The sequence below is a fragment of the Ambystoma mexicanum genome, chromosome 5q (genome assembly GCF_040938575.1).
Source record: "Ambystoma mexicanum isolate Mex_15411 chromosome 5q, UKY_AmexF1_1, whole genome shotgun sequence".
NCBI classification, from domain to species: domain Eukaryota; kingdom Metazoa; phylum Chordata; class Amphibia; order Caudata; family Ambystomatidae; genus Ambystoma; species Ambystoma mexicanum.
The window spans coordinates 1,388,681,544-1,388,753,632 of NC_090933.1; positions in this window are offsets into that span (position 1 = coordinate 1,388,681,544).

Genomic DNA, 72,089 nt, shown 5'->3' on the forward strand with positions numbered 1-72,089 from the left:
CGCCTTGCAGTGAGCCTTCAGGGAGTCTAGAACGTGGATGCAGTGCATGAGCCTGTGCAGCTGTGCCTTCACCTATGTCTAACATGCGTCCAGATGGAGGAACGAGCCTTCGCCTTGCAGTGAGCCTTCAGGGAGTCTAGAACTTGGATGCAGTGCATGAGCCTGTGCAGCTGTGCCTTCACCTATGTCTAACATGCGTCCAGATGGAGGAACGAGCCTTCGCCTTGCAGTGAGCCTTCAGGGAGTGTAGAGAGTGGATGCAGTGCATGAGCCTGTGCAGCTGTGCCTTCACCTATGTCTAACATGCATCCAGATGGAGGAACGAGCCTTCGCCTTGCAGTGAGCCTTCAGGGAGTCTAGAACGTGGATGCAGTGCATGAGCCTGTGCAGCTGTGCCTTCACCTATGTCTAACATGCATCCAGATGGTGGAACGAGCCTTCACCTTGCAGTGAGCCTTCAGGGAGTCTAGAGAGTGGATGCAGTGCATGAGCCTGTGCAGCTGTGCCTTCACCTATGTCTAACATGCGTCCAGATGGAGGAACGAGCCTTCGCCTTGCAGTGAGCCTTCAGGGAGTCTAGAGAGTGGATGCAGTGCATGAGCCTGTGCAGCTGTGCCTTCACCTATGTCTAACATGCGTCCAGATGGAGGAACGAGCCTTCGCCTTGCAGTGAGCCTTCAGGGAGTCTAGAGAGTGGGTGCAGTGCATGAGCCTGTGCAGCTGTGCCTTCACCTATGTCTAACATGCGTCCAGATGGAGGAACGAGCCTTCGCCTTGCAGTGAACCTTCAGGGAGTCTAGAACGTGGATGCAGTGCATGAGCCTGTGCACCATTACGTGAGGCACGTTTCCAGGTCTGGCGTGCCTGGGATCTTGTGTTTCCATTTCACCATATCTTCATTTCCTGTTTAGACTTGCTGCTGGATATTCCCGGGAAGTGCTGGCAGTGGAGATTGATAAGAGCAGGGGAGATTCTAAGGCAGGTTTGCAGTGACTCTGGGGCAGTGGAGATTGATGTGACATGGGGAAATTCCCAGGCAGTGCTGGCAGTGACTCTGGGGCTGGGGAGATTGATGTGATCGTGAAATTCCTGAGCAGTGCGGGCAGTGACTCTGTGGCTGGGGAGATAATCGAGAGCAGGGGAGAGTCCCAGACAGTGCTGGCCATGACTCTGGGGCAGTGGAGCTAGATGAGAGCAGGGGAGATTCCCAGGCAGGTCTGCCTGTGAGTCTGGGGCAGTGGAGATAGATGAGAGCAGGGGAGATTCCCAGACAGTGCTGGCCATGACTCTGGGGCAGTGGAGATAGATGAGAACAGGGGAGATTCCCAGGCAGTGCTGGTCGTGCCTCTGGGGCAGTGGAGATAGATGAGAGCAGGGGAGATTCCCAGACAGTGCTGGCCATGACTCTGGGGCAGTGGAGATAGATGAGAGCAGGGGAGATTCCCAGGCAATGCTGGGCATGACTCTGGGGCAGTGGAGATAGATGAGAGCAGGGGAGATTCCCAGGCAGGTCTGCCTGTGAGTCTGGGGCAGTAGAGATAGCGGAGAGCAGGGGCGATTCCCGTGCATTGCTGGCCATGACACGGGGCAGAGGAGATAGATGAGAGCAGGGGAGATTCCCAGACAGTGCTGGCCGTGATTCTAGGGGATTGGAGATAGATGAGAGCAGTGGAGATTTCCAGGCAGTGCTGGCTGTGACTCTGGGGCAGTGGAGATAGATGGAAGCTGGGGAGATGGGTGCCAGGAGGAAAACGCAGTGCCCTGAGTGGACTGTTCTTCCTGCAGGAGCAGTGTTCCACTGTACAAGGCACCCCAGGAATCCCAACTTGGATGCCCAAGTTCAGTAACAAGTGTAGGAGCACAACATAACATTACAAGTGTCAAAGCCTCAATATTTTATTTCCGAGAGTCCCTGGACTTACATGACCCATGAGCAGGGGGAACTCGTAGCCATGGCTGGGGAGATGGTGCAGAGACTGCAACCATGTTGGGGGAGGTGAGACAGTGAAAAGTCTGATTGGTTTGCAAGCACATCGATGCCATGCATGGTGTGTGTCTCTACCCTGGGCATAGATACTGCCAGCGATGTGTAAAATGTTGCCAATAAAGGCATGTTTCACCACTTGGGAACCAGAGCAGTAGCCACGTGGGCACTAGTCACTAGATCAGTTATTAATATGTGTAATAAAAAGATCCGCTCATGGCCGTGGTCTGTACCACGTGGGCAATAGTCACTAGATCAGTTATTAATATGTGTAATTACAAGATCCGCTCAAGGCCGTGGTCTGTACCACGTGGGCACTAGTCACTAGATCAGTTATTAATATGTGTAATGAAAATATCCGCTCATGGCCGTGGTCTGTATCACGTGGGCAATAGTCACTAGATCAGTTATTAATATGTGTAATTACAAGATCTGCTCATGGCCGTGGTCTGTACCACTTGGGCACTAATTACTAGAGCAGTTATTAATATGTGCAATTACAAGATCCGCTCAAGGCCGTGGTCTGTACCACGTGGGTACTAGTCACTAGATCAGTAATTAATATGTGTAATGAAAATATCCGCTCATGGCCGTGGTCTGTACCACGTGGGCACTAGTCACTAGATCAGTTATTAATATGTGTAATTACAAGATCTGCTCATGGCCGTGGTCTGTACCACATGGGCACTAGTCACTAGATCAGTTATTAATATGTGTAATGAAAAGATCTGCTCATGGCCGTGGTCTGTACCACGTGGGCACTAGTCACTAGATCAGTAATTAATATGTGTAATGAAAATATCCGTTCAAGGCCGTGGTCTGTACCACGTGGACACTAGTCACTAGAGCAGTTATTAATTTGCATAATGAAAAGATCCGCTCATGGCCGTGGTCTGTACCACGTGGGCACTAGTCACTAGAGCAGTTATTAATATGTGTAATGAAAATATCCGCTCATGGCCGTGGTCTGTACCACGTGGGCACTAGTCACTAGAGCAGTTATTAATATGTGTGATGAAAAGATCCGCTCAAGGCCGTGGTCTGTACCACGTGGGCACTAGTCACTAGAGCAGTTATTAATATGTGTAATTACAAGATCCGCTCAAGGCCGTGGTCTGTACCACGTGGGCACTAGTCACTAGATCAGTTATTAATATGTGTAATTACAAGATCCGCTCAAGGCCGTGGTCTGTACCACGTGGGCACTAGTCACTAGAGCAGTTATTAATATGTGTAATTACAAGATCCGCTCAAGGCCTTGGTCTGTACCACGTGGGCACTAGTCACTAGAGCAGTTATTAATATGTGTAATTACAAGATCCGCTCAAGGCCTTGGTCTGTACCACGTGGGCACTAGTCACTAGAGCAGTTATTAATATGTGTAATGAAAATATCCGCTCACCGCTGTGGTCTGTATCATGTGCGTAGGTTGAGCCAAATTGTAAGCAATCGCGTGGTGCTGTATAACATTGCCCCAATGTCGGAGGGTGTTCCGGAAGATTCATTGTTATGTTAACTGAGTAAATGTATCTGACTGACCTTTCTAGGTAAGGCTCTTCATGTAAAACACTATGAAGAGCCTGACCTCTCTGCACGGGGCCACAGTTGGAATGGGGATACCCTGCCAGTCTCTCTGCTCATTTCTGCACAGCTGTATGGATATAAATCCTGTCTCTAGCTTTGCTGCCTAGAATTGCTTACTGTATGACTTGGTGAATGCTATGATGGTTCCTACACTAGGAGGTGTGTCTCCCAACTCAGATCAACTTGCAAGTCTTCCTAGAGATGGGGGTGGTCCATGTCCAATTGCAGACAAGGAAAGAAGTTATATAGCAGTACAGATTGCAAACGGATTTAGTCTGTGCCCCTGACATGGGATGATAGAGGGTCCCTGCTAGCTTTCTAGTATGTTGCTTTTGTCTGTTGCTGTGATGTTTGCAAATACATGTTTTACAGAGTGAAAACCTCAAGACAAAACCCCAAACCTGTTACCATCTTTAGTCAATAAATATTATGCTACAACCAGATCGGCTATGAAACGGCATACAGTGACCAAGAATCCAATGTTCCAAGAGGGATTTCATATATAGTGGATACAAACACAACTTTGTGTATAACAAGATCCACAGAGAAAAAGTGATATCCCACAACGACCTGATAGAAAGCAAACAGAAAATCCACAATCACTGTGTCCCCTTAATTCTCCCATCCCCAACTGAAACCAGACAGCTACCATCCTCAAAAACATTGTCCCGAAAGACCAAAGACTAACGGCAGACTTCTTGGATATCCCAGTACCAGACTTCAGACAGCAATGAAATGATTGATTGTCAAAGTCAGACTCGCAAACCAAGCAAAAGAACAGGGGACACAACCCTGCAAAAAGAAATCCTGCTCACACGTCCTAGCAACAGAAAAAATCAATGTAACGCAAAGGAAACCAGTGTTCGAAGTACAAGGTTCTTTCGCCGGCACATCTATAAATGTAGTGTATATGCAGGAACTAAATCCTCAACTGTTTTTTTCTACATTCTTGGAACTTGGCAGAAAAACAGACAATAAATGATTATGCATTACCACAGTATAGCCCATAAGAATATGTGGCCTCATTATGAGTATGGCAGTAAGTGGTAAAGTTGGCGGTAACTCTGTAACTCCCAACGTTACCACTACACCTGTCAGGAATATAGTAGGTGCTTGCTGCAGGTGTCACATTAGAGCCATTAGTCTCTGGCATTGGGGCGGGCGGAAGCCGCAAACTCATTACCCAGGTATCTTTGGGGCCACGTGCGCAGACAGACAGCAGCTGCATGCAATCAGGTGGATGCTTTTTTAAGCCATCGCCCGCCCGTGCCAGGTGTGGATTATTGAGGATCTCGGCATAGGCGCGCGCGGCGTGGAAGCAAGGTGGAGGAGCTGGCGATCCACGGTGAATCAGAGGAGGGAGCATCAGGATATGGGCCATGAGGCGGTGACTTCCAGAGGCTCTGGTTCATTCAGCATCAGCTACATTGTCTGGGAAGTCCCTCTGGGCTCCCGGACTTCAGTTAAGTGCTCGCGCCGCATTATTGGTTCCTTGGGCTTGTGTTACTAGGACAGGTACGGCTTTTGCTGCACAGGGTTGAATGGAACATCTGATTGAGCTTATCCCCTTTGTTGAAAACTCTAAGACTGCATGTAGGAACGTGTGAGGGCAAACTCGTTTCCAAAATTAGAATCTGTGGAGTTTAACACGTTCACCAGCTAGTGCGGACAAGCTTGAAAACAGATTTGTTTTTGTTGCAACATGTTATGTGTTCATTTGTCATTTTATGTCATGCTTTGCCTATTAAGCCATGAGTCTTGTGTATCACGTGGGCAGGAGCCCAGCTGTATATCTCATTACGCTTGCCATGTTCATTCAATGTATCTAACCATCTTGTGCTCGTAATGCTTGTGGGTGTAAACCAGTTTTTTTAGGTTATTCATGTTGGGGAGTGAATGAAGGTGACATTCTGGAGAAATGCTAATGTCTACATGTTTGAGTTCATGCCTAGATTTCAGGAGGGTGATTTCAGGATAAGGGTATTAATGTAATTTATGTGTCAGACAAGGAAGGCCGAGGAATTAACAAAGCAGGTTACAAGAATACGTATGGCATGGTATTTCAGGAGCTATCCCCATTGTCCCCCTACCCATCCACTTTGCTACCCTAAACCTCTTACCAGTTACCATAACTCCCCCTTCCTATCCTGTACCTCCAACATCAGGAACCTGTGTCAACCACGGTGGGAGGGTCGATCCCATTCGTCTCCTGTGGTTCGGAAGATGGTGTCCATGCTCTCTCTCCTTTGGTAGTGACATAATAATACACCCCAGGCATACGGAATATATAACACCACCTAAGCCAAATGGATGCGACTACTCCCCCTTTAGCGGAGGTATTGAAGGCCTTAAAAGAGATTCAGATGGAATTGGCACATGCTAGGCAGGAAACTATGGCTTTGAAGGCTCAGGTACATGGATTAGTGGCACAGGGGAGTCCATTGCAGATAACAGGTGCAGACGCTCTGTCAGGAACAACAGGACAATCTTCTACGGTCATAGTGCAACAACCAGGTAATGTCCCGTTAGCCTCTCATGAGAGATTTACAAGGAAACCCCAGAAATATTTGACATTTTTGACACAGGGCCTCATTACGAGTTTACGAGTTTGGAGGTAGCCATGCCCTTAATAAGGCTGCCTCCAAACTCTGGTTCGGGTTCCCTGAATGGGGAAATACCGGGCCATTCCGACCTTGGAGGGCCCAATATTTCCCCATTCAGGGAACCCGGACCATCCCCATTCCCATTGAGCCCCCATAGGGCTCAATGGGAATGGGGAGCATGCTAACAATGGGCCCGTTAATGACGGGCCTGTTGTTAGCATGCTGGGCTGCTTGCGGGACCCGCTAAGGACGCCTGGTAAAACCAGGCGTCCTTAGCGGGTCCCGCAAGCAGACCTCGTAATAGGGCGGTAAGGGGTTAACGGCTCCGGCACCTTTACCAGCACCGTTAACCCCTTACCGCCCACCTCGTAACAAGGCCCACAGTGTCGGTTGCATTTTCTATGTAAACCTGCAGCTTTTGAGAGTACACAGGCTCGGACAGCCTTTGTCATTTCATACTTGACGGGAGACCCCGCAGCCTGGGTCATGCCATTAGTTCAAAAGGATGACCCTCTGTTGTATAATTGGAACTCTTTTTTGGCAGAATTTGGGAGGTTGTTTGACAGGCGGGAAGTATCCCCAACTCAGGATAAGGAATTACTGGCTTTACGTCAAGGGACACGTGACTTTCATGTCCTATGTCACGCAGTTTAATCGATTGGCCAGAAGCCAGATGGTGTTATTCTATCATGGGTTACGGGGAGAATTGAAAGACGCAATAGTAAAGGTGGAACCCCAGCCGACTACATGCACTGCTATGATAGACTTGACTTTGCGATAAGACCTTTATGATATTAAATACAGACTCCTCTTCCACATCCAGACTTGCCATACTAGCTTTAGTTTCGTCTGGTATGGTCACAAGTATGGCATTCCCGGTCTTAATATAACTCTTCTATGTAGGCCAACCATTTGCTTTCTGGGATGAGGGTTTAACTCACTGGGCAATAGTCCCTTCTTCTACTCGTTAAAGTTGGACCAAAATGTATGGCTATCGTATGATTTCAACCCACCAAACAAGAGCAGCCAGTTTGAATGTTTGGTTCAGTACTTATGTTGCTTTCGCCAATTATTGTATTTAGTGGCTCGGTTTTTAATACAGTTCTGCTTTTCACCCCACTTCAATGTTGGATTAGTCTTGATTGCAGCTTTAGCTTTCTGGTAAATTTTCTTTTTATCTTTAAATACCTTAAATATTGCAATTCTGAGTGTTTGCACACAAGTCACTTTTTGTAGAGAATTTGAAATGGTACCTATAGCCTGCTTACCATAGCTGCTACTTTGTATATAAAACAGACTTTCAGGGTAATTCATGGAATAAATGTGTCCCGAAAACGGGGCGCATGCGTGTAAAACGCGACACACGCGTACAAATCGCGTGCAAGCGCCCGTTTTCCTATTCATTGAACACATGGCGCATGGCTTACCCGCGACCTGCGCCGAATCCGCGCAGGTCTCACATGTCATTGCCACATCAGGAACCCTTTGCGCAAGACGCCCAGAGAAGGCGCACACCGTCCAGCGCACAAGGGGCGGAACACGTGGAATGGGGAACAACACGTGAAAATGTGGGCGTTACAGGGGAAGTACCACAGCCAAATCCCTGCAACGCCCACACATGCGCTAACAACACGTATTCATGGAATCGAACAGGGCAAACCGGCACGCGGCAAAAGACACGCAAGCCCAGAAACACGTACGCCACGCGAAAGCTGGCGTAAGTACCCCTGAACAGCATAAAAGTGCTTGCAAAAAACAAACGTGTGTATAGAGCTACGATTAAATGTACCATTCCTCGCAGAAGTGATCGTGGGACACCGCAGAAGGAGGAGAAGGATAGCCAGGCCCTGCATTGTTTTACCCAAGACCAGCCTTTGTGGGATGCCTGATGACCAGGTCTATGGCAGATATAGATTTCCACCTCATATCATCCTAGACCTGGTCACTGAGTGGGAGCATGAACTCCCATCACCCACCCTCCCAAGCACTGAGCCCCTTGGCAAAGGTGCTCAATGTCCTGCATTTTTTGGCCACTGGGTCATTTCAGCGGACAACTGCCATAGTTGGGGGCGTCTCACAGCCCACGCAGTCACGCTGCCTACACCAGGTGGTGGCGATCTTGACTGCACGCCCCTCAGTCCGCAGGCACATATACATGCCCAGAACACCTGCAGAAAGGCAGGCCGCGGTCCAGGACTTTTACGGGGTGGCACACTTCCACAAAGTGCTTGGTGTCATTGATTGCACCCATGTGGCCCTACGTTCACCTAGGGCCACTGAACACATCTATCGCAACCGCAAGCACTGGCATTCCATCAACATGCAGGTTGTATGCGATGCCAAGGGAATCATCACCTCTGTCTATGCAAACTATCCAGTGTTCACCTATGATAGTTTCATATTCAGAATGTCACCCCTAAACCGGGACCTGGAAGCTGGGAGGCATGGCAACACATGGCTCATTGGTGAGTACAAATACCTGTGCACATGCATGCATGTCACACACAGACAAATAGACAAAACCAACTAATGACAACCATTATCACCTCCCCAGGGGACAGTGCCTACCCTCTGAGCACCTTCATGATGACACCAATACAGAACCCCATCACACCACCCCAGGTAAGAGACCACGCAGCCCATATTGCAACTAGGGCCATAGTGGAGTGCACATTCGGAGTGCTGAAGTCACGTTTCCCCTCCCTTGACCGCTCTGGTGGACAGCTACTATATGCACCCCCAGTAGTGTGCAGGATCATTGTGGCAGCATGTGTCCTGCACAATGTTGCCACACGGCATGGCGTACCAGTGGACATGGTGGTGCCCCCACATCCCCAACCACATGCACGCCCACTGCACATGGGAGGGAAAAGGGCACGTGGCGAGGCAGCCCATACCCAGTTTGTGGCTTAACTTTGCACCTAAAGTCCCACCCCTGCACAGTGCACACAGGTCTAGCACATTCCAGGTGACAATTGATGATGAAAAAGGGACCGTCAACTGTCACAACCTTACCCTGGGAATGTGTCCTTGGAAGTGCTACATTGTGTGCATCCCTAGCTACTTGAACAAACAGAATCCCGTGTGACCAAAAGGCACACATTCAAAATGTTTAATCCACTACCCCCATGCAAAACAGCACATCCAAATACTGGTATGTCACCTAAACCCTCCTAAACCCCATGTCACCCGCCCGACACACCATGCATGAACTGTGAAAACTCCAAAATAAATTCACAACACATGACACAACTGTCACAAAGCGCACCGTGACAAATGGAAACAGGCCAGCGACAATTCCCTCTGACACATCAAAATCAAACCGTACATAGGAACATATATTCACCAGCATAACATATCATAAACACAGGATCCAACAGTGACAATGTCAGACAGTGACCAATCACAATAGCACAAGTGTCTCAATATGACAAAGCCACCACATGGTCGACTCCCATCCTGAGTGTGTCGCTGCTAGCTAAATGTGGCAGGGTACCGCATACAGCATGAAGTGCATCAACAATGGAGACATGCAAGGTAATACATGAAGATGTAACATGTAAATATGCACATTTACCAATATCCAAACAAAAATGCATGCCAACCATGCACTGGACAAACAATCATGAATCCCCAATAGGGGTGTATACACAGGTTGGACTTCATACTGGCCACCAAAATGATGAAAGCCCAATGCCTCTGTGTAAGTTACTGTCAGACGCTGCCCTCCTTGCAAGCACATGGAAAGGGGAAGCAGGAGTGGCATATGTGTCTGGACCCCAAGCCTCAAACACAAACACGAGACAAGCCTGTATGGGCCCAGCCGGAACACACAGTGGATGCCTTTGGATGCCACACAATGCAACACAGATGAATGTATAGTAGACAAGAAATAAAAATGGCCATGGTTGACCAGGGGGAGGGAGGGAACACTCAGGAGGGAGGAGGTGCAGGGTGCACCTCGACACCCACATGCGTGGATGTTGAGAATAAAACAAATAAACTCCATGAGCTAACGGCATAGACGGCTAGCCTACAGTGGGAGTACTGTTGTTGCTGTCATCACCCTCTGGTGCAGCATTAGAAGGTGTGCATGGTACTGTAGGCTGACCACGCATAGCCCTGGCATGCTCCTCCATGGGGGGTCCGGAGGTCCCCATGCAGCACCTCACATGTTGCATGGAGTTCCGCCTGCAAGACCTCACGTGTTGCACGGAGTTCCGCCTGCAAGGCCTCAAGTGACACACAGATCTCCTCACATGTTGCACAGAGTTCAGCAGAGATGTTGTGTGTCAGCTACCCCATCTGCTATTCTGCCCGACTACTGCGGCCCATCTCAAATGCAGCCAGAGTAGATCTGAGGGAGGCGTTCTCTTCCCTCAGGGCATCTCCGTGGGCCTCTGCCTCTGCAGCTATGGCTGTGCACAGAGCCCCCAGTTCAGCCTGTCAGTCTCTGTTGGTGGCCAACATGTCCTGCCTGTGTGAGCGGCACGTGGACTGCGATGCCTGCTGCTGGAGCTCAACCTGCCTATCGGGGGAGAATGGAATTGGCCACCCTTTCCATGCCCTGAGCCATCATCTCACATGATGCCCCTTGTTGCTGTGCAATGGCATACTTGGAATTCTCCCACACAGTATTACCCAGTGGCTCATGGTAACCGCGTTGCCGGACACCACACCCGCCGGGCCCAAGGAGACCTGATCCTTGCTGTGCTGGCTCTGCCTGTGGCTGCAGGACTCCATTCCTCCTTTGATCTGCTGCCCCAGGAACAGGAGCAATTAATGTGGAGCATGACCCTGCATCCGTAACCGCCACAGGCGGACATACCAACACTTGAGGGGTCTACCCCTACTGCAGGTGTGTCGGACAGCACTAAAAACACTTTAGGGGAGGTAAGAGGATTATTAGCCCTAATCCTAGCACATCCTCAAAGGTTTTAGGTGAGGCTTTGAACAAAAAACATAACAGGGCTAGGGGGCTTATCTGTTCTCTTTCCAGAATGAGTCGCGATGCCTAGAGCACCAATCAAATTATACAAATCAGGCTCCAAACGGATTTACAAAAAATATGTCATTTATTTAATTTTCATTCAACAATACTAAAAATGTGTTTTCAATGTCAACAAATATTTGATTTTTTTTTTTTTAAGACAACCAAATCTCTGGCGAAAGTGCAAGTGCAAAAAAATATATAGCACCCATCAAGATTTTAAGGTAAACTGGCAGAGTGAACACCAAGAAGTAGATAGTTGTGTGTAAACCAAGAGTAATCCAAATATAGGATTTCTCTAAACCAGTGTTGTACAAATACCACAAAAATGAACTTATTCATACACCACATTCATTCCAATTTCAATTCAAACATACTCATTCTCTCATACATTCCCAACATGTTTCTTTTCTGATTATGTGTGTTAACAGTGTAAACAGAAATTCACCAGGGGTAGTCTGCCGTCTACCGAATCTACTGACACCAAAGATAGCTTCTTATCGAGGTATAATTCCTCTGATGTTATGCACAATTAGCAATATTCAACACGACATTTTGAGGCAAGGCAATGTTCCTATGCATCAATATTTAAAAAGTTCAAGCAAGTGTGGAGTCCAAACTTTAGGGTCCTATAACTGGTCCGTAGTCTGTTTGATGCACCACAGCAAGGAGACTGCGTATCTGGAAAGGGGAACAGATCAGGGTGTAAATAGTGGTTACCCTGATTACTCATTCTATACATGTAGAATTAAAGTACCATTACTCAATTTGTGTCGGACAGAACAGCATCCACTCACCTGTGACAGCATTGATGGATCAATATCTGATTCCGCACCAGAGGCATAGAGATCCTCAGAGGTGTACTCAGAGACACCCCTGGCCAGGATGGTCTGGAGCACCAATGGATGTTCATGGGCTTCCACACCATGTCCTCCACTGGGGCCAGGTTGGGGCTCTGAACACTCCACCCCCTCTGCCATCTCCTCCTCCTCCTCGGCTTCCACCTGCACAAAATGAAACGAAGACATGAGCACACATGTTAACGGCATATACCACACACAATGTTGACAGCCAACACATGAAGCAGCCATGTCACACATGACACAAACTCAGGCATGCACGAAGTGCCAATTAAATGGAAGGTGACCCTGAACGTAGACATGGACGTGTGTCAAATGGCAAGCCAACACATGTACTACATGGTGCATAGCACCCGCATCACACAAACTTGTGACTGGCATAGACCTTACACAAAAATGACAGCTGCCACCACACAGATGGCACGTAGCATAGCCATGGCAGAACTGTCATCCAGCCCCAGATGGAAGTCAAATACTACTGTCCATAATCCATGTAAAAATGCATGTCATCAGACAGCACATGTAAATCACTATGATGAAAAACACATGTGTCACAGGCTGCAACGACGCTAGAGTATTGAAATACAGTGAAGGAAGGCGCATGGACTCATGAATGCAAGGTCATTTCGAGATCACGCAAGTGAATATGCATGTTGAAGGGGAGAAAATGGTTCAGAAGTGTGTGGATGCAGTGCACTACATGTGTCTGGCCTCAACCATTATTGAGAACACAGAGGCCATAATGTAAACGTAGTGGACTGATGGCAGTGCAATGGCAAGTGCAGTCAACCTGTGGAAAGTGTTGGCAGTGGATTGCAGGGATACAGTGAACCCCAACCCCAAGGGCGGGTGATGGCTTGGAGGCAGTGCATGTGTCAAAATGGTTACTCAGAGTACCATGTTGTAGCAGACAGTGTGAGCAGGTGTGAATTGCATTATCACAGTCATCTGGGACAACAGCAGGGGAGAGGAGGACAGAAAGCACAACACATGAGGAAGCATCAGAAGTGCCTGCAGACCCGGAGAAGCTACAACAGCAGTTGCATGGAGGCAGGGAGGCTGTCCCAGAGGGAGGCATCCACTCGACACAGATGAGAACCACAAACTAATTGCCATGTGGTGCAACTCACCCTGAGTGAGCAGGAAAGGGATGATCAAATTCCATGAGAAGAAGGAGGAAATGCCAGAGATGGAGTCGAATGAGTAGCTTGCCCCGGACCCATAGGGGCTTGCTGGGAATGCACATGGTCCATGAATGAACACTCATGACCACTGTGAACCTGTGCCATCAGCACAGTCCGAGTGAGACACCCTGCATCAAGGCCAAAGGATATACCACACAGTCCTGGTCTGGCAGAGTTGCAGAGGGAAGACTGTAAATGCACAGAAATTCGGGAACAGGCCGTTGTAATAGTCTGCCATGGGAATCACCAGTCCCATGGAGACAGTGTGCTGCATTGGGGATAGAGAGGCAAGTAGAAGTCCACTGAGTAGGATCAGCTTGCAGGGTGAGCTCATAGAGACATCAGTCATGTGACCATAGGGGGCAAGTGCTGAGTGGAAGGTCATAACAGGCTATCAGCAAACATGGTTCTGAGGAAGAATATGGACAAGAGAGCCTGGACAGTGATTGACATGGAAGGAGGGTGCAGGTGTGTTGATGAGGGTTGCCTCCATGTGCAGCACATGGTCTGTATGCAGTCTGCATTACAACAAGCACGTATCAGTCAAGCATCGCATGGGTCACACATGGCAGTCATGACCACATAACCGGAACTGGCAGTCAAACTCAACACATCACCCAAGCAAAATACACATGGCCTGGACACACACGCATGAACACTCACCGGACATTGTCTCATAATCAGGCAGGTCTCCCACGCCTTGGATCTGACCCTCTGCAATGAACCCTCCAGCGATCTCCTCATGTTTAGTTAGTTCATTGTCCTCTGGTGGTGACCCACTGCCACTCACCAGAGTAGAGACATATCTTGAAACCAGCTTGTTTTTTGCTCAGCGTCGGAGGTCATTCCAACGCTTCATGCGATCATCTGCTGTGCGCTTCTCTTATCCCAAGGCGCAAATATGGTCCGTGATGCACTGCCAGTGGGCCCTACACTGAGCAGGTGTAGTTTTGCACCCTGCCGTCACCAGCATGTCGCGGCCGTGTACCAGCACGTAGCCCACAAGTGCATCGAGTTCCACATCATTGAAACTCTGCTTTCTTGATGTGCCGGAGGCCTGAGCCGTGTCTGAGGTCCCAGCCTGTTCTGCTGGAGCATGCTTCTTCCACTTGGGAGGTTGTGCGGAACCTGAGTGGCTTCTGCTGCTCCGGTCAGTAGGGGCTGAAGCACAGGTGGACTGGCCAATGGAAGCAGGCAATGGCAAGACGACCAAAGGTCTGACTGCAGGCATTGGCTACTGGGTGCTGTCACCAGGACCCAGCGCCACAACTGCCTCGGTGCCAAGGGCCAGGACCAACACAGTCCTGGCTGGGTGACTCAGAGCCGGGGTGGTGTCAGCTGCAGCTGCCCCTGCAGCTTCAACACCCTGGCTGCTCAGGGCAGCAGATGACACGGCTGCCCCAGATCCATGTGAACTGGTGACAGCAACTTTCACCATACGTGGCTTGGACTTCCTGACACGGAAGTCGGCCTGTGAGTCATCCTGTGCCTGTTCCGTGACCAATCTGGGCCGGGCTAGCTGACCCTGAGGTGGGCTGGTGTCAGCTGCAGCTGCCCATGCAGCTTCCACACCCTGCCTGCTCATGACAGCAGATGGCACTGCTTGTTGGGTCTGACGGGCACTGGGGATGGCAGCAGAAGCGCATAGACAACTCCCCACCAAAACAAGAAGTACGCATTGCCACAGTAGTGAAGAAATTGCGTGTGAACCCACAAAAAGAAGAATCTCACACGTCGGTCCTGACGAAAAGAACGTACAGCGCACTGGTGTCCTACGCAGACCTTTAACCCGTACAGAACATCAACGCCCAACGTCCCGCGTGCGTCACGTAACTTACACGCTAAGGGCCTTTCCTCTGATTCTACGCTAATGCGCTGTTTCGGCACGTGCAGAGTCACTCTGCATCCGGCTGGCCATGCAAAAGACCCACGCTCCTGCCCACAAGGCCATTTACCTGCCTCCAATGCCCTGAGCTGCTTCCTACGAGCCATCTGCTGCTGCCAGCCCACTCTGTGTGCCTGCTGCCTACGTGCCCTGCAAGGTGCCTGCACATCAGCCATTGCCAGAGAGCCTGTTGCTGAGACCACCTCTGCTGACCCAGAAGACTCCTGAATGCCATTCCATCGCTCCACAGCCCAGCCCCAGGAACCAGTCGCCCACCCACACCTGCCTCGGTGGTTGCCATGTCGGACCAAACACCATCTGGGGAAAGTGGCAACCCCCCGGCAGAGAGGCAGAGGGCTGCCAGCTTCACTCCCAACGAAGTTTGCATCCTGGTGGAGCAAGCCCTGGGGCATTATGATGCCCTCTTCACTGGACCATCGCGACTCGACAATGATGGATGGATGGAGTAAGATCTGGGTGGACATGGTGGGTGCCATCAACGCGGAGAGGGTGGCACCCCGCGAATACAAACATGTCTGTAAATTCTGGGAAGACTTCAGGTCCAGGACACTCAACAAGGCCCGACCCCTCGTGAGTTCTGTTGCTGGTGGAGTGGGGTGCTGGGGCCATTGAAATGAGGGTCCTGGAGCACTTCCACACAGCGCTTCACGCCCAGGTCATGAAGTTAGAGCTCAGTCCGGAGTCGAGTGGTAAGTGTCCATGTGTTCTAGTCCAGCGTAGTGCATGTTGAGGTGTGGCTGGAGTGTTCACCCTGGCCTTATATCTGTCATGCCTCATGTACAGATGTGTGTGTGTGCATGTCCATGACAGTGCTGCATGTGAGTCCAATCAAGTGTGTTCCACATTAATGGGGTCTGTGCTGCAATGCGGGATGTGCACAAGCATGTGACGACGCACACATGTTTGCATACCTGTGTCTGGACTTGGCCATGTGAGAGGTGTGAGACATGGATGCTTATGGCACCATCATGGACATGCATGTTGTACATGTGCGTGTGTCTGAGAAGTAAGTGTGTGACTGGCCAACCCCATGGATGCATGACATATGAGCATCTCAATGCGCGATTGACTGATGTGGCCCAGTTTTCCACAAGTGCACTGTAACGAAAGGTCTACATGGCCTGATGCATGACTGTCAGGTGATGTGTGTGTATGTGATGTGCATGTACCATGATGCATGTGAGGTTCAGACCCTCTACTGATGTGCCTGCAGTGCCTTGTACATGGATGTGAATGTTTGTTGCACATGGCATGCATGGTTGTGCATGTGTGTTGCTTGCAGTGACCTGTGTGTTGTGGAGGGTGATGATGGTTGTGATGTTTGACAGTGCCACTCATGTGCATTTGCTTTGTGTCAAGCAGACATTTGTTTGGTACACTGATGCTTGTGTTCAATGTCTCTCTATCCACAGTGGCGATGGAGGAAGAGGGCGGAGACGGCGCTGTGGAGCACCGCGGCGGGGATGCCTCCGTCAAGCAGAGATGCAAGAACCAGTCATCCTCCCAGGTTACAACATCTTCCGCGAGCGAGGAGACTGGTGCTGCGTCTGCAGCAACGCCCGCAGCTGCTGAGGGGAGGCCCAAGAAGTTGAAGTTGGGCTGTTAGGGAGAATTCTCATTTATGGCTAATTTCCCTTAACTAGTGAGTCCCTCAGCGGCTTTGCTGGATTTCTGGGGTTTATTCTTTCCACCTGGTAAGAGTGTGAACCTTTTTCCCACTCTTACATGTGTTTTGCCATGTGTATTTCTACTTTTTGTGTGATCTCGGGCTCTGGAGCCACACCACTCCATGAGCCCAAACTTCTTGTGTGTGTTACACAGCAGCTTCAGTGCAGTAACACAGGGTTGTCTCTAAGACTTCCCACTCACTCCATTTTTCGGGGCCTGACTACTGTCCCCCAGAAACAGGTAAAGTTGCCATTTACTTTATGTAGTCATTTAACCTACAGACCCAGTACACCCCATCTTACATGGAGTATTGGAAAGGGTTAACTCTGTTCCCTTTTTGTCTGTACCTCCTAGAGCCTTGTTTCGCTCCCTTAATGTTAAGACTTGGCTGGTGGCAGTGGTATCTACCCTAACTTTTCTACCACGATTATACTATATAAACGTGGTACTGTTTTAGGTTATTGTATTAGCCTCGAACATAAACCTGCTTGACCAAATACATTTTCTTTTGGCTCCGGTCGGGTTTAATCACCATTACTTTTTGTTGACATCCTTCTTGTGTTTTACTTTTCACGCCAAACCAGGTTTGCCTTCTTTGTTCACCGTGCTTTGGCGGGCTTCTGCGAAGAAGCCCTCCTTTGGAGTCTGGGCGTCTGGGTGTCTAGGTGGGCTGAATGTGAGGGAGGGGTTTAGTAACCGCCTGCACAGGGTCTCCTTGGTGACCCAAGTCGCACTTTGTGTCCATTGGCTGAGGTGGTGGTCTGGGCTGGACAACTCCCCTACTGAGTGATTGACAGCCAGGCTGTGTGAATGGGGGATTTTGGCATAAAAGGAAGGACTCTTGGGCTGGAAGTCAGTCGCCACTGGAACTGCAAGAACCGAAGAGAAGCGGAGAAGAAGACGACTGCTGCAACTGCCGAGTCCCGGTGAAGCCCTGCTGCAGTCCTGAGCTATCTACCCTTCAACGACAGAGAAGATCTACTCCGGAGTCTTCTTCCCTTGAGCCTGGTGGGATCAACCAGCTCACCTTTCTACAGCCAGAGAATCCTCTCCTGGGTCTAAATCGCTGCACGAAGCTGTAGTGGTCCGGATAGCCATCAGAAGAGCCCTCTCCTGTTTTAGAGGAGCGCACCTTTTATTCACTGTTGCTTTGCTGCTGCTGGCCTCATCCCTGTGTAGTGCAGATCGCTCCAGACCTACTCCTTCTTGTCCCCACGACTGAAGCTCCAGGAACCGTGAGTCTGCGGGAACTACCAGGAATAACTGCCGTAGCACCGGCTTTCTTCATTTGAATAAGGTAATGTGTCCATTTGGTCGTTCTCTACATCCAACCTTGAGGAATCGGGATGAACCCTTTTCCTTTCCGAAGGCTTGTCCTTTCTTCCTTGGCTCTTATAACTTTTGCCTCCCTTTGACAATATCCAAGTACTCCTGGCAACCTTAATCGCAAACTGTTCTAAAATCGTGTGATCCTCGACAACAGAGCCCTGCTCCATTTGACAACTGGCGCAGTCCTATTGACTTTATCTGTATTTTAGAACACGTCCTCTGATTCTAGTGCCTTGACAAAGTATTGCCTATGATTTTTATCCCCTATTCCCTGGTTTTAATTCAATGTGCTGTGTGTGTTTTACTACGGTTACATTTCTTCCCGTGGGTACGCTTTTCTTTCGTTAGACCGAACTGTCATTACTGTCAAAAAGTGAGCGCTTCTTAACCCCCGGCAACATCTTTTGTCTCACAACACCGGTCTGTCAAATCCTAATGTACTTACCTTGAATTGACCAAAACCAAAGGAATTGGTTGTGTGTATTATCTTTAGAATGTGGTTTTGTTTAATAAAAGTGAAGAGTTTTATGAACAGATGGATTAAAAATAAATGTACTTATATTTTTTAACCAGAAACCTTGAGTCAGTGTTTGTTTAAGTCACAGTAATTGTAGTGTGTAATCCCTATTACTGCTCATTTGCTCTTGAGATAAGTCTGCCTGCTCCGCTACTGCTACCACTATAACTGTGTAGTACAGGCTTGTACCAAAGGTGAAATTGTACTGCCACTTGTAGACTTAATTGTCTGTAGTGTTCCCTTGTGGGATGTATTAACCCACTCATCCAAGCCCTACAACATCACTGTGCATAGCTGGCAGCAGAAACATCAGAATGGCCACTGGAAAGCATGCTGCTCGCTCAAAATCACCAGAAAATGCGCAGTGAAAACATGAAAATTAGGCTGCCATCCACTTTTGCCTATATTAGTGAGCACAGGAGATCACTGCCTAAAACCACCATTGGGCTACCCACAAAGCAGCCTGAAACCACTTGGAAATAGCAATACTGATTGAAAAAGAAATACCGAGCTGTTTGGGAATCCGTTTTCTTGATTGTCAAAAATTGCTAAAATCATGGCTCACAAAATCACCTAAAAGATCCAACCTCTTTGTTGGGTGTTCCACATCATTTACTGCAAGAAGCCACACAAATACCATATCAGCAAGAATCATATGCTATCAAGCAAAATCCACTTTTAAAGATGCTTGCTGGAAGACAGCTGTCAAAAATGGGTGCAGTACCGTTGCTCACCTCCGACAGGTGCTGCGATCGCTAAATTCTGACAGGAGAGCTGTGTTGCAGAAGCTAAATATGCCAAAGCAGGGAATTCCATCAAAATGCCATATAGAGTGCTACACAGTGATTTCATGTTGAAAAAGACTTGATTTAAAGATATATTGCTTATTTTAGGTTTATAAAATGCATTTTTTTCACAAGGAACTCTGTTGAAATTGACCAGAAGGCAATCTGATTTCATTAAAACTCCAAAAGGCTTGCTTCCGTGAGAACCCTTCACACCTTGGCCTTCCTATCAACAGGACAGGAGATCGCATGGACATGTTAATTAGAACTGTTGTGAGAGGAGATTTCCCCTGCTTGCAGGAAAAAGAGACAATAGATTCCTTGACTGAATGGAATATGCTAAATTTGGGTGTGAGTGGCCAACAACTCCTGGCAGGAAACAAGACATGTGACCTCTGAGTCAGAGCCAAGCTTCTGGGGGCAGAGACAAACCGTTGTGTGTATTGAATTGAAAGCAAATGTATGTTTTATGAAATTGCTTATAACAAATTTTACCAAGCTGACAGAAATGTCAAACTTTGAGATTCTTAAAATGACAAATTCACTCACAGTTCAAGACTAAGATGGATGCTGTGTGATGTTCTGAAACCAAACCCCGGGATTGATTAATATTGTAGATACAGCGTTTATGCTAGAAACATAAAAACTTACAGTAATATGCTCATAGAGGGTGTGTATGTCTGTGTAAAATTTGGTGCAGAACCAATCTTGGCAAACTCACCAAAAGCGTGAATAAGTTGTCATTTCTGAACCCAAGCTTGTAGGAACATGAGACTTGAACAGAGACATGCCTTGATTAATCTGTGACGTTTATCTGTATTCTCAACAACTTGTGTATCTGGGAAATATGTTTTTTGGGAAAAATTGATTTTCTAAGTAAAAGCAAAGGGGCGTGTTCTTTCCTTAAGCCATAAACATGACACCTGATGACACAGGATGACACACTACTCCTTTCTCCAGTCATGGGACAGGAATGTCTCTAACCTATCAAATCCTTAGGGGGTTGGGCATGTAGAATCAGCCTCCACACCCACTTTGGAAACACATAAAAAGAGACTGCTTAGGACAGGCAAGGACACACTCTTTCTACTCTTCAACCGGTTCCTGTGAAGCACTCTGCCAGACCAGATCCCGACAATATCCAGACAGAGATTCCGGACTCCAGATCTAGATCCAGAGACCAGAACTTAGAATCCAAACTCTAGAACTTTGAAGCAGAGAGAGGCCTTTTCAGCAGGCTTCAGAATCTTTTGCAAACCTGATTCTCAGCAGAAGGGCTGTGCTGTTTGCTTCTGGCCAAGAACCCTGTGCTAGAACCAAGATCCAGAGAAAGCAGAGCCATATCCGGAACCCATCAGATCCCGTCCAAGAGGCTGCAGACCGCCGTGCAGTGCTGAACATAGACCGGAGTGCCTGAGACCTGTCCGGTGGCGAGTGAAGTCAAACCCTTGACCAGATCTTTGACGGGCCCATTCCATTCTATTCCAAAACTAGGAGTGAGTATCTAGTCTAGAACTGTACAGAACCAATCTCTTAGTTTAAAGTAATCTTATCCCATCCATTTCAACCTGTCCAGAACTGCATTATAGAATCTGGTGTCCATCCTGTTGATTTCAAATCTGTAAAGCGTAATCTTGACTTTATTTCTGAAAATCTACCTCCACATTTTAAAGATAAGATCCTAAGCTTTCCAACAAACCCAAAACGACATTCCATTATAGTTTTTCCGTAATCGCGATTTACGCACGCAGATAAATTGCAGCAAATTGCAATTTAGCTCAATTTCATTTTCTGTCAAAATAGCTGTCTCTTGCTTACCACTGCTGAATTTCGTTTTCAAGTTGATAATCATTCATGAATCATTGCTAGTGTTGACCTGAACCAATCTCAAGTAACTGTCACTCATCCTGAATCCTTTAGTGAATTAAAATCATTTTAGCATATTTTTCACATTCCCTGCAATCACATTCAAAAGCATTCCTGCCTGTTTAAAATCATACCTGTTTTCTCTAAGCTTGCTGGGGGGAACTGGAATTGAACTGCAGCACTGATTGCCTTCCTGAAACCTGTGTGCCCTCATTTCCATCTCTTCATATTGCATGGGGGAGGAGTGAGTAGTCACAGGGGAAAAAGTGATTATATTATCTTTAGATTGAAATCCTATCAAGTTTATTTCTGTGTTGCATTCTTTCCCATCTTGCATTTCCTTGAAACCATACAACATATTCTCTGCTACCTTATCCTTTCTATACCAACTCCTAAGTGATTAAAGAGAGTGTGGTATTGTAATATTACCCATTGTTGATCACTATTATATTCATAAGTGTGCTATCAGATATTATTTTGTTCAGAAAAGTGTGATATATATATTGTTTAATTCTTCACATAAACCTTTTAATTTGCAAAACAAACCTACTTCTTGGCTCAGTGAGGCCAGGGGGATTCAAAGAGAGGGGCGTTATATAAGGGTTCATCATCCAGATTTAAAGAACTTTGACATATAAATATATCAATAAGGGCTTCCATTGGGCATCCCAGACTAGGCATTGCTTTAGTTGGAGTGCTGCATTGAAGTCACTTACACCCTAAGGGTACTGCAGAGGATTCTGCCTACCATGGGCTCCTCGGCAGCAGGAGGGACAGGTGAGCCCCCACATGAGCAATTCGATGCGGAAGACAGTTCAGAGTCATCCAGGTTGGTGGTGAACGAGGCAGAGGCCGCATCAGCCCAGCACATGGGGCCTGGCGGGGGTGATGAGGTAGGTGCAACTGTTGCAGTCCAGGGTCGGGGCAGGAGGCAGTGCAGGTCACCGTGGAGGGACCTGTGCCTAGTCCTGTCCCTGATCCTGCGTCTGCATCAGTTTGCACCGGCGGGCATGCCTCAGGCCTGACCCATACGCAGGTAGTGGGTGTGTCCACTTCAACTGACCTTCCACTACCTGCAGACGAGGGAATCCATGACAGGGTGGAACCATGTTACCCGGTCTCGCGAGGCACACAGGTGACATTCGTGATGATGTGCAGGCTTCCTGTCGGGTGCTTGCACATCATCAAGAAGAGGTCTGGGCCCTCATGAACTTGCTGGCTCAGCTCATTGTTGCAATTTTGCTATGTGTCCTGGCCACTGCTACGACCCCCTCCTCCTCTTCCTCCACTATGCGCCAGTCATCCTCCCTGCCGTCTTCCGGCCCTGATACCACCAGGGCCCCCTTTTGGACCTGTCCCAAACACGGCAGCCAGTCTGGTGGAGACCACATCCCTGCCACAGTCGGGAGTCAGAGGATCAGCAGAGGTGGTCACCCCAGCAACAGGACCAGTGGCAAGGGAGGTAGTGCAGGCACCTTGCAGCAGGGCACGTGCACGACTTCCCCGGGGGTTGTCATTATCCCAGAGGCAGTCCTCGAGACGCAGGCACAGGGCTTATTGACAGCAGCAGGCTCTATGTAGGAGGCAACAGGACTCGGGCCATCAACATCAGAGGGGCAGGTATCGGCCATCAGGCAGGAGGGAGACATGGACCATGGCACAAGGATGTCTTCCGTATTGCAGCGAATGGGCCAGCAGATAGGTGCAGAGCGGCAGCGGGCACGGGGGGCATGACTCACCATGGCCAGGGCAGAGAACACCCTGCATTGGGCAGAGAGGTGGGCAGAGTACCTCGAGGAGACTCGCAGGGAGTTTGTGAGGAGCACGAGGGAGTCCCTGCTGGCCCTCGAGGAGGGAGCACAGGCCCACCTCCGGGATATTGATGCAGAGTTCGATGATGCCCTGGCCCGAACTCCGTGGGGAAATGGTGAGTCGTAGGACTAGCCCGCTGCCTTTGTAAATAGTTATTTAGTGGCAGGTTTCCTTTCTTTTTTTATGATTTTGAGTCCATGGACTTTGCTCTACATTTTGGGAATAGTTTTTTATTCTTAGGGTTTTTTAGTGTGTATGTCTTTTTTGGGATCATGGACCCTTGGAACATTGTACATAGTTTAAGACATTTGTTTTTTTTTCTCCATTTATTTCACCGGAGTAATGGGTTTTTTAAAATTTCTGGTTGCTATTGGACAACATTCCTTGGATATGGACCACTTTTTTGTGTTTACACTTTTTTATCATCCCATTATTTTTGGGTGGGGGGACATGAGTCAGGGCCTGCCTGCAGGTTTCCGTCAATTGCGGGGGTGGGTGGACATGAGTGGGGGCCTGCCTGCAGGTTTTCGTCAATGCTGGGGGTGGGTGGACATGAGTGGGGGCCAACCTGCAGGTGGCCGTAAATGCTGGGGGTGGGTGGACATAAGTCGGGGCCTGCCTGCAGGTTGCCGTCAATGCTGGGGGTGGGGAGACATGAGTTGGGGTGGGGGGACATGATTCAGGGTGTTAGGGAGAATTCTCTGTTAAGGCTCATTTCCCCAACCTAGTGAGTCCCCCCCCAGCTTTGCTGGATTTTTGGGGTTTGTTTTTTTCTCCTGCTAAGAGTGAGACTCTTTTCCTCCCACTCTTAGACATGATTTGAGGATATCCTTTGACTTTTTGTGTGCTTATGGGCTGTGGGGTATTTTTCTCCATAGGCTATCATTGGTTTTTGTGTGTGTGTTACACAGCACCCTCCGTGCAGTAACACAGGGGTGTCATAGTGACCCCCAAACATAGACTCCATACCCTGGGACTGACTACTGTCTCCCAGGGCATGTAAAGTCACCATTGGCTTTACTAGTCCAAAATTGTGAACAGAACCAGTACAAACCATCATATTGTGGATGTACTGGTAGGGGTAATTTGATTGCCCCTGGGTCTGTTTCCAAGGGGGGCACTGTCCTGTCCCCCCTTGACGAGTTTCTGGCTGGTGGCAGTGGTTACCACGCGAAATATTCCACCGGAATATTTCTCTATTGGATTTTCCCATTGATTTTAAACGCACCACTTTTTGGTGCAATGTTAAAGATACCGCCGGTTTATTTATTTAAAATAAATTCACTGAGTGGGATTTTTTGCCAGATCTCGGTTCTAAAATGGCGTTTGTGTTCGTCTCTGTGACTCTGACCCAAGTCGAGCCCTTTGTTCCACTATTTTGGCGGGCTTCTCCACAGAAGCCCTCCAAGTGGTGCCACTCTGTCTGGGTTCCATAGGAGGGGTGGAGGGGGGAATAGGCACCCTGGACTGCGTTGCCTTGGCAACCCAAGTCGCACTCTTCTCTGATTGGCCCAGTGGTGAGCCTGCCGGCTCACCACTTACCATGAGTGATTGACAGCTAGGCTGTTTGAATGGGGGTTTTCGGCATAAAAGCAGGGCTTTTGGGACTGGATCTTCAGAAGTCGCCACTGGACCTAATAACCCGATGTGGATGAAGCTGAGCCACCTGCAACCCGACGACACCACCGGTGAAGCCCTGCTGCAACAAACTCTCCACTTCTCCAACGACTGGGAAGATCTTCTGCTGAAGAGTCTTCTCCCTTTTAGCTGGTAGGACCATCCAGCTCACCTCTTTTCGCTTCCAGGTAAACTCTAGAAATGTTTTAACACAACCCAAGAACATCTCTAAGATGCTTGGCCCTTTTATTTTGATTTTTTGAACAAATTTGACATCTAAGATTGGGTGAATAACCTAATGATACATTTGTTCACAGAATTCGATGGATGTTAGAATCTTTCTGAAACGGAGTTCAATTTTTGGACAAACAGTTCACACATTCAGCTCTTGATCCTTTACCTGTCCTCAGATTCAGGTAATCTCCTTCTAAAAATTATTTTCCCAATAAGCATTACTCATTAATAATTGTTATACATTGTGGGGCATTTACATGTATATATTTCTTCACAGCCGGAAGAGGCATCGTATGGCAATATGAGCTAAGGTGGCAGTGCCTAGGGCATTGGATTCTAGCATCAATAAATATGCCAGTACTAGAAGCACAAGACTATAACACGTGTAAGTAATGGTCCCAAACATTAACACTATCTCAGTAAGCATAAGGATATGTCATCTATCTAGTGTACACGTGAAGTGACTAGGAGGACGATAATAAGGAACAACTGGAAACACACAGGAGTTCTATCACAGTGATAAAGAGAACACATAGACCCTCCATCCTTAGATAGACATGGATGAGAAGACAGCACAGGTCAGCAGGGTGATATAATGCTGAAGTGACTGTGAATTACAGAGAAAAGAAAAGTGTTTGAGATGAATAGGGAATATACAGAAAAGTGGTGACTTCCACTACTGAATTGGTTAACTTGTGGATAGTAATAACATAGGTAAGTGCGATGGAACACATGGTTCTCCATTGGCACAATGCACGACCTGGTATATGAGTTTCTTTTGAAAAATCAGAAATTGGAATTAGTGGTAAAATACTATAATTTGAAGTGATGGTATTAATAATTTTTTGTAATCTGTACAGAGTAAGAAAAATACTGATTATGTTTTTCAAATATATTATTTACTAGCTGTCCCTGGCCATGCGTTGCTGTGGCTCAGTCTGGTTAAATGGAAAAGAAAGAAAAGAGAAAGTGCACCGTTCTAATATGTTTAATTTCACAATGCTTGTTGGTATACAATATTTTTTGTTGTTCCATTGTCTGTGCAGATATAGAGATTGTCGGGTTTGCTGACTGTAGAATCCACAACATATAATTGTCCATGTGAGAAGCAATCCGTGTCTAGATCTAAACCTCACAATTCTAAAGATTGGCCTTGAGCTTTGTTGATGGTGATTGCAAACGCAAGTTGGCATGAATTGAGCTGTTACGATTTCTGCGCCGAACGAAGTCATTTGGAAGCATGAGTTGTATTTCCTGATGTTAGATAGGAAATGCTTTGATTCAGTGGTATATCCGGCAAGCAAAGTTTTTAATGGCTCTGGCGGTTCTCCAAGTTGAGGCAGTTTAATTTTCTCGGCGGCACAACACATTCCTTTCGTTTCTCCATTAAATTTCAGAGCCTTGCAATAAGGACACACTACAGTCATAGTGCCGATGAGAACATGCCGGCTCAAACTATAATCATCAGCTGGGTTGTACCGGAATGCAAGGCGATTGTAATCGCGTGATTGCTGAGCACAGAGTTGTGTTTGATGCTGATCTGCTGTTTCTCGTTGACGTCTTTCAGCCACTCTCAGCCTGTCGCGTTCATTCTGTTGAGAACGAAGCAGATCAGAAGCTGCAGAATGTGATCGCCGTGCTCGCAACTGTGCATCCTGACGTCTGGCTGCACGTCGCTCTGCTGCTTCCTCAGCACGTATTTGAGCCATTCTAAATCGGAAACATTGAAATGGAATCTTAAAATAGTAAAATATTTAGTATAGCCTGTGTTGCTTTTACGTCCAACTGATGGGGCTGTTTTTCAGTAAAATATTTAGTATAGCGTGTGTTGCTTTACCCTCCAACAGATGGCGCTGTTTTTCAGAAAAAGCATGTTTTTACCTGTCATTGGTGTGACATCTATGTATAGTAGGTATATAAAAACACATGCATATTCGAATGCAACATTGTGTCAAAATTTCAAAGCAATTAGTGGAGAACTTTCGGAGATTTAAGATTTTGAACAAACGAACACTTACATTTGTATTTATATCGATAGAAACAATAGCCCCTGAAGAAGAGAAATATATTCTCATAACGCGTCGGGCATTAAAGAACCAGAATTTAAAACAAAACATTTTGGAAAATCTTCTTTTGAGAACAATTATTATTTGAACATTTGAATAACATTTCCTTTTGGATTAAATTATTGTTTAACAACCTTACATTGAGATCTAAAAACATTCTAAAAAGTTGGGCTTATTAATTGAACCAATCACACTGTGCAGGGGACGCAAGTTCTCCAAAGTGGGAACTTTTTTGTTTCAATCCATCCTATCTGAGGTCCAATGCAATCATTCTGGCTCACACCTAATAGCCTCATTCAAAGCCTTACATCAAATGACTTTGATTTTACTTCACTCTCCCCCCAGAATTACATTTTTCTTACTACCAACCTTATTGTTTCACTTATACTCAAGTAGTTCATGCAGCAGAATACATACTTTGAATGGAATTTGTAGGGGCCCTCAGTCTGATGGATATAAGTCTCTGAATCAATGATAACCCCTGGCATTGCTTTGGTCAGGCTTGGCCTCCCTGCCACTAATATGAGCAGTCCTGCCCAAACTGCCGAACCACAAGGCCTAAAAATGCTTGCTGTGGCTTGTGTTCCAGTGAATGTAATGTGTCAGGGTCCTCAGCTGTTTATGCACCTGGTGTAGAAATCTGTGTCCAAGCATCGCCACCTGCCATTGATTCTTTGCTACAATTAACCATCGTATTAGGCATTATTGGAACAACTGTTATATTCCCACATATACAAACCTACTTTCAATTATAGAAATCAACGTGATAGTTTGAAACAATAGATACCTTAAAAATGAGAAGTTTGAAATGTAAGTAAGATTAAAAGTGCAGTTAAAAAAGCACCACAGGATATTGCTAGACAGCTGTAGGCTGCCTGCTTGAGCATGTGTGCTACCTCACTTAGAGGTGTGCATGGCACTCCACATCCCTGGTCATTTCTGCTTTCATGGCTGTGGGGCATAAATCATTGTCCAGGGCAAGCAAAGAAATCCTGATCGGGCCGACTGCAGTACAGCTCCTCAGAATGCTAATCGCGAAATCCCCCCTGCCTGTTTTTACCCCCCTAGTCTCCACCCATCACCCTAAGTCCCAGTGGTGATTTACTTTTTTTTAATTGCGTATAGTTAAAATACATTGAAAAAAAGCAAGAAAAAAAAAGAAAGGAAAAACCCCACCACTGACCATGCCTCCTTTCTAGGCGGTGCAGGGGTTGGCCTTGTGGGGGCCTGGCCGCCTGGCACTCCTGCTGGAGCAGGGCCTGGTGGAAATGTCTGGGTTCAAAAGTAACACCATTGAAATGGGCCTGAGGGCATGGAAAAAGTGGGTATAACAAACAAACAACCTTTCCAACAGAGTGATACTGCAAACACAAATGCCCGTTTCTGGGTTCCATGTGGGGTCATGATATTAATTGGAAAGCACCTGCCTCTTGGAGCCTTCTGCTACTTCGGGTGGACTCTGGTATTTTCCTCTGTGTCTTCTCATTTACCTTCAGATTCTGCTTTTAGACTCCACCCTGCACTGGCAATTTCCACTTCATATTACCCCAGAAAGAAAGCGTTGTGAGACAGTGTTTCTCTTGGTGTGGGTCTGTAGGGAAGGATGGGAGCACCTTAGTGTGCTCTGGAATGGAGGCAGGGAGGGGGCATCCTGGTGTGCTCTGGAATAAAGGGAGGGGGGCATCTTGGTATGGGTCTGGAGGTTGGGGTGAGGGTATCTTGGTAGCCTGGTGTGTGCTGGAATAAAGGGAGGGGGGCATCTTGGTGAGCTCTGGAATGGAAGGACGGGGCACATTGGTGTGCTCTGAAATAGAGGGAGGGGGGTATCTTGGTGTGCTCTGGAATGGATGGAGAGGGACATCGTTGTGTGGGTCTGGAGGTTAGGATGAGGGTATCTTGGTATCTTGATGTGCTCTGGAATGGAGGGATGGTGCATCTTGGTGTGCTCTGGAATAAAGGGAGGGGGCATCTTGATGTGCACTGGAATGGAGGGGGCACCTTGGTGTGCTCAGAAATGGAGGGAGGGGTATCTTGGGGTGCTCTGGAATTGACAGAGGGGGATATCTTTGTGTGGGTCTGGAGGGCAGGATGTGGCATCTTGGTATGGTCTAGAGGGAGGGATTAGGGCATCTTGATGTGTGAAGGGAGGAAAGCATCATAATATAGATTGAGAGGGAGGGATGGCGCATCTTGCTGGGTTCTGGATCAGGGGGAGGGGGCATCTTCAGGTGGGTCTGGAGGGCAGGATAGGGGCATCATGGTATGTTCTAGAGGGAAGGATGGGACATCTTGATGGGGTCTGGAGGGTGGCATGGGGCATCTGTGTGTTTACCTGGAGGGTGGGATGGGGCATCTGTGGGTTGGGAGGGTGGGATCGGTCATCTATGGGGCACCTGCATGTGGGTCTGAATGGTGGGCTGGGGTATCTGGTTGTGGGCCAGGAGGGAGAGACATCGTGGGCAGGGTTGAACATTGCCAGGAGCCGAGAGCTAGTTAGCTCCTTCTTCTAATCAAGGAGAACCTGGTTAGCTTGAAACCAACAGCTGGCCAGAGCTGCTGGCTCAGCTGGCAATTGGTGCCGAACAAATATGTTACAATTACTTTTGACTGTTTGAAAATGCTAATAAGGAACAATTAGGGCACATCTTGTACACATTTAAACATAATGAAACATATGCAATGAACAAAAATGTTACAGTGGATCTCATGTGCTACATAGATTCCTGGTGAACTTGGTACTTTCTCCTGGTTCCCCAGTGGTAGCTCCTGCTTACTGGGTGTTGCCTGACACCCAGATGCTGGTTTTAGCTCCTGCTCATTAAATCTTAATTTTGAACCCTGTTGGTTATAAATCTTGAGGAGTGAGCTGTGGTCTGCAGTGGCTTATGAGCTTGTTTTTATTTCTACTGTTTGGAGGCGGCCCCAGGGTTCCAGGAGTAGCTGACTCTATATCTCCCTCATTAAACCACAGAATGGAGCGTAGTGAGGTCGAGTGAGCTGTGGTCTGCAGTGGCTTATAATCTTGTTTTCATTTCTACTGTTTGGAGGCGGCCCCAGGGTTCAAACCCCCAACAGTGGCGACGAAGGTGGGATGGATGCTCGCATTGCTTGAGTACGGGGTCACGCTGGTGTACCGGCCAGGAGCTAACAATGCAGCGGACTACCTCTCCCGGCATCCAGGAGTGCGTGGGGGAGTGGTAGGAGACACCTGCGCAGAAGAGGCGGACGACCATGTCCGGATGGTAGTGGAAGGAGCAACACCAAATGCGATGCCCCTGTCGGAGCTGGAGGCTGCAGCGGCCGAGGATGGGTGCTTCCAAATACTGAAGCAGTCGATGCAGAGCGGATCCTGGAAGTTCGTCTTGGAAGCTCTCGCGGGGCGGACCCATGAGGCGAAGACCGCCCTTGAACAACTGTGGAAAGTGAAAGACGAGCTGTCATTCTCGGAGTCGGGACTCCTACTCCGAGGGGATCGCATAGTGGTCCCCCACTCCAAAGTAGGTGATGTGATCACTCTGGCCCATCACGGGCATCAGAATGCCGCCAAGACTAAGGCAAGGCTGCGGATGAAGGTCTGGTTCCCGGAGCTGGAGAAAAGGGTCGATGACTTTGTGGCAGCCTGCGTATGGTGTCAGGCAGCCTCCCCGGTGCAGAGAGAACCGGCCATCGAAGCCATGCCTCGGGGACCAGGCCCTGGGAGGTCGTTCATGCGGACTTTGGGTCCACGTCCGTGGGCACCCACTTTCTGGCCATAGTTGATGAGTACTCCCGGTACCCCGAGGTGGAGTTTGTGGAGTCGGTGGCATTCGAGCATGTGGTAGTCGCCGTGGAAAAGATATTTGCAACCCATGGATTTCCCCTGACGCTATGCTCGGACAACGGGTCGCCGTTCCAAAGCGAGCGGTTCTCAGAATTTCTAGCCAGCTGTGGAGTCAAACATCGGAAGATATCCCCATTGTGGCCTCGAGCCAACGGTGACGCAGAAAGGCTGATGCGAACGCTGAACAAGACATTTCGGATTGCGCAAGGACAAGGTCAGCCTCTCCAACGGGCCTTGTATCAATTCCTGAGAGTGTATCGCACCTCTACACACGCATCCACTGGTGTCGCCCCGGCGGAGGCTTTATTCCGGCGATGCCCCCGGGGGCTACTGCCAGAGGTACAGGAGAAAGAACCCGGTGTGATCAACGACCAGCAGGTTGAGGCCGAACGACTGGCCAGGATCAGCCAAGAGAACTTGCGCCGGGGTCTTCATCCCCAGCGGCTGGAACCCGGGGATGAGGTGCTCATCCGGAACCGACATCCTCATGGGAAGCTGTCCCTCCCTTACGAACCAGAGCCCCTGGATGTGGTCGCCGTGAAGGGGTCGATGGTGACGGCCTCAGATGGGCGATCGGCTGTCACCCGAAACGTCAGCTTCTTCAAGAAGTTGGGGGACTCAAGAACTGAACCCCCTCTGGACCCTGGTGTCGCTGAGATACCTGAGGATGATGGGCCCCCTCTCGGTGCCCTGGCCTCTCCGATTCGAGGGGCTGCTGCTGATGGACTGCCGGTGCCGGAGGTGAGCGGGAGGTACCCCCAGAGGGCTGGGCGAGGGAAACCCGCTTACCTGAGGGAGTATGTGTTGGGACAGTTGGAGAGTCATCCGGAGTGAGGGGACCCGGGTGGCTGACATTAAAGGGGCATGGGTTCAGGATGGGCAGTTTGTTTTGTTGTGTGATGTATCGTGTTTAAGTAATGTTGCAATTGTGTTTCCTCCTGAAAAAGGAGGAGTGTGGCGTTGCCCAGCAAGGGCTGCGCACGCGGCGGCATGACGTTGCACGTCGCCGCGTGCAGCTTTAATAAACGGGGCGTTCCCGGAAGCTGGCAGAGCGACCGGGGAGCCCGAAGCCGACAGACGTGTGTGAGTGTGCTCTGTCGGGTTGGGGGCTCACGGGCACGCATGGGGGCCAAGGACAAACCCCCAACAGGGAGTAGAGTGAGGTCAAGAGAGATGTGGTCTGCAGTGAATTCAAATAATTTTTTAATTTCTGCTGTTTGGATGCGGCCCCAGGGTTCCAGGAGTAGCTGACTCTATATCTCCCTCATTAAACCGCGGAGCGGAGCGAGGTCGATAGAGCTGTGGTCTGCAGTGGTTAATCATCTTTTTTAATTTCTACTATTTGGAGGCGGCCCCAGGGTTCCAGGAGTAGCTGACTCTATATCTCCCTCATTGAAACACAGAGCAGCGCAGAGTGAGTTCGAGTGAGCTGTTGTCTGCAATGGTCCGCTATGAATGCAAAGCCACAATGACACAAGGGGCCTCATTACGGCTTTGGTGGTAGCCATGCCGCTATTGGCGGCATGGCTGCCTCCAAAACCGGGTCCGGGTCCGGGTTCCCTGAATGGGGTATTACCGGGCCATTCCGAGTTTGGAGGGCCCGGTAATTCCTCCCTCAGGGAACCCGGGGCCGGACCTTCCCCGTTCCCATTCGAGCCCCCATAGGGCTCAATGGGAATGGGTGCAGGGAGCTAACAACGGGCCGATTACGACCGGCCCCTCGCGGGACCAGGTAAGTTGCCTGGTTTTACCAGGCAACTTACCGGGTCCCGCGAGGGGACCTCATAATCAGGCGGAATGGGTTTAACGGGTCCGCATCCATTCGCGGCACCCGTTAACCCATTCCGCCAAGATTGTAATGAGGCCCAAGGTCTTTTTTGAGGTGCTGGCCACTCCTTTTCAGTGATATACTGTCTGGCGTATTTGCCGTGCTCTCTTTTATCACTGCTACCCGATCTATTGTTTACATTCCTTGGGCAGCCAACTACGGTGATTATTTGCTGCATATTTATTTCGTGCCCGGACTAGGAGTGTGTGCGGGAGTGTGGTTTCCCCTAGCAGATTCCATAGCCTGCCGCAGCCTGCCCTGGCTTTCCGTGCTACGGACATTTCTATATTTTTTCAAAGATTTCAGCATTTGTCTGCAGCTGTTGGACATGGCTTCTCATTCTGCTGTACATTCTATCTGCCATCTTAAGATAAAGTGACTCACTATTACTACTATTATTATCACCTACTGCTCGCCCTTCTGACTATCTTGTGCTCCGTGTGTGCAGGAATGTGGTTCTCTTTGGGGTTTCCATAGCCTGCCACAGCCCGTTGCTCAATCTTTCCTAACTCTGCACCTTTGAAGGCATTCACAAACCACGGCTGCCAGTATTGGCGATATATGTTGGGAAAGCTACCTTGCTTGGAGCTGTAAAGTTTCACGCTGAGGGGCGATATTTGTACGTCCTTGTCCGGACTTGTGACTGTGGGCCTCATCACGACCCTGGCGGAAAGGGGTTTGCGGCAGCGTTAGCTGCGCCAACCCCTTTCCGCCAATTACGAGGTCCCTTTCCGCCATGGCGGTTTTTACACCTGCTTTTAGCAGGTGTAAAGAACCATGGCGGTAAGGGACCATGGAGTTAATTACGCCACCGTAATTTACGGTGGCGTAATTAACGCCTTCCCCACTCCCATTATGCCCTATGGGGCAAAAATGGGAATGGGGAAGGGTAAATGGGGATTGGGGATTTACCGCCCCGCCAAGGTCGGAATGGGGCGGTAAATCCCCTTACCGCCATGGCGTAAACGTAGTTTGCGCCATGGCGGTAAAGTCACGGCCCTGGCGGTAACTTACCACCAGGGTCGTGATGAGGCCCTGTGTATTCCCAGGTGTGTGGCCTTCTGCACATGAGTGTTACTATTGCTTATATTGAATATTATTTCTCTTATAGGCCTTTTCAACAATTTTAATGATTTATATACCTAATTTTATGAAACAACATATTTTACATTTTACAATTCAATAGTGTTGACTTCAGGCTTATGGTGATTTACTGATTCTGGCCCTGGTTTAATTTGAAAGGGTGTTTATAGTGTAAATTACATTGATGATTTGTGAGCGCAAAACTGGTTAACACTATATTCAGAGAAACGCTGTGCTAATAATCACCTATCATGCCTTGGAAACACTGCTTGAGGTCTAACAACCAGAAAATAAGTAAGTAAACATCTGCCCCTAAAACAATTTGTATTTTTGTACTTGTTTTTTATAGATTTTTATATAGAGCTTTTTACCAAAACGTTTCACAGAGAAACAGTGGACAGTACATTAAAATCAGCGTAAACAATTGTGTTCGGGATCAGCCAATAGCAATCAAACAGTAGACTGAAGTAAGTGACATTTTAGGGAGGAGCGAAAAAGAGAGTAAGAGGTTATGGATTGAAGAGATAGTGGAAGAAGGTTCTAGTGGAGAGGTACCAGCAGTTGAAAAGATCGAAAGCGAGATTGTGCACAAGGGGCACGTGGAACAGTGAGTAAAAAAAGTCCAGCAGAGCGGAGAGGACTAGAAGGAGAATACAAGGAAAGAAGAGAAGCAAGGTAAACAGGGGCAAGGCCATGTCAAGATTTGAATACTAAGCATAGAGTACGAGGTCAAGGCGGTTTCTGTAGAGTAACGTGGACGAAACCCAGACTGAGTAGGAGGAAGAAGAGATAATGATTGGTAACAGGGAATGGGAGAAAGGTAATTGAGGCAATACTTCTAAACCACGTGTCACAAGTTCCCCTAGCAGATCCCGCACTAGAGGTTGCAGGACTGGGACTATTGACTTCTACTTTTCTTCCGATCCTATTGTTCCATCCAACACTGTGCCAGTAATTACCCAGGCTAATACTTGTATAGTTAGAAATACTGTGCACAGTGAACCTAGCAATAACACGGTGCACTCAGAACTATCCTTCTCTGGGATGGATAATAACCACTCGCTATTGGCCTTATGTTATTTGCTGCGTGACTCTTTGGCACCTGAGCCTACTGCACAAGCCCAGGGGGATCCCCTTGAAGTTGCAAATGACATGATACCTGGGAGACTCAATTAAGAAGTTGGAAGCCCTTCTGGGGCAACTAGTACATCTAATACAGATAATGATTCTGGCCCCAGGCTTTCTGCACCCCCCAATATGAATCCCCTCGACGAAGTTGCAATATTAGATAAATCTATTTCTGAGGATATGGCACAGCATTGTGATCACCAAACTCAACTTTCAGTGCTCCAATTTGCCATGAAGGTTTTATAAAAAATGTGTGGCAACATTTTGGTGGAGGTATCTACCCTCTCTAGCAACATCGCCCTGAAATCGGATGATGACGAAGAGCTAGATAAGCTCATTTAGGCTGCTGTTCCTTTCACCTCCGATTATTTAGATCAGCACAATGCTGTTGCAGAGCCTGTAGAGGATAGTATCATTGATGCTGATCTGGTGGTGGACGAAACTGCTGAATCCATTAGCGATACCTCCACTGTTTTCCTTACTAGGAAATAACGTAGAAGGAGAAAGAGGCTGAACAAGCTGAACGTGCCTAAACACATTGGAACCAAGGGTGCTAATAACCCAGACGATGACCATAACACACAAGAGATGGTGAATGGTAATAATACTAAAATAGTGAAGGATAAAAGAAAAAGGGCTACCAAGGTTAAAGGTACTCTAACTAGCTGGGCCCTACACGATAGGCACCAGACACCCCCACTTCCTATTGTCAATGATGCAAATTGTGAGGCACCCTGAGTGCATATTATTAACACTGACAATAGCCCTGTCCCACACCGGCAGGCAAATCGTCCTCTGGTAACCTTTGATGGGTCTTCTGGAAGAGAACAAGGTTTCAATGTGGTCTCTGACGACACCCTAGAGGCTGTGTCGTAGGTGCCCTCCCCCACAACCATGCTCCCCTCCTAATGTTTACCATCAAAAATAATAATCCGGGTAAAACTAAGGCCCATCCCCATATAAATCGGACTGAATACCTATCCTTAATTATTTACTTAGTAATTTATATAGCGTTCAAAGCCTGAAGGCATCTAGGCGCTTTTCTTGACAGACAACACGCAAAGCGAGTTGCAGTGGTTACATTGTTGCAAGGTATCACAGTTACAGTGTTGTCAGCAGAGCAGTACAATACTATATAGTACAAAGGTGGTTACATCAATGCAGGTAGCGGACATTACCTTGTTGTCATCATACAGAACAGCACAGGGTAGTTACATAGTTATGGGTAGTGGGGTTACAATGTTACCAGAAGTAATAGCAATACAGGGTGAACAATACAAGTCAAATTATACTGCTAGGTCAATCTACTAAGTGGGGTTGCTGGTCTAAGGTGAGCAGGGTGAGAGAGTTATTTAGCAAGCTCCTAGCTGAAGAGCCAAGTTTTGAGGTGTTTGCGGAGAGCTCAGTAGCAGCTTGCGGATCTCAGTGTTACTGGTAGGTTGTTCCACTGTATAGCAGCCACCACCAGGAAGCTGCAACCACCGGCCTTCTGGCGCTTGAATCTGGGTGTGGCGAGGCAGTGCGTGTATGCAGAGCGTGTAGGTCTCGAGGAGTGGTTAGGTGTGAATTTACCTGTGAGGTATTTAGATGCTAGCTTGTGTATGTATTTGTGTGTCATAGCGAGTGTTTTGAATTGAATGCGCTCAGAGATGGGGAGCTAGTGAGTGTTTCTTCTAGTCGCTGAGATGTGTGATTTCTTTGGTATATTTAATGCTGCTCTAAGAGCATTATTTTGGATCATTTGTAGCTTGTTAATATTTTGGATCCTTTTGCCTGCATAAAGGGCATTGCAATAGTCTAGTCTAGACAATATAAGTGCTCAAGCTAGGGTAATGCAGCTGTTGGGTGATAAGAATGGTCTGCAAGCGGTGATGAGCTTAGCTATATAGGCAGTAGCAGATGCAGTGACGTTGACTTGTCGCGTCAGGGTTAAGGACGAATCCAGGTAGAAGCCAAGGGTTTTCACTTCGTTAGATCATTTCATGATATTACCGTTTATGTTAAATGATTTGAAGGAGTTAGGTAATTTGTGGAGGTGGTGTTGGGAACCTATAAGGAGGAGTTCCGTATTGTCGTCATTGAGGCATAGCCCATGTAAGGCCATCCAAGCTTGGATTGTCTGGTAGATTCTGTTTAATGACTCGGAGTCTGTGTCATGAGAGCCAGTGATCCGTATGAGGATCTGGCTGTCATCTGCATAGTTAGTGTAGGTGATACCCAGTTCAATAAGTTGGTCAAAATAGAGGTTTTGTGAATATGTTGTATAGGGTAGGGGAGACGCAGGAGCCTAGGGGACTCCGCAAGTGACCCGGGCTGGTGTTGCCGCTGAGAGCGATGAGACGTCTCTCATGGTTCTATCCGTGAGGAAGGATTTCATCCAGAGAATTGCTTTTGGTGAGAAGTGTGCTGCTACGGCAAGGTGGTTCCAAAGTATGTCGTGATTGACTAGGTCGAACGCTGTGGAGAGGTCTAAGAGGAGAAGGAGCGCTAGGTTGCCATTGTCTTTTAGCTCATCCATTTGTATTTTAGGTTTGGGGTTGAATGACCGATGTAGGAATGTTCGAGGGAGAAAAGACTGAAGATCATTTTTTTTAAATAATCTTCTGTCTTTTCTCCCCTGAACATTTCTGACTTGAGCAAACCCCTGCCCACAACCGCAACCACCCCACTCACCCCCCCAACTTAACTTGCTTCTGACTTGCAGGTCCCTGCAACGCCTGTTGCCTTTCACTTCTGTGATCGAAAACCAGAGCCGCAGGACCCTTTCCTTTTTATTTTTTTCAGGACTATGGGACAGCTGCGTGGGACACCCCGCAACCCCTGCTCACAGTATAGTGAACATGCATGGCAGGGAGGGGACACCCCCTCATCCACCACAGCCCTTTAGTCCTAAATAAGGTGCTATCAAATGGTCTACATTTTAAAGTCCAACTTTTAGAAAGTATAACATTTGGTAGTACCTTATTTAGGACTTTTGATTGGGTAGGTCATTTCTTTTTGGTCTTTTTGGCTGAAACCATATTTTAAGGTCAAGTAGAGCTGTTTCAGTCCTGTGTCTTGGCCGGAAGCCGGATTAATGCGTGCCAAGGAGATTATTGGTTTCCAGTGCTTTGCGTAGAGTTATGGGCGCTATCTTGTCAAGGGCTGTTAGGAAGGTTTGGTTGTAGAGGTCAACTAAGGCAGAGGGGAAGTAAGAATGTGAGTTGTGGAGAGCTGTGATGGGATGGAGCAACGGAAAGATGTTGTTGGCTGTGATCTTTCCTGAATTTCTGGCAAATTTTGTGGGAGCCTGTGGAGGAGAAAGGTCAACTCCCACATTCTTGTCAACATTGAAAGTGATTATGTGATGGTCTGACCATGGACAATGGGAATTGGAGGTGATGTTACAGTTAAGGTCAATTAGCCAGTCTAAAGTGTGGCCTTTAGTATGGGTGGAGTTATATATGCGTTGCAAGAAGCCTAGCGAGGAGATGGTGTTAGCTAAGGTCAGTGCATGATTGTCTTTAGGGTCGTTGAAGCCCAGGTTGAAGTCATCTAGTAATAGGCTCTGCGTATTGGTCTTAGTGTTGGTAGACAGGAGTTGAGCTATATATCATCCTCAAAGGATGATATTGGTCCAGGAGGCCTGTAGATCAGGTGTATATTCAGTGTGATTGTGGGAGAGATGGTCATTTTGATTGACAATAGTTCCCCTGTTAGGAAAGTTGGGTTGGGTGATTCCCAGATGTTGATACTATTCTTGGCGATAATGGCTACTCCATCCCCTTTATTTGTAGGCCTGTCAGTCCTGTGTATGGAGAAGTTTTCAGGGATAACCAGCGAGAGGGCAGGGCCTGCTGCTGCATGGAGCCACGTTTCTGTGATTGCTAGGAAGTCAAGGTCATTGGCTGTGATCAAGACTGTGATGTCAAGCGCGTGGGCTAGTAATGATCTGGCATTGATGAGTGCACCACGGATAGTGGGCACTTTCATATGATTGTTGGCAATGGGTGGGTTCTTGGTGTCAGTGTTTTGTGGTAGGGGTGGGGTAGGTGGCTTACTGGAATTTACTTCGGCAAGGGGTCTGCAGGAGGCTTTGAAGCTGCCTGGTTTGAGAGTCCCGGTTTTGTATGCTCTAGGGTGGCTATTGACTATGGCGTGTGCATAGCGGGGGAGTCTGGAACTCAGATGAAGGTTCCTCCGAGGCATTGATGGAATGGAGGTTGAGGACTGGAGGTTTGGGTGCTTGCCGGAGAGCCTAGGTTGTCTGTGATGTATATAGGCCGGAGTGTTTGGGGCAGGTTGGTTTAAAATGGTGAGGATTTGCTTCCTTCCAATAGTCTCTATCTGGTGTACATTTGAATTAGGTTGCTGGAGTTGCAGATTAGTGTGATGCAGATTAGCGTGATGGGCAGTGAGAGGAGGTAAGAAGTGGGTCGGTGAGACGGAGGAGGAATCGGGAAGCTTGGGCGGCATGGTGGTTTCCTTGACTCAGAAAATCCTACCATTAAGGATTTTAGATTCCTGAGGTTTTGATTTTATTCAACCGATTAGGGACACTATTTGTCCCAGTTTAGCAGAATCCACTGTAACACTAATGAGACAACACAATTGATCAGGCGACAAAAACATCGTTTTGCTGATCTTGGTTATGAACTTGATGCTGTTGAGGAACGCTGTCTTCCTCTTCTTCCACAAAATGAAGACTTCAATGTGTTAAAGGGCAAAATCAAATCGATGGGTGATAACTCTGATTGTGCTCTACAAACAAACATTGTGGGGTTCTGAATAATGACAATACATTGCAAAGTAGAAATTGAGATCTTGCCATATCTTCCTGGAATACTCGTGGATTTTCCCTTATGACTGAGCCAGGTGGATCCACGGACTTGATCACAAAATGTGATATCTTCCTGTTGCAGGAGGTTTGGCTACTTACAGATATTTTTTTGATGGCTTCCAAATTTTTCAAACATTGACCAAAAAAGGGCACAGTGCCCGCCCTTATGGTGATCTTAAAATTGGCATTAAAAAACACCTGAACGCGGTAAGAATTAAGACCTGCATTGAGCGACCCTATGTAATTGCAGTCCGAGTGAGTAGAGCTAATTCCAGTAACGCTATTAATATCATCAATATTTATGATCCACCTGGCGGCTCATCTAAGACTGAGGACATTACTGAATCAGTAATGGGTCTGATTGGAGACATAAAAAGTGCTATTGGAAACGATCCGATTTATGTGGGAGGGGATTTCAATGCCACTTGCCTGTGCCAGAACAAACTATTGGAGACCAAATTTGTAAAGAGCAGGTCTCTGTTTGACAAGCCAGCAAAGAATTCCCCTAAGAGAGATGCCTGGGTCGATATCCTACTTGATTGGGACTGCCTGCTGCTGACTGGAGGGAGATGCCTGGGTCGATATCCTAGTTGATTGGGACTGCCTGCTGCTGAATGGAGGGAGATTCCTGGGTCGATATCCTACTTGATTGGGACTGCCTGCTGCTGAAGGAAGGAGATGCCTGCGTTGATTTCCTACTTGATTGGGACTGTCTGATCCTGAATGGAAGGAGATGCCTGGGTCGATATCCTACTTGATTGGGACTGCCTGCTGCTGACTGGAAGGAGATGCCTGGGTCGATATCCTACTTGATTGGGACTGCCTGCTGCTGACTGGAAGGAGATGCCTGGGTCGATATCCTACTTGATTGGGACTGCCTGCTGCTGACTGGAAGGAGATGCTTCGGTCGATATCCTACTTGATTGGGACTGCCTGCTGCTGACTGGAAGTAGATGCCTCGGTCAATATACTACTTGATTGGGACTGCCTGCTGCTGAATGGAAGGAGTATAGGGGATGTCCCAGGCAAAACTTGCAAATCTGGCTTAAAATGTTCAACGCTTGATAACTTTTTCTGTGACTCGGTGGCCGTCCTGTTTCTAAGGAAGTTGGAAACTTTGGAAACTTCCTATAGTGCCCATGCTCATCCTTACCTTAAGGATTCAGGGCCACTTGAGAAGTGTCATCTGGGATGCGTTGGGGAACTAGACATTAAACAGGGAGGCAATAGGATCCGATCGACTGAGAAGAGTATAAACAAGGCCATCGCCTCTTTCTCTAGACAAACAGGTAGCTTGCCATTTACAGGAAACTGTACTTCTGTAGCCGAAATTGAGAGGTGGATTAAAGACTGCACCTCTCAATTGGTGGCTCAAAGTGGACACCGAAATACCTTAAATCAGACCATTAAAAAATGCTGGTTCGATAAAACCATTCAAGATGCTAAAAGGATACTTAGAAGGGAGTTGCACATGATTAGTAAGAACTGCAGCTCCATAGGGGCCATGACAGTTGCTAAACATTTGGGCAAAAGCAGTATCGTAGATGGGTTAGTGACCGGTCTCCATTGGTAAAACAGCCCAATGGCAATATCTGGTAATGGTGTCTAAGGCTAGAGATCCTAGGAAATTGTGGAAATGATTGAGTACTTTTAACTCCCATCCCAATACCCCCGAAATTTGTGCGATTGGGCAGCGGGAATGGACCGAACATGTGACCGAGGTGTTGTATGATCCACGTCTCCCCTTGGGAGGACCACCTGGGACCGGGGAGAAGGTTGCTCTTAATTTCTCGCATGCTGAGATCATGTCAAAACTATCTGCATTAAAACCTTCTAGAGCCCCTGGACCTAATGGACTTCCTAACATAATCTTAAAAGAGAACACGTCGTTCTGGGGTGACCTTATACATCTATTATTTAAGAGGGTGTCGGAGGAAGGGATTATCCCTGCCTCATTGCGCCGTTCGATTCTGGTCCCAGTATACAAGAAAGGACCTAGAACTTGTCCTAAGAATTTTCGCCTCTTGGCTATGTTAGATTCAACAGGTAAAATGTTTGCCTCCCTGTTACTTGACAAAATAACTCATTGAGTTCAGTCGATTGGCCTATTGAGTGATTTCCGAATGGGATTCAGAGAAGGTACGGTAACATCCCATTGCCTATGGCTCCTTGATTATCTGACCAGAAGGGCTAAACAAAGGGACACCCCAGTTTATATGTTGTCATGATCGATTTCCGGGCAGCCTTTGATACTGTAAGTAGAGGAAAGCTGTGGGACAAAATGTATAAATTAGGCTGCCCGAGAGATTTATTGTTGGCAATTATGGGCCTGCACACAGATACAACAGGTCAGGTAAGGCTAGATTGCAAGGGTACGGTAGCTGCACCTATCAAGACGCATCTTGGAGTTGTTAGGACAGTTTTACTGAAGTCCAGCTAAGGGCTTAGTAAAACCATTCAACTGAGGTACAAGAATCCACTCTTAGTTTAAGGCTGTACCACCTGAGTATATGGTAGCGTAGGCAGAGCAGCCAGGCTTATTTTAGGAGGTAGAGAGGGCTGTAGAATCAGTACAAGTGAAATTGTCATACAAATGATCCAAAGAAACATGGCTGCCTCCATACTCGTAATGAGGCCCTATGTATTGTAAAAATAAAGGATTTATTTAGATACAGGTAGGCCCAGATAAATCTAGTGGTAAGTACTAACACATTATATGAAATCACAGTATAAAAACACAACACAATACTTGAAAGTACACAGACCCAAGTATAGACCTTTTTTGGAACACCTAACAGTAGTTGTAGGGAAGTCAAAACTTTTCATACACATTTATTATAGGTCAAGCCTATTCTTGGGGAGTAATAACCAATGGTTACTTTTTACAATTACATTCATTAATGCAAGGGCAGAAGACCCTACTAGTTGTACAAGGACTCTCAGTAACAAATCACATAAGAAGTCAACTGGACAATATACTTTTGGTGAATAGCGAAACACTTATTCTAGGTGCAGTAAAAACCTATAACTACTTTTGTCATAACACAAAGTTATACTTGGTGAGTAAAACCTAAGGATGTAATATACAATTACAGGTGCTTGTGAAATCAGGGAACCCCAGATTGAGGTAAGCAGTAACTCTTGTAACTTATTTTGGATGGCACACAGCTAACACAAGGTAAGTAAAACCCACATACTTTGTTTAACCTCACAATGAAGGGGGAAGTAAACCCTAATGTTACACTTTAATGAATAGTTATTCTAGGTAGGCAACAACCTAATACAGACTTATTTAGGACAGGCTAGCAGCAAGTCAGGGCAAGCAAGACCCAGTTGCGGGACACTCATACAATCATCCTCAAGGGAGTAATCTGGTGAAGACCTACTTAAATCATAAAGTCAAAATCTTGACCTCACAGATGAAAATTATACTCCACAAACACTGTATGTTCTCCTTTCTACCTCTCATCAATTCTACTTACTCAAAGTAGAACCCATCTTGCTATATCCATTCGATATGTGTACCTTTGAGATCGATGCTTTTCTTGATGCCCTACAGGGCAAATTTTGGAAAACTGTCTTAGGTTTAGCACTATCCATTCCTAATGCATTGATATGCCATGAGATTAACCTGTTTCCTCATTCAGTGAAGTGAAATTGGAGAAGCCTAAAAAATTATATAAAAATAGTTGACTTTCCTAAAAATACTCTATATGTGGAGCTCAACAAAATTCTTGGTGACCTCAATATTCGTTCCATGAATAAACTCACTTTAAAACTCAAGTCAATTTTCAATGCGATCAATGTAACTCCAGAGTCAATGAGTATGTGTCTGCCGAGCCAAAAGAAAAGATTTCAGAGATATCACTGGTGCGTCATGCTAGACCTGATTGGGACCTACTCACCCTTTTATGAATACAATCTCTTTCGGAGGAAATGGGGTGAAAGACCAAAATATTTAATCCAATTGCCTTCTTAAACAGCAAGGAAAACTTACCTCTGTTTTAGGCTTAACCAATTACCAACTTATGCAATAACTAAATATTGGTATAGATGCCAGGGAACAATGGGTTCAGGCATATGCCGTTTTTGTGTTTCGCATGAAGAGAGTGAAACTTTGAAGGACCTGGGGCTTTATTGTTACTTTTTTGAGGAACTTCGTGATCAAATCTTTGACTTGAGCTCATAAAATAAAGCCCATACTGCTAGGGAATCATTGTGGAAACGATGTATGGAGGGTTACAGCCAACGACTTACCTTGAAATTGATGGACTCGTGCTCTCTTCTCTTGATGCCATAGCCCCACTGAAGTTAAAAAAGAGCAAACCAAGAAAACACATTAACGCCTGGTTATCTCCTCATCTTAAAGCCCTCAGACAGGAAAAGCGATGCTGTGAAAAAATGTGGAGGTCACTTCCCTCAGAAAAAAACAAGAACAACTTGAGTAGACTAGCCTCTCAGTATAAAAAAGAAATCATCCTGGCCAAACAAACGTCCTACAGCATTCGAATCTCACAAGCCAAATCCAACACCATAGAGCTCTTCACAATACTAAAAGAGGTTGAATCTCCCATTCAAGCTCCTGACTCATGTCTCAAGGATAAAAACTGGTGCACCGGTATACAAAATGCCCTAGCTAACGAAATCTCCTCTCTCAAAACAAAGATAAACATTAAAAACGACCCCCTTCTCTCTTCCACTAAACCCAGCATCCCCACCCCTAAAAAGATGCACCCAACTCAGACACACCCCCCTGTGCACATTCCCCAATTTAACTTCCACAGAGTATCCACCAAAGAGGTAGAAAAGGTCATTCTCACCCTCAAACCGTCGAACTGCCATGGGGACCTATGCCCCGCACAATTGATAAAGGATGCGGCTCGTGATTTTGCACCATTTATTACCAAACTAATAAATGCGTCATTCACACCAGGCAGCGTACCTAACAATCTGAAACAATCATGGGTCCTCCCCCTGCTCAAAAACCGAATCTAGACCCCCTCTACTCCCACTAATTACCGTCCCATCACTACAGTACCATTCCTTCTTAAAATCCTCGACAAAATAGCGTACCAACAAATCCAACATTACCTTGAGCACTTCCATCTCTTAGGAGTCAGACAATCGGGTTTCAGGCATCAACACAGCACCGAAACGTACTCATAGATCTTAAGGCACAGATAGATGAGCTGAGAGATCAGGGTAAGGTGGCACTACTGCTACTTCTTGATCTCTCGGCTGCCTTTGACCTGGTGGACCACGAGATCCTATGCGACCACCTTCAAAAAGCCGCCCACTTCTCTCAAGAGGCAACTGACTGGATCCAATCCTTTCTAAATAACCGCACGATGAGAGTCTTTTCCCTACTAGCAGCAGCCGACCCAACACCCATCACCTGTGGAGTGCCTCAGGGATCTTGCGTCTCCCCGACCCTGTACAACATCTTCACTAAGCCCCTTTTTGATGATCTAGATGGTCTGGGTATCACCTACACCAACTATGCCGATGATACCCAGATCCTCATCTCGTTGACGGGGGATTATGACAAGGATTTGGCCTTCGTCAACAAAGTATACCTCATCATCCAGGCATGGATGGCCTCACACGGTCTATGCCTGAATGATGACAAAACAGAACTCCTCATTCTAGGGTCCTCACATAACCTTAACAAACTAGACCAAAACTACTCCTCCTTCGTAATTGACAACAATAAGATCACGGTAGCCAAGGAGGTCAAAACTCTTGGCTTCTACCTAGACTCCACTCTCACCTTTAAAAAACAAGTTAATGCTATGGCATCCGTCACATCTTATACATGCAAACTCATCAGAGCAGCCAAACCTTTTCTCTCCCCGTCTAACTGTATCACCCTATCCAGGGTTCTGATCCTGTCCAAGCTGGACTATTGCAACGCACTTTATGTAGGATGCAACAAATATATTACGAACAAAATTCAGATCCTCCAAAATAACGCCCTAAGAGCGGCCCTCAGTATCCCAAAGAAAGTCCACATCTCTGATTCTAGAAGGTCTGTCAACTGGCTATCTACCAAAGACAAAATATTCCTCAAATCGGTTTCCCTGACCCACAAGTGCCTCCACCAAGCAGCCCCTCAATACCTTATCACTAGATTCACCAGACCTACCTCCTCTCGCCCTTCTAGAACGGCCAACTCCAATCTCCTCCTGGTGCCCAGGTTCAAACATTCTATGTCGGGTGGGAACAGCTTTCCTGTTAAAGCAGCACAATACTGGAACTCCCTTCCACCACCTTGCAGGGAGGACCTCCCCTACCGCCTATTTAGAACTAAGACCATCCATTGGCTCAAGACTCACGACACATAACGACCTCTTGCTCTCTTGCTACCCTAATGATTGTAAATATGTACATTTAGGTTGTCAACTGCTCAGTGTAGATACCTTTTCATGAGACAACTACTTATATTGTATATTCTGTAACCCATGCCGCATCGGCGTTCATTGTTTCTTTTTACGCGTCCAGCAATGTAACCACGGCTGGACTTCATTCCTTGTATGTAACCAAGTTTTGCAATCCTCTTGTTGCCTCTGCGCCTTGCTACTCCTCTAGGGGTTAGGTGCGCAATATAAATAAATAAATACAAATACAAATGGACTTACTTGCATTTATTTGCTTCACAGAAGACATCCCAGCAGGATTCTAGCAGTGGGACTGGGTGTACTGGATGAGAGGCCTCCCCATCACAGAAAACGCCACACAGCTACACAGAAATCCTAACAGGCTTAAGGTAAGTATATACCCAAGCCAACACAGTACCTCAGCATTGAAGAAGATTTTGCAGCAGGAGAACTTCAGGGTCTGCATCCAGATACCCAGTCAGTGGATTCCTTGTCATGATGACTGAAAACAAGACCTCAGAAGGGACATTGCAGCAGGGATCGATGAGGAAGACTCTAGGCAAGGTTTCCCCTCGCGGCTGAAAGCGGTTCTGCAGATTTGGCGCCTTTTCAAGGAGCACCGAAGAAGACAGAAAATCGCGGTTGAATTCTCGTTGTTTTAAAGGTGGTCCAGCACTCTGGTGAGGGGACTTTTCAGACTCAATTCGTGTCTCTGGAGATCCACCAGGATGCCCACGATGTTTCAGCAAGATTCAGAATTCAGAAGACCATGCACCGCACGATGGCTTGAGGTCACAGGGTATTGGGGTATAGCAACAACGCAAGGTAGCAGCAGTGCGTGGAATGGCTCAATATCCAGGTTTTCCTTTGTCCAATGGGTCTCACTAGGCTTTGGGTCAGGGTCGTCGTTTTAGAGTCCCCAGGTTGATTGGAAGGAAGGGCTACAGCAGGCTCCGGTTACACAGCAGGCTCTCCGGTCGCTGCAAATCATCTCTACTGCTTTTCCTTCATCTTCCTCTTCGGTTTAAGTTCCAGTGGCCAACATATCTTCAGCTTCCAGGTTTGCAGTATTTATCTGGCATTACAGCACAACCTCTGCATTATCTCTGCGCATTTTACAAGAATAGACGGTCTGGTTGTCCAATCAGGACAGCCATCCCCCCCACTGGGATGTGTCCCCATTCGAGCAAGTTATAAGACAAAGGACAGGGGAGATTTGGACTCCTCCCTCACTTCCTGCTCTCAAAGACAGACTGGAGCTTGGTTGGGGTGTCCAGGGGACTCCCGCCGAAGACAAAAATCACACAAAGGAATTTCCTACCCTGAATGTCAGGGGACATCTATAGTGGAATGTTTTCTAACTAAATGTGTAAATAAATGTATATTCTTTTACCAAGAAACCTTGAGTAAGTGTTTGCTTGAACTACTGTGATTGCAAGTCCTTTGTGTGACATCTTGTACTGCTCACATCCCTCTTGGGATAAGTCTGGCTGCTCTGCCACTGCTACCACATAACTATGTAGTGCAGGCTTGTACCAAAGGTGAAATTGTGCTTACACCTGTAGTTTTAATTGTGTGTAGTGTTCCCAAAGGGTACTGCACGTAATTCTGCCTAACGGGAGTAAAACAGAGTTGTGCCTTGGCCCCCTTGCTTTTTAATATATACATATCTGAACTGTTGCGCAAACTTGAGAAGGTGCCCAATTGTCCTCCAACAATTTCGAGAAATAAGGTGAGCTGCCTCCGACATGCGGACGACCTGATTGTGTTTGACCATACCTTCTCGGGATTGAACAGATCTGTGGAGGCATTGTTGAGTTTTTCTAATGAACATGACCTGGTTCTGAAATATGACAAAACCAAGGTCAAGTTCTTCTCTCATAATCGGGGGAAGGTATCCGTTCTGGTTATCAATCAGAATGTTATAGAAAAAGTTAACAGCTTTAAATACCTGGGAGTTGAATTTACAACCAAGCATCACTATTGTGGTCTCATTGAAGCCAGGAAAGGAAGGCAACGCCAAAGATGGACATGCTCCATAGATGCATGAAGGCATCATCTGGTTTCAAGGGGTACTGACACTATACAAACAATGCTTTTGCCCATCTGTGCTGTGTGGGCTGGATGCTATAGGCATGAAGGACTTTTACTGGTTAAACATTCTTGAAGGCAGATTCTGGAGGAAAATGTTGAGGCTTGGCCCTGAGGTACCGGTCGAAATCATTCGACTAGAATTAGAGCTTATGTCTCTGGCATCTATGGCCCATAAAAGAAGAAACCTGCTATTCCTCAAGGCTCGTAAGTCTCCAATTTGTTCCCTCTTAAATCTTTTGGGACAACTACCTTCTGGTAGTACTCCTTTGACCATGACAAGCTTGAGTCTAGCTAGTTTCGATACTATTGGCTGGAGCCCACATTGGGATGATAACTTATACGCTTTGACAAAAGAATGATCAGTTAAGTTGGCCCAATGGGATTGGTGTACCAACTGCATTCACCTCTCTGCACTCAACACTTATGGCCCTCTTATCAACTCTTTGTCACATAGCTTCCTGACTGCCCAAGGATATGTTAAACTGTCGCCCTCCCCTGAGCTGCGCAGGTTTGTTCTTTTGTTACGTATTGGCAAATTGCCAGTACTATACTCCATGGGACCTGAACTTGGCATTCTTAAAGAAAAAAGAATCTGTCGATTGTGTCGTGTAATGGGTACACTTGAGATGCACAGCATATTCTGACTGAATGTAGGGAGCACGGACCATTATATATTAAGATGCGTGGTCCTTTTGTGTCCGATTATAACAACATTAAGACTGATTCTTTTTGGCAGTATTGTTTGAATTCTGGGCACATTCATGTAGCTCTTTTCAACATATTGAAGGCCATTCTTAAGCTGCGTAAAGTTGGGCAAAGATGATGATGGTGGTTTGGTGTATAAACTTAAACTGTATTCCGCAAACTCTGTCAAATCGGTACTATGCACTTTCATTGTATTTTAGCACTTTATACCAGTTACTGAATTGCTTCAATCATTAAGGTGGCTACTTTTGCTTTTGGGGTTTCGTGCTAGACTAATATTGGTATTTGAACATGTAAATATAATGTATTGAATATGTGCATCTACTGACATGGCTGATCAATTGTATAATTGTACTGTACTTTATTACTGTTTTTATTTTATCTTTTATCGATTACGTGTAACTAAATTTGTCATACATTCTAATTGTTAGTGTTATGATAAAACTCTTTTGAGCTACGAAAATAGCACTAAATAAATGTTATTATTATAAGTCTTGATGGGAGGATGGAGGCATCTGGGTGTTTGTATGGAGACGTGGTTGAAGCCAATAATGTGTGCATAGTTACAATTCACCTTCAATGGGATCATCCGAAGGAAATAGAGGCACTATTCTGGTCTGATTTGCATATAACACAAGATGGCCTTTTAACAGAACATATTTGGCCCAGGCTATTTGCTGGGAAAGCCCTAGAGAGGAAGAGGTAATTGAACTAGCTTTTTCAGATGAAGTTGGGGGAACATAGTGAGCTCCTATGCAGCTTCATGGGCTGTTTTAGGTGCAGCACAGATATATAAATGTAAGAACTCTAAAATAGCCCATAGGGAAATCATATTTCTGGGGTTTTCATTATCTGATGAGGGAAGAGGATATGTTCCACAATTCCTAGAGGAATGTGCACACTTGCAAAGCCCACGCACGCTTAAGTAATTGCAGGCCAAACTTGGCATTTTTAAACTTTGGGCGATCATATGTGCCAGCTATGCAGCATTAGTGAAACCACTATATGATTTGCTGAAGTCCAACTTCCATCCAACAGGCTGGAAGGAGGAGCACACATGCATCCTGCACCACGCCTGCCAACACATGCCTCAAAGAAGTCCTCTGAAGGACAGGAACACAGAAATAACTTAGAAGTGTCACTATTTCCTGATCCAAAAGCTTTTTTTAATTTTTGTATTGTGTTTTAGTTTATAAAGTGTACACCTTCCATTTCATTTACTTCACTAAAATGTAACTGTTTTCCTGTTTTTACATTATAATTTAAAAAAAAGTATATAATGATAAAATGAAACTTACACCATTTCCCCACATCATCTCACTCAGCAGTTCCGAACCTAAGTACAAGACTCTCGCTTCCTTCAATGCAGTACAATGTAAACTTAAATGCTTCAGTGTTTCTTTAACGTAACTCCCCCTACAAAACCTGCAATGATATGATATGATATGGCATGGCATGGCATGTATAACGCGCCTGTAAACAAGTGTTTCTGTGTGTGTGTGTTGGCGTACCTTGTCACATTTGGTTTTACGTTCAAAGTTAGAAACTGGTTTAAGCAAAACCGTAGGTATACCACATGTACCTTGGGACAAGGGAATACGGAGACATATTTAAGTGTTTCAGTTCTCTTCCTCGGAAAGTTGGCGTATTCTCTATACAGTGAGTAGTTAGCCAACAGGTCTACTGTTTCCGCCCAGTCAAAAAACAAACACTTTCTTTTTCACAACCCATGAAGTGGTAGCAAGTTCTTCACTATATGGACCAAACAACTCAAGACTGTTACACATTTTTCTGGAGAGGAGCGCCTGCTACCTTTTTTGGACTGTTACACATACTCTGTTTGAAATCATTTAGGGAGACCGCTGAAACCTGTGTAGCGTTTTCTCCAAGCGATTGGTAAAGCGAGTTTCCCGGTGGAGGTAGAAACAACATTCTCCACAGAGCCCTCCTTGCCAACGAGACTAACCCAAACTCGGGCCTAATTACAACATTTGGTGCAGAGTTTGCCAAGCGTAAGGTCAATTTCCATAGAATATCCTGCAAGCACTTTAAGGGGGGGCCCAGATCAGCAAGTGTAATATCTAGACCATGCGCGATCATAGGTTCAACTTTTAACAAATACAATTTTACTAGAGGCAAAAGGGAGTACCGACACACGGGGTAATTTATAGAATTCCGCACAGAAGTAGCGCACACGGCCGGCGCAGTGAGGGAGCGTGTGCCAGCGTGCGCCACCTGCGTGCGCTAAATCCCATTTCCATGCACCGCGTATTCATGGATTTTCCCATCCATATCCACCCGTGGCGCAGCAACCATCCAGCAGCGCCAGTTATGCACCCAACTCTGCCCCTTGTACCAAAAACAGTCGCACAAATCCCCAATATGGCGCAAAGGCCAGTGGACCAGCATAGAGCCCCCCAGCAATGTAATCACGCAAAAAACGCGCTCTCACCCCTCTTGCGCCAGCCAAATTGCGTGTAAAACACCTCGTGCAACCCCTGGAATCAGCGTGTTCGCTTGCGTTAGCCAAATCGCGTGTAAAAATCCTTGCATGCCCCGCTCGCGCCAGCCAAATCACGTGCAAAACTCCTCACGCACCCCTCGGAATACACGTACCCCGCTTGCGCCAGCCAAATCACGTGTAAAAATCATCACGCACCCCCCGGAATATGCATACCCCGCTCGTGCCAGCCAAAGCGCTTGTAAAAATCCTTGCGCACCCCTCGGAATACGCGTACCCCGCTCACGCCAGCCAAATCGCATGTAAAAATCCTTGCGGACCCCCCGGAATACGTGACCAGCACTCGTGCCAGCCAAAGCGTGTGTTAAAATCCTCGCACACCCCCTGTAATATGCGTACCCTGCTCACGCCAGCCAAAACGCATGTAAAAATCCTTGCACACCCCCCGCAATACGCGTACCCCGCTCGCGCCAGCCAAAGCACGTGTAAAATTCCTCACGCACCGCCTGGAACACGCGTAACCCGCTTGCGCCAGCCAAATCGCGAGACAAAGGCTGTGCATGCTTGGATCACCCGCGAATGTACCTCGCAAGCAGCCCACGCCACAACAGATCCCCCCATCACCCGTGCACATGCCACCAGGCAGCCCAGCCACAATGACAACACACCCATCACCTGTGCACATGCCAGCAGGCAGCCCAAGCCACAACGGATCCCCCATCACCCGTGCACATGCCACCAGGCAGCCCAGCCACAACGACAACACACCCATCACCCGTGCACATGCCAGCAGGCAGCCCACGCCACAACGAACACCCCCATCACCCATACACATGCCAGCAGGCAGCCCCCACCACAACGGACACCCCCAACACCTGTGCACATGCCAGCAGGCATGCCCCGACTCATGTTCCCCCCACCTCCACCAGTGACGGCAAACTGCCAGCAGGCTCCGACTCATGTCTCCCCACCCCACCAGTGACGGCAACCTGCCAACAGGCCCGACTCATGTCCCTCCACCCCCACCAGTTTAGGAAAAACCTGCCAGCAGGCCCCAGCTCATGTCCCCCCGCCCCCACCAGTAACGGCAACCTGCCAGCAGGCCACGACTCATGTCCCCCCACCCCGGTGATGGCAACACAGACCCCACTATCGGATACCCACCCAAATGTAATCCAATTGTCCCCACTCTCCAGCACATGCCCCATGTCATGTGAATCACACAAGCACATGTACATGCACACCTAGACATGTACAACATAGACACACAGCAGTTACACATGAAGACCACACATACACTGGACATCAAGGAAATGTATTAAAATAAACAACTATGACAAAATGAAAATGAATTATCAATGATAAGAAACTAAAAATGCAAAGGTAAAGGAAATGCAACATGCAAAGCGAAATGAAATCCATGAAAAAGATGTCAAAGAAAAACATGGTCCACGTCCTTCACAAAATCCGCACATCCATAATGAACAAAAATAAAAAACCATTCCCTCATGGTAAAAAAACAAAACAAAATCCTCATAATATTCAACTATGTACAAGTGATGTCTTCAAGGGTCCATGATCCCAAATAAAAATTTTTATCCTGGAAAAAGGTCCAACAAAAATCCAACTATTTACAGAAAGTGGAGCAATGTCCAATTACTCCAAATGAAAATAAAAACAAAAGGAAACCTACAACTAAAGAACTATTTACAATAGCGGCTGGCTAGTCTTATGGCTCACTTTTGCTGTTAATGTCACTGGCCAGGGCATCCTCAAACTCAGAGTCTATGGCCCGGAGGCGGGCCTGTGCTCTGTCCTCGAGGCCTCGCAGGGACTTCGCCATGCTCTCCTCCAACTCCCTGCAAGTTTCCACGAGGAACTCTGCCCGCCTCAATGCCCGCCGCATGGAGTTCTCCGCCCTGTCAATTGTGAGCCGTGCCCTCTATGCCCGCTGCCGCTCTGCACCTATCCGCTGGACCAACCGCTTCCACACGGAAGACACACTTTGTCCTGGGTCCTCCTGCCCTTCGGCCAATGCCAGCCCCCGTGATATTGTCCGCCTGAGTCCTGACGCCTCCTACGTCGAGCCTGCTGCTGCCTCAATGATATCTGCCTGTGCCACCACGACGGCCACCAGGATGATGGTAACCCCCGTGCCGTCGTGCACATGCCCTGCTTGAAGATGCCTGCACATCCTCCATTGGCTGGTGTCCAGTTGCTGGGGTGACAACCTCTGCTGGACCTCTGACTCCCGACTGTGGCAGGGATGGGATCTCCACCAGCCTGGCCGCGGTGTATGAAGCAAGTCCACAGGGGGCCCAGGTGGCAATTGGGCCGGAAGGCCGCATGGAGGATGACTGGCGCATAATGGGAGCAGATGAGGAGGGGGGTCGCAAGAGCGCCCAGCATGTGAAACCAGAAATAAAATCGTGAGGCTTTTACACCAGACAAAGAGAAATACACCAACACGGGCTTGTAAAGATTTCCCAGAATCTTTATTACAAAACTGAACAGTTACAAAACAAAGTATACAAATAGCTATTTGGCTGCCAGTACATCACAAAGAACACGGGTGAGTTCAGTGCGAGCAGTGAGCAGGATTTGCTAGCTGGACATTGCCGTATTTATACAAGTTTCAAAGACGATGTCCAGCCTCCTGCACGTTAATAATCCACCAGGGCTAGGGTCCGTGCCTGGGTTTCTCTTCATTTACATAATTTATACAGGTAGCTGGCTCCAAATACATTTCATCAATAAGGCTTGCAAATCCACACCGTTCCTTATTCTTAACCATAATGCAGTACATTTATCCATTATAGTACAAGACAACATGTTTCCACATATACTGTTTTGGTTGACGTTGTTATTCATTTGTACTGGCGGTTTGACATTATGGATGCATGTAATCCTCTGATCCTAGGTCAATCAAAGGACAAGGTCTACATGACCCGAACATGCAGCCTGCAGGCAAGTTGGACATTAACCTGTCTACAGAGGTCGAGGAGGTTAATACAAGGAACAATGGGAACACAGATTGGCCATTTTAGGTTACAGGGTGACTTTCATGGTGACAAACCCAAAATGGCGGTTTGACCTAAGATGGCGGCTCGGTTAACCTAAGGTCAAGACCTTGCAACACGGATTCCCTAGAAAAGCGGCTAGGCATAGGCCAACATATATAATAAAGGAAGAACAATATTATATCAGATCTAACAAGCACATGGAGGAACCCTGTGCCAAGGACCTGTCCTAGGCAGTCCACGTGGGCACACAGGTGTTTGAAATGATGTGCGTTGTCCTGCCTGGAACCACGCACATCATCCCGAATCCCCTGTGTGCGCAACGCGACACCGACTAGGACAGGCTCAACCCTGTCACAGATTGCCTCGTCCGCAGGTAGAGGAATGTCAGTTGTCGTGAACACATCCCCTTCCTGCGGACGGACCTGGACAGAGGCATCCCTGCTGGTGCAGAGTAATGCAGTCACAGGATCAGGAACAGGATTATACACAGGCACCTCCACGGCGACCTGTGCTGCCTCCTGCCCCTGCACCTGGACTGCACCACTTGCACCAGTGGAATCACACCCTCCAAGCCCATTGTGTGGGTCTGATGCGGCCTCCTCCTCCACCACACCCCCATCAACCTGGATGACACCCTGTCGTCATCCACATTTCAATGCCCCTGTGGGGGCTCACCTGCCCCTTCTGCTGCCGAGGAGCCCACGTCCAACCTTGCCCTCTGGGGCATCCCCTCGGCCGCTGCGCCCTTGGACGCTGCACCAGTCCCCTCACTCCCGGAAGATGAAATTGCCTGGGAGGGGGGGGGGGGGTCAGTGCCTTGCATCTCCGGCTGATAGTGGCCTCCTTGCCGCTGGGCTCCACAGCACCATCTCCGCCCTCTTCCTTATTTGACGCTGCAGACAGGGAGAGACAGAACACAAGCATCAGGGCACAGTACAAAAGTCTGCTAGACACATAGCAAATGCACATGAGTGGCAGTGTCAAACATCACAGACTGCATCACTCTCCACAACACTCAGGTCATTGGAATTCACACACATGCACAAACAAGCATGGCATGTGCAACAGGCATCTGCATCCATGTCCATGTAACTGTTTAATCATCAGAGGGGGGATGCATGTCAAATGCATCAGGGGGCATGCCAATCACATGCACACACCACAGGACACACGTGCATCTGTCCATGACCACCTCCTGTCACAGAGCACTCATTGCCAACAGTGCTGCATCAGCCATCAATCTACCAAGATGTCCGTGTGTCATGCATACATGGCGTTTCACAGTTGCACTACTACCAAACAGTCACACACACATGCACACCGTGCAGGTACATGAAGGTGAAAAGTGCATCCATGTCTCACACCACACACATGGCCGAGTACAGGCACAGGCATGCAAACATGTGTGCATTCACACATGCTGGTGTGCAACATGTATTGCAACACATACACCATCGATGAGGTACATGCCAGAGTGGACTTGCATGCAGCACTGTCATGTCCCTGCACACACACATCCATACATGGGCCATGTCAGACATATGTCCAAGTTGCACACTCCTGCCACACCTCAACTTGCACTGTGTCGAATGGGAACGCATGGACACTCACTGCTCGACTCCAGACGGGTCTGCCTCTCGAGCACCTGGTGATGAAGCGCTGGGTGAATGCGCTCCAGGACCCTCATCTGGTCGGTACTGCATCTGCTGTGGCCAAGAGATGCCGGGCCTTCCTGAGGGTCCTGGACTTGTAGTCCTCCCAGCGCTTATGGACGTGTTTGAGGTCGTGGGGTGCCACCCCCTCCGCGTTGATGGCTGTTGGGGAGAATTCTCATAAATGGTTGATTTCCCTTACCTACTGAGTCCCTCAGCAGCTTTGCTGTATTTCTAGGATTTATTTTTCTCACCTGGTAAGAGTGTTAACCTTTTTTCCCCATTCTAACATGTGTTTTGCTATGTGTATTTCTACTTTTTGTGTGATCTTGGGCACTGGAGCCTCACCTACTCCAGCACCATATTGTCATGTGTGTTACATAGCACCTTCAGTGCAGTGACACAGGGTTGTCTTTGAGACTTCCCACCGACTCCATTTTCTAGGGGCTGACTACTGTCTGCCATAAAAGGGTAAAGTTGCCATTAACTGTACTTTAGTCACTTTAAACCACAGACCCAGTACACCCCATCTTACATGGAGTATTGGAAAGGGTTAACTCTTATCCTTTTTTTGTCTGTGCCTCTTGGAGCATTGTTTCGCTCCCTTTACATTAAGACTTGGCTGGTGGCAGTGGTAACTACCCTAACTTTTTTACCGCGATTATCTTATATAAACATGGTATTGTTTTTGGCTATTATATTAGCCTTGCACATAAACCCGCTTGACCAAATACATTTTATTTTGGCTGCGGCTGGGTTTATTCACCATTTCTTTTTGTTAAAGTCTTTCTCGTGTTTTTCTCTGTGCGCCAAACCGGGGATGACTCCTTTGTTCGCTGTCTTTTCGCGGGCTTCTGCACGGAAGCTCTCCTTAAGGCGCCTGAAAGTCTAGGTAGGCAGGATGTGAGGGAGGGATCTTCGGACCCCTGCCATGGCTTCCCTTGGTAACCCAAGTCGCACTCCTGTTTGATTGGCTGAGGGGACAGTTGTTGCCAGGACAGCCACCCTGCTGTGTGATTGACAACTAGGCTGTATGAATGGGGGAAACTGCATAAAAAGCAGGTCTCTGGGACTGGAAGAGCAGAGTCGCCACTGGAACGAAAGAACCAATGAGGAACTGGCAGAAGAGGACCCCTACAATGACTGAACTGCCCGGTGAAGCCCTGCTGCAGGTCCGAATCTCCAGAATCTGACGACAGAGAAGATCCTCCAGGAAACTTCTTCCCCTGAGCTGGTGGGACCAGCAAGTTCACCCAAATTGCAAGCCAGGACCCCTCCTCTGGTCGAATTCGCTGTACAGAGCTACAGTGGGCCGCATAGCCAGGAAGGTCGGACCTTGATTGGGTTTTAAGGAGCGCACCTTTTATTTGTTGTTTTGCTCTGCTGCTGGTTTCTTCCCTGGGTAGTGCAGGACCCTCCAGTCTTCCTATTTCTGATCAGTCCGACAGTCGCTTCAGGAACGGTGAGCCTGCAGGAACTAACAGGAACGTCTGCCTCAGCTACATCTCCCTCTCCGTTTTAAGGTACTGTGCAAATCCGGTTGCTCGTTCCGTTCAGCCACGGTGAAAGTGTTTGAAATTCTCCAATCTGAGGGCTTGTCCTTCTCTTCACTTTGAACTAACTTTTCTACCAGCCAACCTCGTCCAGAAACCGTGCCACGAACTTTACCGCAAACTACACTGAACTGTATTATCTTGAGCAAAAGACTTTTGAACCATTGACTTTGGCCCTGTTATGGAGAATTCTCTTTTTAGGCTGAATTTTCTAACCTAGTGAGTCCCCCAGCAGCTTTGCTGGATTTCTGGAGTTTGTTTTTTTCTCCTGCCAAGAGTGAGACTCTTTTTCCTCACACTCTTGGACATGATTTGTGGTGTTCCTTTGAATGTTAATGTGTTTTATGGGCTATGGGGTCTTTTACTCCATAGGGTCTCATGTGTTTTTCCTATGTGTGTTACACAACACCCTCCGTGCAGTAACACAGGGGTGTCCTAGAGGACCCCCACCATAGACTTCATACCCTGGGACTGACTACTGTCTCCCAGGGCATGTAAAGTCACCATTGGCTTTATTAGTCCCAAATTTACTAACAGAACCAGTACAAACCATCATATTGTGGACGTACTGGTAGGGGCAATTCAATTGCCCCTGGGTCTGTTGTTCGAGGGGGCGCTGTCCTGTCCCCCCTCGTCGAGTTTTGGCTGGTAGCAGTGATTAATACTTGTTATATTCGACCACGAATATATCCCTATGGATTTTTCCCATTGTTCGAGGCTAATACCTTTTAACATAGCCTCGAACATACCGCCGGTTTATTTATTTAATATTAATTCTCCAGTTGGTAGTTTTTGCCAGAACTCGGTTTTAAAATGGCATTTGTGTTCGCCTCTGTAACTCCAAACCAAAGGTCGAGCCCTTTGTTCCATTTTTGGCAGGCTTCTACACAGAAGCCCTCCAAAGTGGTGCCACTCTGTCTGGGTACCACAGGGAGTGTGGGAGGGGGTTTAGGCACCTTGGACCAGGTTTCCTTGCCAACTCAGGTCGCACTCTTGTGTGATTGGCCCAAGTGGTGAGCCACCCCGCTCACCACTTAGCATGTTTGATTGACAGCTAGGCGGAATGAATGGGGGTTCCTTGCATAATAGCAGGGCTTTTGGGACTGGAACTTCAGGTGTCGCCACAGAACCTGAAAATCCGAAGAGGGAGAAGCTGAGCCGACCTGCTACGATGACACCACCGGTGAGGCCCTGCTGAACCGACTCACCACTTCCCAACGACAGAGGAGATCTCCCTGCTGGAGAGTCTTCTTCCCTTGACTGGTGGGAACAACCAGTTTACTTTCTTTCTTCGCTCCCAGGACGTCCAAGTGGTCGAATTGCCGTGCCAAGCACCCCAGCAACCGGATAGCCACTTACCCCTGCAATGCGAATAAAAGGGCCGCTCCTTTTAAGTGAGAACTCTGCGGCTGGTTTCTTCCCTGGCAGTGCAACGAACTCCTGCTCTCCTCCATGACGAGATCTTCTCTTCCCTCAGACGAAGCACCCTCTTGCACCCGTTGCCAGGAACAACTGCTTCCGCCGGAGCATTTTCTCCATTCAGGTACCGTGTCCGCCAGGCCTCCCTTTCTAAAGATTTCTACAAGGTAATAATAACCCCTTAACCTTCTGGACTGGGCTGGCCGCCTTGACCATCTAACTGGTCCCTTTCTTTTGGTCCAACACTTTCTGAACCTTTTGCAAGACTTTTGTGCACTTTCAACCGTGTGACCTGGACACATTTTTTTGACCAGAGCCTCTTAAAGTGGGTCCAGCCGGTGGAACTTTGACTTTACGGTTTTAACCTGCCTTCTTCTCTTACTGTGTTCTTTCCAAAGTGTTGGGATCTGTTTCTATCTTTGCTCTGCCTTTCTCTCCCTTTTTAACCAAGTTATTAGAGTGCCATCTTCGTTAAGCGCTCACCGCTGTCTGGAAATAAGTGTTGCCTTACTTAAGACTTGTCTAATAACCGTTGAAGGGAGTGTATATACGTTAGTGACTTTTGTTTTTGAACTGCTTGAAAAGAGTGCCAGTGTGTTTAAATAGATGTGTTTTTAAATAAATAATTATATCTCTATACACCAAGCTCTGGTCAGTGTTTGCTTGTACTACTGTGTTATTTTGACCTATTGTGTATACCCTGTATACTGCCTAACTCTTCTTGAGAGAAGTCTGACTGCTCAGCCAAAGCTACTAGGTAAATATGGGTGGTACAGACTGCTACCAATTGGATTTACTGCCAACCACCTGTAGTCTTACATCTTTTGCAGTGGTCCCAGAGGGAACTGCACAGGTTTCTGCCTAACAGGCCCTAAGCCTTTTCTATCTGATTTTATCATTGTAGTCTCTCTTGTTCGCTTGCCCTGAGTACTTACCTGTTGGTGTGGATTCATTTCTGTTAACTTCTGTCTTTTCCACCCTTTTAAATTGCTGGAGTGCCATTTTGCTCCCACTTTATTTTCTGAGCTTAACTCACAAAATAAAATTTAAGGGAAGTGGTGTGGTGTATTAAGAGTGGTTTTTAGACTGCTTATAATAGTGTAATGTTATACAACTGAAGAGTGAAATAAATGTATATTCTTTTACTTGAAAACCTTGAGTCAGTGTTTGCCTGAATCATAGCAATTGCTGTCCTTTGTGTAACTATTTGATATGGCTCACTTACTCTTGAGATAAGTATGGCTGCTCTGCTACTGCTACCACTTTAACTGTGTAGTACAGGCTTGTGCTAAAGGTGAAATTGTACTGTCACTTGTAGTCTTAATTGTGTGTGGTGTTCCAAAGGGTACTGCATATAAATCTGCCTAACAATGGCACCCACGATGTCCGACCAGATCCTCTTCCGTTTTTCCTTGTGGGTGCACGATGGTGAGAAGAGGGCATCATATTGCCCCAGGACTTGCTCCACTAGGATGCCAACTTCTTTTGCACTGAAGCTGGCAGCCCTCTGCCTCTCTGCCGGGGGGTCGCCACTGGTCCCAGATGGAGTTTGGCCTGACATGGCAACCCCCGAGGCAGGTATGGGTGGGCAACTGGGTCCTGGGGCTGGGCTGTGGAGCGATGGACCACCAGTCGGGAGTCTTCTGTTTCAGCGGGGGTGGTGACAGCAACTGGAACCCTGGCAATGGCTGATGTGCAGGCACCAAATAACAGCTTACGTTGGCAGCATTCAGGCAGGCAGCAGCAGATGGCTCGTAGGAGGCTGCTCGGGGCTCTGAGGGCAGGTAAATGGCCTTCTGGTCAGGAGCGTGGTCTTCTGTGTGTTGTCACGTGGCCAGCTCAATGCAGAGTGATTCAGCACGTGAAAAAACAGCACACAAGCGTATTATTCGAGGAAAGGCCCTTGACACGTAAGCATGTAAGTGACGTGACACGCGCGGGTGTTTCCCACGGCACAGGTTATAGGTGAGCGCGGGCCAGCAGTTCGCTGTACATGCTTTTCGTGGAGACCAACGCGTTTGTTTCTTCATCTTGTGGTTTCACACGCGATGACTTCACAGCGGATAGAGTTTATACTTCTTCTTTTGGCGGGGTTTGGCCTGTGCGCGTGTGTTTTTCTTTTCCACGCAAGGCAGACAGTGAGTCGCGCACGCTATTTTTCACACTGTGGGTGCCCCTGTGTATCGCGTATCCGTTTTCGAGGTCAGAGTAGCCTGCGTGTTCCATGCGTATGCATTTTTTGTGTCCCTGGGTGCCACGGCATACTGCAGGAGGTTTATTTCATGCCCATGGGCTACCGGGGGTTGCATGCTCGTTCTTATTGTATTTTTGGGGTGCCTGAGCATTGCGTGACCCGTCATTTTACACCAGGGGTCACATCCAGCCTTGCAGGAGCACATGGGTGCCTTTAACATCACATACCCTGCCCCCTTTACCCAATTTCCCAGGACAATTGTCTGCACCTCCCATTGACACTAGTACATCTGAGCCATGGTTGGGAGGCCACCAAAGGTTAAAGGCGGCAGAGCTGGGCGTCCTCCCGGTGTTGGGCGTGGTCGGTCACATGGCCGGGGTGACCCGGGAGTACAGGGAGTCCAGGGTGGCCAGGGTGGCCGCAGAGGGGGAAGAGGAAGGGGTGCACCACAGGGGCAGGATGTCCAGCCACTTGCTGGAGCAGCCATGCTACCACACCCTGCGGCTCTGGGAGATGCAGCTGTTGCATCCAACCCAGGTGTCTGCATGACCCGACGTTCAGTTACATCTGCTGTCACGGGCCCACTGGTAGTGGAAGCTGCAGGTGCAGCTGTGGCAACCACCACTCAGGCTCGTGGTTGGCCAGTGCATGATGCATTGGCACTTGAGGACTTCCAGGCAGTATTCCAGGTGGTCAGGAAGTCCAAGACACATGTGACCAGGGCTGCTGTGACCAAGGCACATGTATCTGGGGCAGTGGTGACATTTGCTGCCCCAAGCAGCCAAGTGGTGGTAGCTGCATGGCCAGATGCAGCCAACACCACCTCGGCTGTGAGTCTACCAGCCAGGACTGTGTCGGTCACAGACCTTGGCACTGCGGCAGTTGTGGTGCTGGGTCCTGGCAACAGCACCCAGCAGCCACTGACTCAAGTCAGGGCTTCCGTCCTGGTTCCGCCAACCACTCCCTTGGTCCAGTTCACCAGCGCCACTGCCCCTAATGATCATGGCGGCATTTGCCACTCAGGGTCCACACCACCGCCCAAGAGGAGGAAGGGTGCTTCTGCGCAAGACGCTGGGACCTCAGACACGGCTCCAGCCTCCAACACGTCGAGGCAGAAGCCTTTCAACAAGCAGAAACTGGACTTCCTTGTGGCCTACGTGTCGGAACACGAACGCAATATACTGGTGGGCTCACACTGCCATACTACGCCTGCCCAGCGTTGGGTCCACTGGCAGCATATTGGTGTGAATGCCATGGGATTTAAGGTGCGCACAGCTCAAGACTGCTACAAGCGTTGGACTGACCTCCAACGCTGTGCAAAAAAAGCGTGCCTCCAATTATGCCTTGACTCAGGTGACTGGCAGTGGGCCACCACCAGAGGGGGATGAACTCACTCGGCACGAGTAGATCGCTGCAGAGTTCATCGAGGCAGGACAAATCCATGGAGTGGGAGTGATGATGGATTATGATGCATCGTCCGGTGAGTGTTAATGCGTGTTTGTCCTGCCCATGTGTGTTTTGCTTGTATCATGTGTTGTGCTTGACTGCCAGTATATGCTATCTACACATGATTGGCATGTGTGACTCATGCAATGCTGGACTGACACGTGCCTGTTCTGATGCATGCTGCATGCAGGACATGTGATGATCACGGGGGCAGTCCTCTTCACCACTCATGAACCCTACTTACATGCAAGTCACTTGGCAGCCCCTCCTATCCATTTTCCTGCTCACTGACATTTCTGCATGTGGCCTGTGGTGTTGTTCCACTCAGCACTCAGCCTATGTCATCACATGACTGACGTGTATGTGTGGTCAGCCTGCAAGCTGGTACTCCACATGGGCATGCTTCCTTGCCCCTCCACCCCCCTGCACCTCACTTTCACCATGGCACTGGTGGGTTACATGTTGGACTCCTGCAATGGCCTGTTCCCAGTTCCTGTCTACATGCACACTTCCGGAGCAACATGGAGCCTGGCGCAATTCTAAAATGGCCACCACAACAAGGCCAGTAGGTTGCTAGGAAATCCGCTCTTTGTGTACTCCCTGATTGGCCCAGCGACCACAGGAGGGGCCGCAGAGAAAGGGGCTTGCCTGTCTGCGCCCACATCCATTCCACATCCAGCCAGGGACCGAGGAGGGCTGGAGCCCCCTCACACCAGCCTGTACCAGCACCGCCATGAGGAACACCCAGCAACTACTAGGTTCACTGAATTCGGAGCTCCGCTCCCTCCACCTGCCTCATTCTAGGTGCTCAGATGGAAGACCTGCGTCCCTCTGACGCCTCCTATTGTTGTTTTCACTCATCTTTGCCCACTATTGTCTCTCCGCTCATTCAGAGCAACGTGGAGCCTGCGGCTATTCTAAAATGTGATCTGTGCCCCGGTCCCACCAGAAGGCGAGAGCTGGCACAGGAAGGGCCCTCTGCCAGGACTAATGTCTGGCAGAGGGACTCCCAGGACCCCCCTTGTTAATTTGCATATTTAAGTAACTTTGGGTCTCACCCTAAGTTACTAGGGGAATCCATACGTGGACCCCTTGCTCACTATTCTTAGAGAGGCACAGATCCACCCTACTGATGAGGTCCAACCAGACCGAAACACGTGTCTGGGGTTTCTGTTGGTACTCTTGTTCAGAGGAGAATTGCCTAGCATTTCGGTGCTGGACTGCCCCAGGGCAGGACAAAGACTGATATGTTTGGGATATTTCTTCTCTGTGAAAGATAGTGAGCTAAAGATTCTGGGTAAGTCTCTCGTAACAAGGACTAATGTCGGGCAGAGGGACTCCCAGGACCCCCTTGTTAATTTACATCACAGCCGAGGCCATAGTACCTTTGGTAGTTCTGATAATTTACGCTATACCCACCACTCACAACCTGAACTTACTAGTCGACACCTACAATGATTGCATGACTAAAGCCATAGACACCATTGCCCTGCTTAAACTGCGTAAAGGCAAACCCAGAGCACATCTGAACTCATGGTTCACCCCCGAACTTAAAACTTTACGCTCAGATAAAAGAAAACTTGAGACACTCTGGAAATCAAGCCCTTCTATAGAAAAGAAAATCAACTTAACTAACATCACAGCCACCTATAAAAGTGAAATAATCTGCACCAAAAAAGAAACATTCAACCTCAGAATGAACCAGGCAAACTCCAGCACCAAAGAATTATTCAATATCCTAAAGGAATTAGAAAACCCTAATCCACCTCCAGACACCTGTACCAAGGACAAACCCTGGTGCACTAGCATTCAAAATGCTCTTGCCAACACAATCACAGGGCTCCAGACTAAAACAGCTGACAAGCAAACCCAACTCACTTCTTGCAACCCCTCCAGCCCTACCCAGCCATTGACCGCACACCCCAACGCAGGCTTAAATTCAATCATGCTACCATACCTGAGGTACAAAAAATGATAGCTTCTCTGAAACCATCTCACTGCAAAGGGGACAGCTACCTGCGCTAATCATTAAAGATGCAGCTAGAGATGTATCCCCATTTATGACCAAACTTATAAACTCGTCATTCACCAGCAACTCCGTCCCAAGCAATCTGAAACAATCTTGGGTTCTCCCTTTACTCAAGAAACAAACATTAGATCTGTCTATCCCCACTAACTACAGACAGATTACTACAGTCCCTTTCTTACTGAAAATCTTGGATAGAGTTGCAGACCTGCAGATCCAAGACTACTTGGAGAAAAGCCAACAACTAGGAACCCGTCAATCTGGCTTTAGGCGCCAACATGGAACGGAAACTTCCCTTGTTGATCTTAAAAGCCAAATTGACGAACTAAAAGACAAAGGTAGAACTGCCATCCTACTTCTCTTAAATGTATCAGCAGCCTTTGATCTGATTGACCACAATATCTTATGCACCCACCTTTCATCGGCAGCACATTTTTTCAACTCTGCTGTCATCTGGATTCAATCATTCCTCACAAATAGAACCATGCGTGTCTTCTCATCCACAGATGCAGCCGACCCCATCCCCATTACCTGCGGTGTACCACAAGGCTTGTGTGTATCGCCCACTTTGTACAATATATTTACAAAGCCCCTATTTGAACAACTAGACCGTCTGGATGTCGCCTACACAAACGATGCAGATGACACCCAGATACTCCTAACATTATCAGGTTCCTATGATCAAGACGTCGGTCGGATCAACAAAATGTACACCATCATTCAGGCCTGGATGGCCACACATGGCCTCTGCCTGAATGATGATAAAACTGAGCTACTCCTTGTGGGCTCACCCAATTGCTTGGCGAAACTGAGTCACAATTACAGTAGCATCACCATAGATGGCAATAATATTCACATAGCGAAAAATGTAAAGACTCTGGGCTTCTATCTTGATGCCAACACCAATCTCACCAAACAAATCGACATGACCGCTTCTTCTGCCACTGCCTACACGGGTAAGCTGATTAGAGCCTGCAGAGCCCTACTATCCTCCAATGCTGCCTCATACTGGCCAGAGCACTTATTCAGTCCAAACTGGACTGCTGCAATGGCCTATACCTAGGAGCCAACAAAACTATAATCCACAAACTACAGGTAATGCAAAACAATGCTCTTAGAGCAGCATTAAATATAACTAGAAGACCGCACATATGGGCAACTAGAAAGTCCTGCAAATGTATTTCCATTCAAGAAAACATTTACCCAAAAACCATCTGCCTCACTTACAAAGCCCTGAACCACCAAGCCCCACCATATCTTACAGACAAATTCACCTTGAAACAGTCAACCAGAACCACAAGATCCACTAACACCTCTTGCCTAGTGGTGCCTAGGTTCAATCTAAAAAGAGCTGGCGGAACCAGCTTCCCGGTTCTAGCTGCCCAACTATGGAATAGAATTCCACAAGACATCAAAATTATCCCAACATTTGAAACATTCAGAAGTCACGCCATCACATGGTTACTGAACTATACCCAACTCTCATCGGATACCATGATACCCTATACCGTACACCTTGTAGTACCACCACCCCCTTGCAATGCTTAATCTATCTCCTGTACTATGTATGTGTAAAATGTATATTACCTGTATTTACAACTCTGTATTCTGTATATATTATTTTACCTTGTAACCGTTATCTTCACCTCAAGCGCCCGGATACCTCTGGGTCAGGTGCGCTCTATAAATAAAATAAATAAGAAATAATAAAATAAACAAACAAACGTCCCTCTGCAAACCTGCAAAACACATACTGTGGGGTGCATCCTTTGTCCTTGATGCAGGGTGGCAGATGCTCCCCATGGACATGAGTGCCCATTCATGCTCCATGTGCATTCCATGCATGCCCCTATGTGTCCCTGGCAGGATGATCATTGTAGTACGTCTCCGGGATTACATACGTTTCATGGTGTTTGGTCATCCATTCCATGCTCACTCTGGGTCAGTCCTGCATCACGCACATGTTTAGGGTGTCTTTGTCTGTGTTGGGCACAGGCCTCACCCTGTAGCAATCCCCCTGCCTCTGTTCAACTGGTGTGGTGGCTTCTTCATGTATGGGTGTACTACTGATGTTTCCTCATGTGTCCTGCCTACCATCCCATTATCATCTGCTGTGGTGTCAGTTGACTGGGATGATGCAATTGACGCTAGCCAACGCTGTCTGCCAATACACAGTTCTCTAGTGAACCTTTCATTGCCATGCACTGCCTCCCTGCAATTCCACAAAGGGGGAAAGGGGGGTCACTGTATCCCTGCACCTAAGTGCCTGCAATTTGCACATGATGGCTGAACTTGCCCTAACACTGCCGTCATGTTACGAGATTGACATCACTACGTACTTGTTGATGTAGATAGTCGGGGACGTACACATGTACTGCACTGTACCCACCCGCTTCTGAGCCATGCTACACCGTTCAACATGCCTACTCACTGCTGCAATGACAAAGTGACCTGGCATGTTTGTTCACATGTTCATCCCTTCACTGTATTGAAACGCACTAGCGCAGGTGCATCCTGTGACACGTACTCTGTATTGGTGATGATAATTTATTACAATATTACATGTGTCATGGTGTGTTCTGTTTCACTTGCTGCTGTGGATATTTGGGTGTTCCGCCATGCTTGTGCTACTTGCCATCTATTTGTTGCCATCTGTCATTTTCGGCTCAGATCTGTGCCTGCCAGTGGTTGTGTGTGATGCAGGTGATATGCAACATGCAGTACATGTGTAGGCTTCACAATTTACATGCATCAATTTCTGCTTTTGGGATACCCTTGCATTTTATTGCCACTGCATGCATGCCGGAGTTTGAGTTGTGTGTGACATGTCTGCGTCATGTGTTGGCTTTCGATGTTGTGATGTCTATGTGTGTGGTATGTGCTGCTGACATGTGTGCTCATGTTTCTTTTGTTTACGTTACAGGTGATGAGGCACTGGAGGCAGAGGATGAGGAGGGATTCCAGACACGGTGGGGGGTTTACGTCAACAACCTAGCACCAGTGGTGGTTGTGGGGTTGTAGACCACGAAAACCCATTGGTGCTCCAGACCATTGTGTCCAGGGCTGACTATGAGTCAAGCTCTGATGAACTCTCTGACCCCAATGTTGAATTGGATGTGTATCATGACATGTCATCAACGGTGAGTGATCCTGCAGTGGATGATGTTCTGTCCGTGACACCTGCAGTGGGGGTTGTGCCTTCCAGGTATGTCTGCCTGTGGTGGTTACGGGTGCAAGGTCACACTCCACACCAGTTGATCATGCTCCTGGGGCATCAGGTCGACGCAGGGATGTAGTACTGCAGCCACAGGAAGTGCAAGCCCAGCAAGGTCCATGTGTTCTTGGCCCAGCAGGTGTAGTGGCCGGCAACGCGGTGGCCGTGCGCCACTGGGTACAACTGGGCGGGAGCATGTCATGTATGCCATTGCACAGCAACAGGGGGGAGCTATTGAGATGATGGCTCAAGGCATGGAGCGTGTGTCCAATTCCATCCTCCCCCCTGATAGGCAGGTGGAGCTCCAGCTGCAGGCAACACAGTCCACGTGCCGCTCGCGCAGGCTGGGCACAGTGGCGTCTGACAGGGCACACCGGGCTGAAATGGTGGCTCTGCGTGAAGCTATTGCTGCTGAGGCAGAGGCACACAGGGAGGCCCTGAGGGAAGATTATCAATCCCTCAGATCTACTCTGGCTGTGCTCATGATGAGCCAGAGGACACGCACAGAACAGAGGATGGATGAGCTTGAAGACCGTATCTCTGCTGAACTCCATGCAAGCCGGGAGAATGTCTATCAGTCATGTGAGGCCTTGCAGGCCAAACTCAATGCAACACGTGAGACCTTGTAGGAGGAACTCTGTGTTTCACGTGAGGTGCTGCATGCAGACCTCCGTACCATTTCTATGCAGAATCAGGCTTACCAGGACCGCATGCTTGCTGCCGTCGAGGGACTTGCTGGGTCTCGGTGTGGTCAGGCAACTGTGCCACGTCCACCTTCTGATGTACAACCGGAGGGCGACGAAGATGACGACAGATCTCTCACACAGGTTGGGCCATGCAGGCGTTGAGCCAATGGAGGATTTTATTTTTTATCTCAACATCAACACATGTGGGTGTTGAGGTGCACCCTGCAACTCCGCCCTCCTTGGTGCCCCTCCCCCCGGGTCGTATATGGCCATTTTTTTTTCCGTTTTCTATTATTGTTTGTCTATTGTGCATTCATGTGACAGTGTGGTGCTTTGTTGTATCTGAAAGCATCCACTGTGTGTTCTGGCTGGGCCCATACAGGCTTGTCTCGTGTATGCGTTTGTGGCTTGGGGTCCAGACTCATATGCCACTCCTGCTTCCCCTTTCCATGGGCTCGCAAGGATGGCTCAGTGTGACAGCAACTTACACAGGGGCATTGGGCTTCCATCATATCTGTGGCCAGTCTGCAGTCCTACTTGTGTATACACCCCGAGTGGGGATTCCGGATGGTTTCTCCACTGCATGTCTGCACTTCATTTTGGTGAGTATTTTGTTGACTGTGCATTTTATCATGTTGCTTGTGATGCTTTTTATGACTTGTCTACGTTGTTGATGCACTTCATGCTGTAGGCGGTTGTCACGCCTTGGGGGAGATGGCGGGTTTGGAATCGCTGGTGCGGCGGTCCACCATTGAATGTTCATTCACGTCTCCCCTTACGACCTGTGCGGGTCTAGTTCTTTTGCTTTCTGCACGTAACCGGTAGCACTTATTCTGCTGCTTCCGGTTCACAGGAGCGTTACAATGTTTCCTAGGTTTCGCCTGTGTTGCCAGCGCTTGTTGTGCTTTCTCCATGCGGTTCGTTTTGCTTCCTCCTGGTCCTTTTCCTCTGTGCTTTCCCCTTTGTATTCCGCTTACATTTCTGCCGCCCGTTTTGCGCCTTTCTTGCCTTTGGTGCTCCTCCTTGCTCTGTTTCCCTTCCCTTCCTCTTCAGACTTCTCGTCCGTTTCCTTATTTTCCCTTTGCTCTTCAGGTTCCTTCTATCACATCTTGCATCCTCCTGCCTTCCCGTGGACCTCAGACAGCTCAGCTCCAGCCTGAGGGATTCACATAGGGGTTTTTTATGCCATTGGCTTTTTCCCCTCCTTGACGGTCATGGAGGATCGTCCACCGCCCCACCTATACGGTGGCACTGTGATGTCCTTCCGTGTACGTCCATATCTGCATAAAAAAAAGGAGAGACCTGGAAGCAAAGAGAAAAGGAAGCCCAGGTGAAAAGACAAAGGTGAGGTGGAAGGGGAGGGTGTTGAGACGGAGTCCTCCTTTGAGGAAGAGGACATAGCAGACCCTTGTGACAGCGGTATCCTGCACCCTTTAGCTGTCAAAGCCACACTGATGATGGGAGGGGGACATGTGGTAGCAATGTCACGTTGGGACACTTGGGCTACAGTGATTGTTCACTGTCTGACATTGTCGATGTGGGGTACTCTATACATGATATGTTCTGCTGGTCAATGGATGATCCTGTGTTGGGTTTGCTTTTGAGGTGTCAGGGGATTGGTGTGGTTTACCACACTGGGGGTCCACAAGGGCAATGTTCACATGTGATGTGTACAGTACACTGAGGGTCACTTCATTTCCCATGCATGTATTGAGTGCATGTCCATACTGACACACACACTTAGACAACGCACCCCCACACAAACAACCACACCAACATGCCCCCACGTGCACACAGATTGCCTTCTCAGCCATGCTGTGTCCATGCAGCGCATGATCACTTTCAATTTTGTGATCGTGTACATGTGTCACAGGGTACTTTTGGTTGATTGAACTTTTTTTTATGATGCTCAAGGTGTTTCACCAACGCAAAGCCCACTCTCTGTGCTTTGTGGTGTGGTGAGCGGTGTGTTGCTTGGGACACACACGCAGCACATGGTTCTTGTATTTGTGGATTTCTATTGCCCGATGTGCATGCCAACAGGCATTCTGACTTTTGTTGCTTGTACCGCTGATGGCATGCATTTGTGTCAGACTTTGTATGGGTGGGAGATTTTTTGTCAGTCATTTCATCAGATTGCATGTCAGGTGTAATTGTCTCTGGCCTGTTTCCATTTGTCACGTGGCACTTCATGACGATTGTGTCATGTGTTGTGCATTTTGTTTGCTGTTTTGCTGTTGCATGCCATGGCATGGTGTGGCAGCCGGGGGACATGAGGGTTGGGAGGGTTTAGGTGACATACCAGTATTTTTATGCCCTGTTTTGCAGGGGGTGGTGGGATATGCACCTTGCATGTGTTCCTTTTGGTCACACAGGATTGGTTATGTTTAAGTAGCTAGGGATGCACACAATGTGGCACTTCTGTTGACACATTCTCAGGGTAGTAAGGTTGTGACAGTTGACTGTCCCTTTGTCATCATCGATTGTCACCTGGTATGTGCCAGGCCTGTGTGCATTCCGCAGGGGTGGGAGTTTAGGTGAAGAATGTTGCCACAAGCTGGGTACGGGCTGCCTCGCCACGTGCCCATTGCCCTCCCATGCACAGCGCCTGTGCATGTGGTTGGGGATGTGGGGGCATCACCATGTCCACCGGTACGCCTCGCTGTGTTGCAACATTGTGCAGCACACATGCTGCCACAATGATCCTGCACACTACTTGGGGTGCATATAGTAGCTGCACGCCAGAGTGGTCAAGGGAGCGGAAACGTGACTTGAGCACTCTGAATGTGCGCTCCACTATGGCCCTGGTTGCAACATGGGCTGCGTTGTATCTTACCTGGGGTGGTGTGTTGTGGTTCCGTATTGGCGTCATCATGTGGGTGCTCAGAGGGTAGGCACTGTCCCCTGGGGAGGTGATAATGGTTGTGATTAGTTGGGTTTGTCTATTTGTCTGCGTGTGACATGCATGCATGTGCACAGGCATTTGTACTCACCAATGAGCTATGTGTTGCTGTGCCTCCCTGCTTCCAAGTCCCGGCTCAGGGCAGACATTCTGTATATGAAACTGTCATCGGTGGACCCTGGATAGTTTGCAGAGACAGAGGTTGTTAGGCAGAATCATGTGCACTACCCTTTGGGAACACTACACACAATTAAGACTACAAGTGTAAGTACAATTTCCCCTTTGGTACAAGCCTGTACTACACAGTAAAGTGGTAGCGATGGCTGAACAGCCACACTTATCTCAAGAGTAAAGTGAGCAGTAGAACAAGTTACACAAAGGACCAACAATTACAGTGATTCAAACAAACACTTTCTCAAGGTTTCTTGGTAAAAGAATATACATTTATTTACACAGTCAGTTTGAAAACATTACACTAGCAAGAGCAGCTCTATATCACACATTAATAAACCACAAATACACAACCGGTAAGTAAATGAATAAGTTCAGCTCCCCTGAAGTGGGAGCAAAATGGCACTTCAGATACTTTCAAAAGGGGTAAAAAGACAAGGATATAAGAAAAGACAGCACAAATACTTGCATAGGCAGGGCAAA